Here is a 57,489-nt window from a genome sequence, read left to right on the forward strand (position 1 = left end):
AACGGGGCCTTACAGTTTCATACGGTAATTCATACACCTTCAAACTCTCTTTAGCAAACACCATTAGCTTTGTGTCTAAGGTTTTTATTTTGTGTTTTTTTATATCGTCCAATTTTGTATTCCTTTTTGGGTTTAAAAGTGTTATTGCTAAATGAAATTTTTATTTTTTTGAGTTTTTCACCTCTAGAAAGAAGATCTCAATTTTTGAATTAGTAATTTATATTTCTACATTAATAAGTTTAATTCCATATTTAAATATAGTCTAGATTTAAATATAGTATAGATTTAATTTATGAACAATACATTTTAGTAATTGAAATTTTAAAAAATAATTAATCCAAATTCCCTAATTTCGTCCTTATTTTAAGTTAATTGAGTTTTCCTAATTTTTTGTTTCTAATTACAATAGGAAATTCTTGTATAAATACCTAACATTCATACGGTAATTCTTACACTAACAAATCCCTAACCATTTTAATCTCTCTTTCTCTCTCTCTCTCTCTCTCTCTCGGCTTATTCCTCAACCGTCTCCTATATTCCGGTAATGGCCAATTTTGTTATACGTTTTTCCGGTAAGGTTCTATTGTTTCCGGTAAGATTTCCGATAATGTTTTATATTTATTTTAATTGCTATATAATTTTTTTATAATCTCTTTAGGTTGTAAATCAAAATCCAAGATTGAATTAATATGTTGAAGTTATTACGGTTTTCCGGTAAGATTTTATATTTATTTTATTTTTTATATTACTTTGTTATAATATCTTTAGATTCTATATCAAAATCCAAGATTAAACTGATAATTTTCCGTTTTTTTTTATTTATATTAATATTTATATGATTTTTTCTTATAATATTTTTAGGTTATATATCAAAATCGAAAATTCAATGGAGATCTTCACTATTTCGTTTTTCTGGTAACGCGATTCGAATTTTCCGGTTGTAAGTTATAACATCAATTTTACATTTTTTCACATGATTCAAATCTTTCATAATTTATAATATATTTATTATGTGATATTAATATTAATATTTAATGTTATCATTTCAGGTTATTGTCCCCAACTTGGTATAGCTAATTTCATGGATTGAGAATTGTTTGATAAGATATCTTTTATTTTTGTTTAGTATTGATTTATATTTATGTTAGTATTCATGTATTTATTTATTTTTCACAATTTATGTAATTTAATTGATTATTATATAATCCCGAAATGAAATTTAGTTGATTATTCTATAATACATTAAATTATCTATAGTAAGATAATCAATCTTATATTGTTGTTGGTCAAAGTCCAATTATATTGAATAAGTTTAAATAACATTTACATATTTGATTATATTGAATAGGTTTAAATAACAACAATTTGAATAAATTAACGATTTGACTCAATTTGACCATTTATATTGAATTATTTTAAATAAAATTTACATATTTAAAAATAATTCTCATTCCTAATTTGGCTAATTTTTTTCAACCCTTTTTATTTTTTTGAATATCATCCATAAATATAAACTCATTTAATAATTGTTCAATATTCATGCATTAAATAAAAAAATATTAGTTTCTTCTAAATATTTCAAGATATTGTGAATTTAATGTCAGTTTCAATTAAATTCCGTAAGTGAATAATAAAAATTATTTATTTGAACCATATTGAAATTCGAATTCTTGACCACTTACAAAAATAGGTAATATAGTTAATAATCCGGTGCTCACGTACATTATAGAATCTTTAATACATTTGACCAATTTAATATGTCTTTATTATAATTTTTAATTTACCATGTTTTAATTAAGGTAACCAATAAATTATTATTGCTATTAATTAATGTATTTACGTTTTTATAAAGATTCTTATAATACGTGTTTTAGTTAGGTTAGGTGATATAATGTTTTAAACACGACTAATTACAATATAATTAAAATTGATATGTTTAAATCTACACCATATTTCAAGCTAGAGAATAAAATTAGTAATGTACAAGAATAAGTTAGTAATTGATATTTATTATCATTAATATAATTAATCATATCAATTAAACGAATTTTGGTAACTGGTATGAGTTGTCAATTCCCATACATCTAAAATTAGACCCAGTTAACAATAACATAAATAATTAAACCTAGAATATAACTTTGTTTAGCTTTATAAAAATAATGTATACTAATTAAGCCTATATATTAAAATATTTTTTACTAGAGATGGGATATGAAATTGAAAATTTTAATTGAGTCAACTAATTAACAATAAATGTATAAACTAACTTCAAAGGATGTTTATTATACGGGATATGATACAATTAATTAATCCTATGTATATACTATATTTCTTTACTAAAATGATGTTACTAAAGAAGAGATAATTTACTTTATGATAAATCATTTAATAGTTTTCTTAATTTACTTTATGATAGTCATTTATCAAATTTAATTACTTTCTATAATAAAAATGGTGAGACTAACTTTTCTAATATCATTAAATATCCCAAAATTCAAAATCATTTGAATAATCGGATTAAAATCGCGTTCAATTACCAAAACCACATATCATTCAATTTACCACAATTATGCAAAATCATCAGTTTATGAATTAATTGTAATTATTTAATTATTCTCTATATAAATGGGAAAATGTGTTGACTTTTTTTATTTTTAAGAAATTAAGAGATTCAGTTTCACAACATTTGATACCAAGCTTAATAACATATTTTTATATTTAATTTATTTATTATGTTTACTTAGGGGGTGTTTGTTTTTTCTTCAAACATCTTCAAGGGAGCTAATGTCTGCAGGCGCGCAGACATTACCCTTGAAGACTGTTTGTTTTTTTTCTTAAAACAGATCTGAAGTTATCTTCTTTCATCTTAAAAGAAAAGCAAGGAAATCTTGCTTAAAACATCTTCACAAAAAAACCTTTGCAGCCACCCTCTCATCCACTGCTCCTACCACCGTCCGCCAACACCACCACCCACCGTACGCCGCCACCACCACCCCCGTACCCCGCCGCCACCGTCCACCACCATCCACCGCCACCACCACCGTCCACCACCCACCATCCATCACCACCACCGTCCACCACCCACCATCCATCACCACCACCGTCCGCCACCACCACCACCATCCATCACCGCCACCACCACCATCCATCACCCACCACCACCACCATCCATCACCGCCACCACCACCACCATCCATCACCGCCACCACCACCGTCCACCACCCACCATCCATCACCACCACCGTCCACCACCCACCATCCATCACCACCACCGTCCGCCACCACCACCACCATCCATCACCACCACCGTCCACCACCCACCATCCATCACCACCACCATCCATCACCACCACCACCATCCATCACCGCCACCACCACCATCCATCACCCACCACCACCACCATCCATCACCACCACCGTCCACCACCAACCAAAACCATCCATCACCACCACCCATTGTCCACCACCACCATCCACCGCCACTACCCACCGTCCGCCGCCACTACCACCATCCACCACCACCACCTTCCACCACCCACCAAAACCAAATCGGCATGGCAAGCAAAGACTAAAAACTAGATGTAACTTGAATAAATGACTTCTATCTTGTGAGATAAGTTTGACAGTTATGCAGACAGTATCAGCTTATAAAAACAAACAGTCTTATATTTTCAGCTTGCAGATCTTCAGACCACATCTTCAGTTGCAGACATGAAAACAGATGAAATCAGCTTGCAGACAGTTTATGTCTGCAAAAACAAACAGCACCTTAAATTTATATCATTGACTTTTGTAGGAATTATTAAAAGCTTTTTTGATGCAGTTTTTTGATAAACGCCCCATGTGGAGGTATAATGATTAGGATGAATAATACTATTATACAATAGTAAGCTTCAATTACTACTAAACATTTAAGAACCACTAAAAATTATTTTATTCACATTTTGTATGTATTAAAAAATGAATACATTATTAGTATCTTACTAATGGAAAATAAGATATCAAAAGGCTATATAAACTATCATCTCATGCTCAATCTCTAATCGGGTGTTAGGTAAAAACCTCAATTTATTTGGTGTTTGTTGTATAAGGTTTTTTATTTTATTTATCGAAAGCTTTATAAACTATTTTTTTATTATAATTACATATCAGGAGCTTGACAGTGGAATTTGAATACAAGGTAATTTCTTACTTTATATTCATCAATTGCGTAGTTAATTTAATTTTGACCTTTAAATTGATTAATTACTAATTAGTTATTTAATATTTCTTCCATGATGGTTTTGATACAACACTGCCCATTTTTTGGAATTCCAAAACAACATTAAGATGCTTACAAATTGCATATATATATTTATACTGAGGGCCAAATATTTTATTTACCTTATCATTACTATACAATTTAATATTTTCATTGTCAAATTTGGAAACCTTTTTTACATTATAATAATTAGTAAGTCCTCCTAAGATAATACTGTTGTAGTTGATTTCATTTCGCAAAAATAAGATGGATATGTTAATAGCCAAGTGCATGACTTTCAGGATGAAAATAAATAGATTGGTTGCATATGAACAAGATTTAGGTAAAGTCTATTAAACTCATTTCTAAAAAGTACTATAAAAAGAGAAAGTTCTGTTTCTCTAATATATTAAACTACTTTCCAGTCAAGATCATTGTGCAATTTGATTTTTTATTATCGATATATCATATGTTGTAGATACTTGTCTTAATGGATATAAAGATTATTAACACAGATTAATAAATAAAACCAATATTTTAAGATTTATACATACTGTTAGGCTCAGTGAGAACTACTAAATATTTAAGAACCACTAAAAATTATTTTATTCTTCTTTTATATGTATTAAAAAATGAATACATATTAGTATCTTACTAATGGAAAATAAAATACGTCACTATATCGAATGGTTGTCACATCCGGACTGTTATTAGCAGCCATATGGATATGTAGTTAGGCATGTTAAATTGTGTAGGTTCGTGTCATGATTTAGAACATGTTTGAGCTAATATGGGTTATTAACATCTTGAGTTTAAGTCACAACAAGTTCAAGTCAATATTAGAGTGTATACAATTTATGGCTCTATGAATCGCTAAACAAGTTATATAAGCCAATTGATATTTGTAACTGTTTAGTTATTAGCTATTAAAAAACCAATTTGTTCCTTTCTATATTTATCAACAGCGAAATGCTACAAATTAAAGTACAAACCTTATATACAAGGAAGTATTTAGGGAGTTGTAGATACTAAATTTATGATACTTTTGTTAAATAAATAGTTAATGTATAGAATTTTCTTCATGTTTATTTTAAATTACACTTCAAGTAGTTCTTTCTACACCTTGTAAAAGCACAAGGTACTTAAACTATCAAAAAAACACGAGGCTCACAGTTAGATGTCAATCCTTACATGTTGAAGAGATAAAATAATTTGTCGTGAGAGGGGTTGTCGGACTTTTGACTTTGTAAAGACAGTACGTACCAAAGTAATCTTCTTGACACTTGCAGCCACACGTTTTGACTCATTCAACTCAACCAAATAACCGTAACCTTTTGGTCAATTATATAAGATATTAATATTAAACCCCAACATGCTCTTATTACGCTTATTATATATGTAATCCAAGTCCCATATTCTATTGCAAAAACCATGTTGATAGTAACCAAGAAATCAAATCTATTTTTGATCAATGTGAATATCCTAAACTTGATCACCCTTTAGGTGGCTGGATTCGCGGCTCCGATGTGACTGGAGCACGAATTACACTATAAACGGTACGTACCAGAATAATCTTGACAATGCTTTAAAGTCTTTGACATCTGATACTAGCATCAGATACGGGTTCTACAACCTGTCTGTTGGTCAAACCCCCGATCAGGTCTACTCGATCGGGCTATGTAGAGGCGACGTCGAGCCAGCGGATTGTCGGCGGTGCTTAAACGACGGGGGTACAAGACTAAGACAGACTTGTCCTAATCTAAAGACCGCAGTCGGTTGGTATGACACATGCATGATAAGGTACTCTAATGTGACCATATTGGGAGCTAATCCAGACACTAGAGTTATATGGTACGTGTATAGGAATGGGTCCGAGTTTGATTCATACCAGTTTAACCAAAGAGTCAACGAGTTAGTGACTCAACTTAGAGCCGAAGCTTCAAGTGGCGGGTCTCTGCGCAAATACGCAGCGAACAGCACGGATGGACCGGGGTTTACGACTATTTACGGGTACATGCAGTGCACACCGGATTTATCAGAAATACAATGTTATAATTGCTTGGATAGAGCTGTTAGCTTTATTCCTAGAATTCCTGCTGGAGCAACAGCAAGAATTTTTTTTCGTAGTTGCATTTTAAGATATGAAGTTAGCAGCTTCCTTAATGCTACGGTGGATCTCTTACCACCATCGCCGCCGCCGCCACCTTCACCTTCACCTTCACCTTCAGGTATGTGACGATAATTGGATGCATTATATATTTTGAAAGAACTCGGTTTAGATTAGATAAATTTATATTGAAAAATCGGAAAATAAACAATGTTTTTAGATGTTTTTTAAAAAGTTAATATTATAAGGTATTAAAGAAAATCAAATTATAGGTTAAATGAATTATTGACTAATTAAAATATTTGTGCAAGCCCGCTTATCCCTCTAGATATCTATCTATCTTTGGTAATAGGTCGATCTAAGAATGAACAAATGGTATTAGGTGTAGGTGTTGGCCCAGATGGATCAAACAATCATATCAAACGAACACAAGATATTTGGGTGACAACCCGTGACTCTTTTCATATAATCAAACGAACTTAACAAACGGAAATAACTTCACGAAAATACAAGGAGAGAGTCAAGTGAGGTCTCTTCTCCTTGTATGTTCGTGAAGTTATGTTCGTTTGATTATATGAAAAGAGTCGCAGGTTGTCACCCCATTATCTCGTGTCCGTTTGTTTGATAAGTTCGTTTGATATGATTGTATGATCCGCCCGGGCCAACATTGGGTGCTGGTATCGAACGGATAACGAAACGAGTAATTAGGTACCGGTAGCAAGTTTTTTTAAGAAAATCAAGATCGGAAAATTCTGGTTTTGGTGCCGGTCGGTACCGGTACCGATATTTATCGGATTATTTCCTACGGTACACATATACCGTACCGGTATCAAACCTAACATTTTCGATACCGGTACCAAGTTTTTAGGAAATTCAGGATTGGTATCTGTTCGGTACCGAGCTTATCTCTAAGCTGACCACCTCTAAACTTTTTAATCAGAATCTAACGAGAGATTTTCAGACAAGAGTAGTAACACGACGATCATTGTAGTCATCGCGGTAGTTGCAACCATAAGTCTTGTTATGTTTGTGGTGTTCTTTGGGTGTGTCCTAATCAGAAGAAAAAGAAAACAGGAAGCATGTCCACCCAAAAACTTAGGTGCGTATTCTTTGTAAAGCTTGTCTAATTTTCTTGATACAAATGGATGTTTTCAACTTATTATTTGTGGGCTTATGGCAATATTTCTACTTTATGAGGAGGGAGATCCTAATGAAATTAGAACAGCCGAAACATTGCAGTATAGCTTTGGTATAATTAAAGCAGCAACAGATGACTTCTCGGAGAATAATAAGCTCGGTCAAGGTGGATTTGGTTTGGTTTATAAGGTATTAATCAAGATACTACAACATTAATTAAGTTATCATGTATTTAAAACAACTTTTTTAAAGATTGGTGATACCGGCTAGTGACTTCTTTGCACCTAAAATTTTTAGGGTAAATTACAAAACGGGCAAGAAATAGCTGTGAAGAGGCTGTCAAAAGATTCAGGGCAAGGCGAAGAAGAATTCAAGAATGAGGTTCTGTTACTTGCGAGGCTCCAACATCGAAACTTGGTCCGGCTACTAGGATTTAGCCTAGAAGGGTCTGAACGACTTTTGATGTATGAGTTTGTACAAAATGCAAGTCTTGATAAATTTATATTCGGTAAGTTAATGTTTTTAATTTGTTTCGCATAAAGAATTAATTCATTCCTTTGATGATATCTAGGGTCTAAACAACCGAGCCAGCCTCAAACTTAACTAATCTTGAGCTTAGCAAAATTAACTTGAGAGAACATGAGCTCGTAAATTTTTAACTTGCGTGAGCTTGAGCACGACTTGTTTCGAGCTCTAGACATTTGTAAAACACTAGTTCAGTTCGTGAGTAATTTTGCCAATTAAAGTTCGGCTCCTAGACGATTTATGTATAGATACATTACCAATTTGTTTCTCTTAATTAATCATAATACCCACACATTTTTTTATTTTAATTATATATTACATAAATATTAATATATTAATGTATATTAACATACTCATTTTAGCTCGCAAGCCAAGTCAACCTTGGTATATGTACCTCGAGTTTGATTTCATCTATTACATTGGCTCAAATGTAGAGTTATTTATGAACGACTCGAATAAGCCTTTTAGCGAGTTAATCTTAAACAACTCGCACATGAATTACTTACACCTCTTGTTTTATGCCTGATCTTAATGTTTAGATCCAACAAAGCATGTTTTTCTTGATTGGGAAAGAAGATACAAAATTATAGGAGGCGTTGCGAGGGGACTATTGTATCTACATGAGGATTCACGACTAAAGATAATTCATCGAGACCTGAAAACTAGTAACATTCTACTAGATTCCCAAATGAATCCAAAAATAGCAGATTTTGGTATGGCAAGATTGTTCACTCTCGAAGAAACGCAAGCAAGCACTAGTCGAATTGTTGGGACATAGTAAGTGTTCCTAAAAAATCGAATTTTATTTTCATAATAATGCAAGTCATTCTATTGCAATGTCTTACCATGTGTAGTTATTGACAAGTATTATTTGGTACTAGTGGATACATGGCGCCTGAGTATGCAATGCACGGTCAATTTTCAATAAAATCAGACGTTTTTAGTTTTGGTGTATTGGTACTCGAAATTGTAACGGGAAAGAAGCACCACACTTTCCATAATGGAATGGTGACTGCAGATATTCTTAGTGATGTAAGTTTTATATTTTATTTTGTGTTAAAGATATAGTTTTTAGTTTACATTGAATTCCAATATTAAATCTGATGCTGATAGGCATGGAAAAGTTGGAGAGACGGAACAACTTCAAGTCTAGTTGATCATGAATTGAGAGACGGTTCTAATTCCATGTGTGATATGATTCGATGCATCCATATTGGTCTGTTATGTGTTCAAGACGACTTAAACAAGAGACCAACAATGGCTTCAGTAATCCTCATGCTTAGTAGCTTATCTATAACGCTTCCAGTCCCTTCAGCGCCTGCCTTTTTTGTGAACAAGAATTCAGAAAGACCATTATTTAAAGATGGCTTGTCAAGTACGAGTCATTCAAGTCAGTTGAAAAGTAAACCAAGATCTTCACAGAACTCGGTAAAGAGTGATATTTCAACGAAAGATCTATACACTGAGAGTGATATTTCTACGAAAGACCTATATGTATAAAGTGATACTTCTGTGAAAGACCTATACGTGGAATGATTCTTTTACGTATGATATTAGATATATGTCTTAATTGAGCAGAAAATTATTCCTTGAACGTAATGGTAAATTACATATGTGAATAAGTTGTGTCACTACTAAATGTTTGATGACGAGGATGAAGTCATGATGATATTGATTAAAGACTCCTTTGAATTTATTTTTAATAGAGTTGATTTACTTTGTTATAACTAAAATAGTACCACCCAGCTAAAAAGATCTATTATGTATACATCTCACATGACCTAATATACATGTATGTGAAAATGAAAGGAACTAACATTCCTTACACAAAGAAATAATCACTATATAGTATAGTATAGTATATGAACTACTTAATACAAAATTCAAAATATCCCCTACATAATACATATATGAATTAATCTATATAGTAAAAAAAACAATCCATGCATAGTAAAATATATTAACCCACACAATACACTACTATACCTTGTTAATATAACACTATACAGTTTTTAGAAATTGTTAATCTCAACCACTATATCTAAGGACCTATATCTATACTATATATAATAAAGGAGTGAGGGACCTCTTAAATTTTAAGAGGTACCACTCTTGTTGCATATAGCACAAGTAGCAATGCATATAATTTTAAAATTTTAGAGGTAAAATAGTCTTTGCTTATTCCAAAATAATATACAATAATGGTCCTTCAACTTCAATCAAGTTTTGTTAATATATTAAATAGTTACACATTCCCCCCTAATTATAAACCACCTACCACACGGTTTTTTAACGGTCGTAACTTTTTCACATGTTAATATTTTTTTAAAAAAATTACACCATAAAAACGAGCATTTTGTTTTCTTTAATTTGAGTATAGTATTGCTATAGTTTATTAATTTTTTAAAAACTAACATGTTACGTGATCAGTTATTACCGACAACGGGTCGGGCATGTTCGGCTACTGGTGTTGGAACGGGTTAGGGTTGGAACAGGTTAATACAAAAAGGGTTAATTTAGTTCATGTCAGGATGAGTTTGGATTGAAAGGGTTCATGTCAAAACGGGCTTCGGGTTAAAACATTTTCAAGTCGGAACATGCCCGTCAAAACGGACTGGGTTTTGAAATTAATGTACATTTCATATTTGCTTCTTGCTTGTCGCCACCAGTTACGCGCGTTCAAACATAAGTTACGTATATGATATTGTTTATACATACCGGGTTGCTCGCGTATAGGCATTATGTGGCGTGCTTACTGGCACTGGTTACACGTCCGAAGCCACGTTAAATGCATATCACCTTCGGGTTATGCACATACCGTTGCGAGGTTACAAACGTACTAACACCGGTTGCGTTTGAGCATACACCGCTGCATCGCGCAGACAACTGACTAGTTTGTTTTTATGCTTCTCACAAAACTATTGTATTTTACAATAACCATATAAAAGAGTTCAAATCAATGTTTTCATTAGAACATACACACCATAGCCATCTGGGCTAGGGTGTTAGTTGTTTAAAACACGAAAACAATTACTTATAAGCATACTGTCACAACACCCAGTTTTTGCCTAAACCCTAGCAAGATCAATCGACCAAAACGTTAATCGTTTGACTGGTTAACCATAGGGTGTTCTAGACAAGATGACGAGCAAATCCATATAAGAATTTACCTTCAACGATGATGAAATAAGGGTCGATTAGTATGCTAGTTTAATTGAGTTTTTATCGTTTTTATATAGTATGTCGCTAAATTGTACACGTGTGTTTCGTTAATATAACAATACGAATCACAATGATCTTGTTTTCCAAATTTGCGATGTCGGTGGTGTCGTTTTAAGCATAGGAACGATTTGGTAAAATCAATTTTGATTATAGCTTGTTAATTAAGGTGCAAGATATCATTCGGGTCATGGATTCAAATACGGGTAGTGGATTAGGACATGGGCAAAGATGATGATGGTAATAATTTGATAATATTTGCAAATAGACCCTTGTAGTTTAAGTGTGGAAACATAAAGAGTTAAAACTTAGTGTTAGGGTTGATTTTGTATATTTTACAAAGTTTAAAATATTAATATATTAATAAAATAAGTAAATAAAAGAAATATATATATATATATAATTTATTATTTTATTGATTGAAATACCCGATTTACAAAACGAGCCGGGTAATGGATTTAAAATATAATGAACGAAGACCCGAGTTGTTACAAGATTCAGTAGGTATAATCATATGTCCCCTAACTATTGTGGCTTTGTGTCAAATAGAATATGGCCTCAGTTGCATCCTCATTGTAATTTGGTTGTTACCAAGAAATGAGCCTCATTTATAACCTCCTTTTAATATGGTTGTTACCTACTAGAATGGAGCCTTAGTTATTTACTTTACATTTACAATGTGTAACACCCCGGCTAAAGCGGAAACGCCTGAGTGTGACGTAAAGATTGTTCAAAACACGTGACAATATTATCATTAATTAATTTAAACATCAAGTACACGAGTTTGCAACAAGAAATACAAGGATAATACAAAAACAATTTACAACTTGTCCATTTATTAATATAACTTAAGTCCTAGTGTCTTCTCCATTTCATCATCTAATAATTGTACCTGTAACATATATATAAAATAATGTCAACTACATGAATAGTTGGTGAGTTCACACAAGTTTGATATAAGTACATAAAAATCATACAATTCCATGAACAAGTGTAAGTTAGCAAGCAAAGTCATTTTCAGTTGGAATTGTGCACCAACGTACTCAGATAAGCGCAAGTAAGGTTCTTTCCAGTTGGGATTGTGCACCAATGTACTCGCATAACGAGACCCTTTTCCACTCATAACAACAAATGTCTTAAGCGCAAAGGGGGTGTATGATCATACTAACTTGAAGTAATCCATGCACGCAGTGGCGAAGCTGAACACCCCCCTCCTCGGCGATAAAAGGGGTGACAATTGGGGGGGGGGGTCTATTTGTCACCGGGTTTAGTTTGAACAATATTATTATTATATTGTGTTGTGTGTGGTACATATGTATATATATTAAGCTACAACACCACTACACCCCTAAATTAAAAATTCAGTGTTCGCTGATTGGACACCAAATGTCACAAATTGCCCCAATTTATAGCATCTCCGCTACACATAGCCTAATAAAACTAATACTGTATTTGGCAGAATTCAAGTGCATATATACTCCACGCAATAAAAATGTACATCTTATGCATAGTATGAGTATGACACACTTTGTCAATATATATTTATATATAGGGGTGAGTTCATTGAGGAATTCAAAAAAAGTGAAGAACTGGAAAACGTCCTTCCCAACCTTTAATCATTTCCCTCACATTTTTATGGTTCACCATCAATCACCTACATCACATCATTTTTGTAAGGGTAAAAAACTCTTTAAAAAATAATCAAAAAAATAATTAAAACAAAATTATAAAACAAAAAAATAAAAAAAAGTAAAAAAAACAAATTATATTATAACCGCCACATTAAAACTTGCATTGTCTTGTAGACGCGTAAAAACATAACTTGTTAATTTTCATGAACACTAAATTCCGTGAGATAACCGTATGTTGGTTTTAAATATATATATATATATATATATATATATATATATATATATATGATTGATTTCTTTTGAGAACCGCTTTAAGCTTTAAGAACTCGAAAGAACTCAACTTAACAAATTTTTTTTTTTTGAATTTTTTTTACACATGTATAATACGTAAGTGTAAGTAATGTACAAAAAATTACCGTAATTTTTTACACACCGAATCAACTTATTACACATGTGTAACTAACATTTAAACTTGTGTAATTATCAAAAATACTTATTCTCTCTCCTGATTCATTTTTTAATCAAATTTAATCTCAGCCACATATTCAAACTCATTTAATTAAATGTGTGGTCCAAAATTGAGTTCTTAAAGTTCTTACAACTCATCAAGTTCTCAAAATATCTCTCCCCTATATATATATATAAGTATTAAATTTACATTAAATTTATAACGCAATGTGTTATTTTACATGTAAAATCTTAAAGAATTATTGTTTTACATGTAAAAGTTATCACTTGTATTACAGTTTTAATGACTTGTGTGTTTATATATATTAAAATGTCGGATAATCATTCCTTTTCATATTCATATGAATGTAGTCGACTATGATTTGAAAGTTTATACATTATAGCATAAAAGGATGCATGCGCCATGTTTAAATAAACATAGATTATTAATTGATAGATTTAATTTAGATTCATTATGTTTGTTGTATAAACCTAGGGGTGGCAAACTCAATCCAAATGGATTGTTTTGGGTCAAGATGGATAAACTTTAAAAGTAAAATGGGTTATGATGGATTATAAAATTTCTTCAAGTGGGTCAAGATGGGTTGGAAATATACAAGTGAGTTTCATTTATAGGTTAAAATGGGTCAAAACAAAATATCCAAGTTATCCAAAATTTATCTAATTCAAAATACCCAAACTATCATGTGCGAAACAAAACTCATCCGAAACCCAAAAAACGATCAAAACGAAACAATAACTTCGAACCGACTAAAACGAAACAAAAACGAAACTAAACCGAAATAGAAAAACGACCAAAGCGAAACAAAAAAATGGGAATGAAACCGAAAAACTGACCAAAACGAAACAAAAAAAACGAAATGCAACCGAAAAGCTAACCAAAACTAAACAAAACACCGAATCAATCAAACCAAAACAAAATTGAATAGAAAAAGAAAAACGACCAAAACGAAACAAAAAAACCAATATGAAAACGAAAAGTTAACCAAAACGAAACAAAAAAGCGAAATGCAACTGAAAAGCGGACCAGAACAAAACAAAAACACCAAACCGACCAAAATGAAACAAAAAAACCGAAATGAAACTGCATTCAAATAGAAAAAACGACCAAAACGAAACAAAAAACCGATATGAAACCGAAAAGCTGACCAAAACGAAACGAAACAAAAAAAACGAAATGCAACTGAAAAGCTGAAATCAATATAAAACAAAAACACCGAATCGACCGAAACAAAATAAAAAAAAAAACAAAACGAAACTGAACCAACATAAAAAAACGACCAAATCAAAACAAAAACAAAAAAAAGCGAAATGCAACTGAAACCTGACCAAAACAAAACAAAAACACTGAACCGACCAAGCAAAACCAAAAACCTAAACGAAACTGAACCGAAATAGAAAAACGACCGAAACGAAACAAAAAAAACGAACTGAAACTGAAAAACTGACCAAAAGGAAACATAAAAAAACTAAATGCAATTTAAAAACCGGACCAAAACGAATCAAAAACACCGAACCGATCAAACGAAACAAAATAACTGAACCGAAATAGAAAAACGACCAAAACGATACAAAAAAACCGATATAAAACCGAAAAACTAACCAAAACGAAACAAAAAAAACTAAATGCGATCAAAAAGCTTACCAAAACGAAACAAAAAAACTGAAACGTAGCCGACCAAAATAAAACAAATGAATTGAAACGGAACAAAAAAACGAAATGAAACCGAAAAAACTGACTAAAACAAAACAACACTGAAACAAAAAAAACCGATAAATCGAAACCGAAATCATTGAAACCTACCGAAATGAAAAAACAAAACGAACCGAAAAAACCCCGAAAAACTCGAACTTGAATCGGTACAAAACGTTTTTTTTTATGAACGAGGATGATGAGCGAAACATTTTAGTTATTTTGCATTTTGCGTTTTTTATTTATATTTTGATTTATTATTTTTTAATAGTTTTTTTGAATATTTTTTGAGGGGGCTTTTAAATCCTTTGTATGTCAACCGTCACTTGGGTCAAGATGGGTTAGTTTTACCCATCTTGACCCATATCCATCATAACCCTCTATTTTAAAAATCCATCCTGACCCCTTATCCATCCCGACCCATCACCCAAATCCAACCCAACCGACTCCTATTGCCACCTCTATATAAACCTTTACAACATTGTATTAAGGTAAGAATTTTCACTTATCAATTTTCTATTTTTATTCATCAATTATATAAATAGGGTGTAATCCGGCCGAGTAAAACTAGAGCTTATGTCGAGCTCAAGCTTATGTTGTTTCGAGTCTAATATTCAAATATTAAGCACGATCTTGTAAAAAAAACAAACATGGTTGTTGGACCAGAGGGTGTTTGATGGTTTTGTTGAAAAAGAGTGTGCATGTGAGGTTAGAGGTGCACAAATCGGTTTTTTTGAAAAAACCGGTTCGGTTATTAACCGGACCGGTTTTTTTTATCCAGAAAAAAACCGGTTCGGTTAATAACCGGACCGGTTATTAACCGGTTTTTATTGCTGAAAACTCAAACCGGCCAAACCGGTTTGGACCGGTTTAAAAACCGGTTAGAACCGGTTATTAAACCGGTTTTTTATAACCGGTTTTTAATAACCGGTCTAACCGGTTAACCGGTTTTTTTTTTTTTTTTTTTTTTTTTTTTTTTTTTTTTTTTTTTTCTTTAGGGTTTAGGGTTTAGGGTTTCGTTGTTAGCATTCTTTGCTTGGAAGATTAAAAACACATAACTTTCATTTATAGCTTTTACATTAAAAATACAAACATTAAATCGTTATCGCATATTCGTAACTCAAAAATACAAACATTAAAGAATGCTTAGACACGATTACATTAACAAGTTGATGTTTGTTACTCATTTTCTTCGCTACCCGATCCCGAGCTATTCCTTAGGTAATCGTCGTACGCGGCTTCTTCATCGGTCATTGGTTGAATGTGTCCTTGATTGACCTCGTCTTCATACAAGGCCGCCTCATAGTCCATTTCCCCCTCGAGTGAGCGTTGATGTTGTGCCCTGTCTAAAGAGTCCAAGTAATCCTTGTAGCAAATCGACATCTCTACAGCTGCTGTAGTGAGTCGAGTCCTCCTAATCGATATAACCCTGCCAGAAACAGAAAAAGCAGACTCCGAAGCTACCGTGGAAGCTTGGACCGTTAGTAAATCTTTGGCCATGGCGGCGAGGATCGGAAACTCATCCTCCTTACCTCTCCACCAAGCCAGCAAATCAAGACTTCTAAATTCATCCGGAGTCATGTGTTTCACAAAGTTGGTACCACCATACCTTCCAAGTTCACTGCTTGGGGTGTTTACCCTTTGACGTTTACCGGCGTCTTCCCAAATCATGTAGTACATCCCCATTTCAAGGTCGGTTTGGGATTGGGATTGGGCAACAGCTCTTAACGAGTCATGAATTTGGGAAGACGACCCGTGTTTTGTAAGGTAAACATCATACATGTTTGCCAATGTGGTGTTGAAATCATTCTTTAAAGTTTGGCTATAATAGGGGTTTTGATCGTCGTTTAACCCTAGCTCATCACAAATTTTTTCTATTAAAGCTTCAACACCACCAACATTGATGCAAGGGTTTAACGCAGCCGCACAGGTCAAAACAGCGGGTAGTTGTTGAAAATATTTTATAAATTTTTCTTTCATTTTTGCACCCATATCAAAATAAGGTGCACCCCTACAATGAATTTCAGTCAACTTTGTGCACATGACAGCAATTTTTGGTAAAGCAATGGGGCTTGTTGGATAGTAAACCCCGGATAAACTAGTTGTGCAAGATTTAAAAATTTGAAGAACCTCCGTAACGATCTCAATCAATAACCAGTTTCTAGGATCGTACGGTGCACATTTACCCCTACTTGACATTATTTGATGAAACGCAACTAGTGATTCTTTTTGTTGGATGGCTTTCTCAAACATATCACAAGTCGAGTTCCATCTTGTTGGACAATCCCAATTGGGCCCCAACCATTGACAATTAGCTTCATCACAAAATTTTTTGTATCTTGAAAATGTTTTATTGTTGCTAAAAACATCTCGTAACATTCTTTTAAAATTGTTTCTTTGCGTTTCGATCACGTTTAACCCATCTTGCACGGCCAAGTTGATAATATGTGCAATGCATCGGCTATGAAAAAACGCTCCATCACAAATAGGTTTATACTTTAATTTTAAATGGCCAACCGCGGCCGTATTGTTGGACGCGTTATCAAACGATATTGAAAAGATTTTATCTTCAATCTTGTATTGTCGAATGACTTTATCCAAGAGTTTAAAAATATTTCTACCCGTGTGCGGGTAATCAAACAATTGAAACGCAACGGTTCGTTTCATCATTTGCCACGACCGGGGGTCAACCCAATGAGCCGTCACACAAATGTATGAGTCGGGCGAACCCATTAGGTACCGACCACACATCCGTTGTTAAGTTCACACCAGTTTGTAAGTTTGAAAAGTATGAAATTAGTTCGGATTTAGCGTTTTTCCATGCTTTAATCATATCTCTTCTAAGGGTCGAACGACTTACGTGTTGGTAGCGTGGTTGAACATACTTTTGCATCATCTCCGTGAATTGAGGGTTGTCGAAGTGGTTGAAAGGAAGTGATTGTTGAATCACAAAGTTGCCAAACTGTTGACGTACCGCTTCAAGGTCGTACGTAAACACCGTTCCTTGATTCGTCATCTCCGGCTGCGAACTACTTCCGGATTCGTCCTTCAAGACCTTGCAAGAGGGCCTTTCTACATGAGCTCTTAAACTGGAGTTTGCTTCTTTGTTATAAAACTTCAAACAATGTTTGCATCTAGCTTTTTGGGTTCCGTTAGACATTTCGCATAGGTCGAAATGTTGCCAAATATCTTGGTTTCGTTTCGTGGGGATGACCCGAACGACGGTTTCTCCCGTGTTCGAGGCACCCATGTTGACCGATGAAGCAGCACTTTGGGAGGCCATGATAATCGACTACGAATTAAGAGTGGTATACTCGAGTATGAAATAAACGACTACGAAAGAAGAGCGTTTGGAGTTATAATCGCGTATGAAATAAACGTTTAGAGCTTTTGGAGTTGTATAATCAAGTGTGATCTAACCAATACCCAACCTAAACTATATATAGATGTTTGTGGGGGTAAAAAAAACCAAAAAAACGGCTAAAAAAACGGGCAAAAAAAAAAAACGGCTATAAAGCCGTTTGGTAACGTTCGAAAACCGGTTTAACCGGTTAACCGGTTATTAAAAAACCGGTTAACCGGTTTTTTTATAACGGCTATAAACCGGTTATTTTAAAAACCGGTTAACCGGTTTTTTAATAACCGGTTATTAAAAAAAACCGGTTTTTTTTATAACCGGTTATAAAACCGGTTTTGGCTCCAAAAAGTATAACCGATACGTAAACCGGTCAAACCGGTTTTTAAAAAACCGGTTTTCCGGTTAACCGCCCAAACCGGTTCCGTAACCGGTTTTTTTGAACACCTCTATGTGAGGTACATCAGTAGGGCTGTTCAAAAAGCTTACGGCTCGAAGCTCGCTCGAAAAAAGCTCGGAGAAAGCTCGCTCGAAATCGGCTCGATTGTAAACGAGCTGAGCCTAGCTCGACTCGATTTCTAAACAAGTCGAGCCTGAGCTAGCCCCGGCTCGACTCGAGCTCGCTCGATTGTCTCGCTCGATTGGCTCGAACTATTTTATTTTAATTTATTATATATATACATACATGCATATAATTATCGAACCCAATAATTTTAACACATGAGCTTTCCTTTAATTCAGCCCAATTTCCTTTCTCACTCCATAGTCCATATTCATAATTCCATATACTGAGTAACCGAGAGATGAGACTTCATAGTACACACACTCAATAATCAGTATACGTTCCATTTTCTATCCTGACCATAAACGCTTATATTCACCTCATTCGCAACTCATATTCACCTTCGCCATCGGCCACCGCTCATCCTCCGCCATCGGCCGCCAATTCTCTGCTTAATTTTGTATTAGACGTATTTATTTAGTTTGTACTAGGGTATAGCCCGTGTTACACACAGGTGGAAAAACATGTAAACAAACATAATAAATTTAAACAACAAATTCAAGCAACACAAAACTTCTTCAAACTTTCAGACCAAACGTTAACCATTTACATTGTTTAGATATTAAAAGTTAAAAGTTACAATAAGTTAATGTGTTGATTTAGGTGGTGTTTGGGATTGCTTATTTCCACCAACTTATAACTTATAAATTTTTTGAAAAGTAATAAAGTGTTTGGCATTGCTTATGTTGTGAGAGGAAAAGTTCCATAAGTTACAATGTTGTAACTTATTAACTTAATGAAAAGTTATAAGGAGGTAAAATAAGGAATCCCAAACACCCCCTTAGTTAAATCCTTAGAAATTATTATTATTAAAATGAAACTCTACAAGTTATGAATTCATATTATTTTGAGAATCAAAATTTGATATTCGGTTAGATATATATATTTTATTTTTCACATCTAGGAATAAATATATGAATGAATTTAATTAAAAGTGACATTAAAATCATAATAACTTGAAATATTTAGAAATAGTTATTAAAAATATATTTTTTTTATTTAAGGCATGAATATTGAAAATTATAAAATGGTCAATTATTCATTAAAATTCGGTTTTTTAAAAACTTGTGAAAGTCAAACTATATAACATATATTTGTAAACTTATATAAATGGTGAGAATCTGAATTTGAATGGTTAAAATCAGTTTCTAAAATATCATATTAAATGTGTATTATTTTAAAATGTAAAGTACGATAATATTGAAAAGCATAATAATGTTTTAAATTACGTTGACATTGGTGATTTAATTTGCAATGATATTAAATCTCAAATGAATCAAAATGATTAATATAATAAATGGACTTTGACCAACAATAATCCAAGATTGATTATATAAAAATCAAATAAATTACATGAATTGTGAAAAATACATGAATAATAACAAAAATATACATAAGAATCATATCAACAAATCCTCAATCCATGAAATTAACTATATCAGGTTGGAGACATAACCTGTAATGAGAAAATTTAATATTAATATTAATATCACATAATAAATAAATTACCAGTTATGGAAGATTTGAATTATGTAAACAAATGTTCTAATTGATAACCGGAATATTTGAATCGCGTTACCGGAAAAACGAAATAGGGAAAATCTCCATTGTATCTTCGATTTTGATATAGAATTAAAGATATTATAAGAAAATCATATAATAATTAATACAAATACAAACAAAAACGGAAAACAAAAATTTTGCCGGAAACTTTACCCGAAAACTGTAATAACTTCAAAATATCAATTTAATCTTGGATTTTGATATACAACCTAAAGAGATTATTACAAAATCATATAGCAATTAAAATAAATATAAAGCCATATCGGAAAACCTTACCGGAAAAAAGATATAACATTGCCGGAAAATCATATAACATTGTTGGAAATTAGAGTATAATATATAACCTTACCAGAAAACGATTAATCCCGATCTACATTACGGGAATATAGAAGATGGTAGATGGTGAAGTTAGTAAGCAGAGAGGGGGAGAGAGAGTAAGAGAGAGAGAGATTAAAATGATAAGAGTGAAAAATCTTAAGGTTTAAATCAATGTTTTCAGACCCGGACCTGACATCGACCCGGACGCCTTATCAAGTCACAGGTCGGACCAACCCGAGAGGTTGGACCGGACATTAACCTGGATGACGTCATAATTAATATATATATATATATATATATATATATATATATATATATATATATATATATAATAACTAATGTCGATTAACATTTCAAATTATTATTGATCATGTATTGATTGCTATATTCTATTTTAGCCAAGGATTCTTATATGGACAATTTACTTATGTCGTAATTACAAAAACCTTCCATTTACAATGGTTCTTTCAATATATAGGATTTGTATTTCAACTAATTGAACATCAGTGGTCCTTGGTTGGTAGGCCATTGTTGCATTTGTTAAGTTTTCATCTCATGATTGTGTCAGGGTTCGATTCCCATCATTAACATCATTTTTGATTTAATTATATACAAGATAGGAAAGCAGATAGATTACTTGGCAATGATGTGACATTGATGTGGATTGAATTACATGTGGACAATTGATGTGGAGAGGCTAGTTGAATGACATGTGGACAAATTGTATTGCTCTAATAGTATGTAAAGATTTGGTTGGTGTTGATCTCAACGTCATATTTATTTAGTTTAACTTGATGGTTGCATATAATTGTTATCATTACAGATAAACTCGAGCCAAATCGAGCCGAGCTTGAGCTCATATTTTTAGCTCGATTAAGAGTTCAAGCTCAAGCCGAGCCAGCTCGATTGAATATCGAGCCGAGCTTGAGCTTGCCTTAGCTCGGGCTCGGCTCGGCTCGTGAACAGGCTTAGGTACATGTATATACGTAATTTAATTTATTTCTTTTTATTTTTTAGACAGAATTACAGAAATTGTCCTTTATGTTTGCACTCAATTTCAGTGGTTGCCCTTTATCTTTAAAAGTAACATATTTTGTACTTTACGTTTCCAAATGTTACATCGTTTGTCCTTTAGCCCTAACCCAGTTAGTTTTTATCGTTACATCTGATCATGTGCCTTGCACATGAGGGTAAATGGGTCATTTTACCCATTTATTAAAAAAACATTTTGAAAAATAAAACATATATATATATATATATATATATACATGAAAAAATATCACTACCACAGATTCTCCGGTGAACCACCACAGCCACCGAAATCCGCCACCAGGCTAGCCCATCCACCATTGTATCTCTCTCTGAGCCACCACCTCTGCAACCATCTTCACTGTCAAATTAATTTAAACAGAAGCACCACCACCGTTCTCCGGCTAACCACCACAGCCACCGAAACCCACCACCAGGGCTAAGCCAGCCCATCCACCATTTTCTCTCTCTCCGAGCCACTACCTCCGCAACCCTCTTCACTGTCAAATTAATTTAAACAGAAGGAGCCACCTTAAATCGAAGCCCATTCTTCGTCTTCAAGCCAAATTGAAACCCTAATCGAAGTCCGTTCCTCGTATTACGGCTAAATCAGATCTTGTTCATCATATCCAGGCCAAACCGGAAGCCTAATAGAAGTCCATTCAACCATTTCCGGCTAAATAGAAACCGTAATCGAAGCCCGCTCACTGTCTTTCATTGACCGATTATGGTCTCGTCTTCAACCCTAAGAATTTTAGATCTTCAACAATGGTGGAGGGGCGGCTTCATCTTTATATCATTAAGGATGACGAAGACCTTACAGAGAAGTGGAGGGGATGCAAAGATGGTGTTTGCAGAGATGGCGGTTAGGGGTTCGACGGTGGTGGTGGTGTTGGGGTGGTGGTGGTGGTGATGGTGATGTTATATGAACAGGATGAGAGAGAGAGAGAAGTTTGAGATACAGAGAGATATATATTTATTCATTTATATTATATTATGTATTCTTTTATTTTTAAAATGTTTTTAATAAGTGGGTAAATTGACCAATTTACCCTCATGTGCAAGGCACATGACCAGACTTAACGATAAAAACTAACTGGGTTAGGGTTAAAGGACAAACGGTGTAACATTTGGAAACGTTAAGTACGAAATATGTTACTTTTAAAGATAAAGGATAACCACTGAAATTGAGTGTAAACATAAAGGACAATTTTTGTAATTCGGTCTATTTTTTATTTAGTACTTAGTAGGACAATAAAAATATATGAAAGGACAAAAATGCCCCTTATTTTATTGTAAAAAATGGATGGCGTTAACGAAATGAATGAAAACAATAATTTATTGTAACCATAAAGATGAAATTGACCTGATTAAACTACGGGACAAAAGTGAAAATTTACTCTATTAGTTATTTTATTTATTTAACAAACATCTATAAATTATAATTTATAAGGATAACGGATTATAGATGTGAACATGTGATTCGGTATTTTTTTTGTTGATTTACTTGTTTGCTGGGCTGAAATGGCCCAATATGACCCAAAAAAACATCCAGAATAACCGGTTAACTTACAAAGTTATAACCAGAGGTGCATAAACCGGTTTAAAACTCAAAATCAGTTCGGTTTGACTAACAAAAGTCAAAACCGATTAATGATCGGTTTCGGTTGAAACCGATTTCTTGATTAGGTTACGATCTGTTTCGGTTCGGGTTTCGATCGGTTTTTGACCGGTCTCGTTCGGTTTACTGATTTTGGTGGAGAAAACTACAAACTAGTTCCAAACCGGTTTCTACATAATTACTTAATAAGTTTCAAACCAGTTTGGTTTCTGTTCGGTTTTCGAGTCGATTTGGTTAACCTGTTTATATGTCCACCTCTAATTACAACACTTTCAACTTTCTAACACTTTACATTTGATGAGATTGTCTTTTTACATTATTTTTTATGAAATTGTCTGTCTTAATTATCTATTACACACATAATATTGATTAAAAATATCACAAATTAGACAGTAGTACTTCAATTTTCTACTTACTGCAATTAATAATGCAATTCATCTAGTTTTATACGTAAACAATCAATTTCTTGTACTTGACTTAATTCTCAAAATCGTTTTGTTTTATATGATTTCATATTTACTTTATTTTATAAACTTTTATGTGACCCTTCAAATTTACATAATACTTCACTAGTGTATGTGTTAGCGTGTTGTGTCCTCTGCATCGCACAGACACCTCTTTTGTGTGTGGTGGTGGTGTTGCATCTAGTGTTGTAATCTACATGTAGGTGTTCATATGAACAATTTGAGTAGTGGATTGAAATTATCAATTTAATTAAAAGAGGTCCAATTTAATTATATATATATATTTGTAGAAAACTTGTCAACTATAACACCACCACGCATTGAAAATTGATGGTGATGATTAGTAAAAAGTCACAAAATAGGACACCTAATACTGAAATGTGTTGCTGAAGACATCATACAGTGTATCTTCCCGTGCCGTAATATCCGATTTGTTTGACAAAATAACAATTCAACGGACATGATTTACAATTTTATGATATGGAAATTAAGTATATATATATATGTTCATTATATCTATAAGAATATGATATATGTTTCAAAGCACACACAAATATATATATAAATTTTGGTATATAACACTAAATTATCAAAGAAACGATAACAACAAACCTAATTCTTCGTTTTTTTCTTTCTTTTATTTTTTTTATTTTTTTATCAATGATTCATATTTTTAAAATTTATTACTTCTTATATATATTTATATGTTATGTACATAATAACCCATTAAATGAATCTGTTCATTATTTTTGTGATTATTATAAATGCTTGAGTTATGTGTAGATAGTTGTTATACATATAACTTACATATGTGTAGATTTGTTAAATAGACAAAATTTGTTAATATATATGTATATATATTGGATTTCAAATGAGAGAAATAAATATTGTTTTTCAATTATTTTCTTATAATTAAAAACTAATATTGAAAAAAAAAAAGAATGGTTGATTTGTTATTTTGTTCTTTCAATCTTAAATTTCAAATATAAAATTTTAGTATGATTGTAATGTTTATTATTTATCTTACCCATCCATCTCTCATGAGAATTAAAAGAAAAACATTTTAAAAAGTTATTTTAATTGTTCATTTATTAATATTTGCATATCTATAGACTGTAGGTAAATGATATCAAACTAAAAATCTATACATAAAGTAATTTAACGATATTTATATACATAATCTATACATGTATGGATCAAATGCTACCGAAGGGGCGATTTATATATATTGATAAGACGAGATTTTGTTAAACGTCACACTTAGGCTACGCCCCATTTACAAAACATGAAAGAAAAAAACAAGTGTGTGAAGAATCAACAAAACTCATCTCATATATCTACTTTATATATATTTGCAACGATTACAAATAAACAACACATGCCATGATGCCAAAAACACCAACGATGGTCCATTGGTCCTAGCATCTGTTTCAAAACCAACCCGACTGAACCGATGAATGAAACTTGACCAAAACCAAAACCAAAACCAAAACCAAAATGACTAGGAACGCCACGCCCCATGAGGAACATCCATCTTGCTTTCCAGAGTCCACTGACAGACTCGCAGCTTGAACCACATATGGCAACCAATGCCTCATCATGACATGGGTTACAAGAAACAAAGCAAGTGGCAACAAGTAAAAGAATAACTTAAGGGCCATTTTCTCCCTTTCGATATGAACCTTGAACTCGGTGTAAGTAGACATGGACATCAAGAGAATGACTAGACCCAAAAAGGCTAGCAGACGCATGGGTGGTCCGGATATTGAACCAAGGGTCTGGTCAGCCCAACTCAGCCCTGATCTTCGGTCTCGAATGAACCAACCCATCTCTCTTTGTGTGTATTTTTGTTTAGTACGTATGTGTGTGTTGTTTGGATGTGTAATTATATATGTAGTCGCAGGAATTTGGGATCTAGTGAAACCGACCTTGTTTTTGGAGTGTTAGATTATTGAAAAGACGAACCAAATTCGAGATGAACTCAACAAAAAGAGTGAAAAAATAGTGAAGGATTGATTCTATATGTTTTTGATTGAGTATGATAAAGTAGACGAATTTTAGATTCCGATTGAAATGTATTAGAATATTTCATTTAGTATGCACATGAATAAACAATATTGTTTATTTGTAACAGTTCACATTTATAGGAATTATGTTTTAGACAACTACTTATAATTATAATATTGATGGGTGAACTGAAGAAACACATGATCAAATTAGCTATGAAGATGATCAGTTCAATCTGAGTTCTGTTGAAGGTGAACTTCCTTCGATAAAGATCTGGTTTGATGGTTTCATGATCATATGATACTATCAATATTGATTATTGAGTATGTTTGAGTGACTATGAACCCTTTATTTTCCAGAAGTGTCTTTTTATTTTATTTTATTTTATTTTATTTTATAGAATAGTTATATCTAATGGGCCAAACATTTTGGGCTTTGGTACAATTAGGACGCACCTATACATTAGGATAGAAGAAAAATAATTATAATAAACTTGCAATTAATTAAAAACTAGGATTTAGGCCCGCGCTTCGCGACGGGACCGTTGAACCGGAAAAAAAAACATAGGTAAAAACGTTAAACCATGAACGCGTTGCGAGTTAACGCGAATTCATCCTGTATCAAGTTACAACATTGAAACTAAACAAAATAAATAAACCATTCAATGCCAAATACAATAAATTATCATATGTAAAACCAAAAAACCGGAACGTTATTGATGCAAATTTTGTTAGTATCGGCTGCACAAACATAACTTCGTAAACACGAATTTGTAAGAAAAAAAACATATTTAAAAGGCGCAATCGTCGAAGCGTGGATATATCACATGTGATGACGGGATACTTTTAAATCATGATAAAACTTTCGATCATTGTAAAACCAACTATAAGAAATACGAAAGCAAAGTAAAAAAAAATAGTTTAACCGACAAATAAAACATGTAAAACCGACACTTACCCAAGTTTAAAGTTTAAAATATTGTTTGTTAAATTTTTTTAATTAGTTTAAAAAAAAGTAAGTAAAGGTAAGGGGGGAGGAATCCTCCTTTTAATATATATAATAATAGGATATAAGTTAATTATAGAGTCATAACATGTAAATCAAAAAGAAAATAGTGTGATGCTCGCACTTTTTTACAAAAGTTCCTGAGTTTATACAATGCGTGCGTGCGTGCGTGCGTGCGTGTGTATGATTGAATTTTTAAACTTAGATGAATAAATATAACATGTTCTTTTAATATTGATAACACGTTTATGATTTATGCTTGTGCTTTCCCTGTTATAAAAGTAGTACATGAACCGAATAATTAAAGGTCAAAATGAATAAGGTAACCAAGATCTAAATCATATATATTGGTCAAAAGAGTAAGTTTCTTTTGTTGAAGCTACTAAACATCTAGAATGAGCATCTACAAAACTTTATTAAATACCAAAATTCAAAGAGAAGAAAAAAGATATTAGCTTTTCTTTTTTTAGACTTGAATTTAAAACTAAGGTGGGAAGTTAAGTTCAATATCATATGAAAGCTCCACCTACTTGTGATGCCAAATTTAGGTCAATCAAAAGGGACGGTAGTAGCTTATCTAAGGGAAATGTGTAGTTTCTTAGTTGTGAAAGAATGGAAATTTGTTTTGAAATAAACATGTAGTATATTTTCCGTTTGTAATACTTCGAATTTTTGTTTTAAGTATATTTTCCGTTTGTAATACTTCGAATTTTTGTTTTAAGTAAATGGCTCAAGTAACTCATGTATTAAGAGAAGAAAGTAAGATGAGTTAAAAGAGTGTTTGTGTCATGTTCGACAAGATTTTGATTTATGTTACAAGAACATACTGATGAGATTATAGTTTTGTTAGAGGACTTGATGTTATCATCATCATCATCATCTGAAGAGGTAGGTCCCAGCAGAGCCCAGTTGGACCCGCAAGACTCACCTCAAAGAGAGACGTCTGCGCAGTTGAACCCGCAAGACTCACCTTCAACAGGGACGTCTGCGCAAAGGCTAAACTCGCAACTCACCTTGAAGAGACGTCTGCGCAGAAACCAACTGGATCCGCAGGACCCACCATGCTCAGAGACGTGACGTCCTTACGCGCAGTACGCAAGCTGTTCCCGCAGGAAAAGCCTCCCAATGGTGAAGTACCCCGCCTGTTCCCGCATCTGCGGATACAAGCCATCAGGGAAGGCTACCTGCGCAGCAAGGCTACACGCACAAGGCACTTAACTCTTAAATAATTCAGTAATGTCACCTGAAGGAGTGAGCAAGCCGGGAACACTCCCGCACAAAGCCGGGAACACTCCCGCACAAATGAGCCAGTCCGTACGATACTGGAGGATCTTGTGTACTGTACCTGACGAGGTATGGACAAAAGATCTGACCAAAGATACGACAGCTCACTGACAACAGTATGACGAGCAGCACGCTCTTGTACTGTATGTCACTATCAGCCGCTGCCTACTCACCAACCTGTCGGAGGACGTGCATAGCCTGCAGTTGGTGGAACAGGAATAGTACACAGCCGGCCTGGTCACTATCAGCCGCTGCCTACCCACCAACCACCAGCATGGCACGTGCGTAGCCCACAGTTGGCAGAACAGGAATACTATTCAGCCGGCTGTACCTGCTTGGAAACCTACCTTCGGCTATAAATACTCCAACACCTTGGAATGGTATGGACACATTACATTACATTACCTTATCACATCTTATCTTTTCTAGCAATCTTTTAATATACACTTATATTCAAGAGCAATCTAGTCTGATTCTCACGCCGGAGGGTGGTCACAAGGAGGTACCCCCCCCCCCCTTCTAAGTGACGAGCTCACGGTGTCTGTTTTGTAGGTCACCAGAAGAACCATCTTTGCCGGACATAACCCCTCGTGGGAAACATCTATTTAACCCCCAGATTATCCGTAATCTGCCCGGGGTCAATTAGTGTTTCTTCATTGGCGCCATCCGTGCATAAAAGCTAGAACTAATTCTCAGTTTTTTTCAAAACCTCCGAAAAGATGGTTAACGTTACTCAGGTCCCCAGGCCAGGGAGTAACCAGGAAATCCCGGTAACCACAACCCCAGCTACTGGGAGGAACACCGGCGAGCACACAAATTTTACGAACACTACCCCGGTTACTCAAACCGGGGCAAGTGCAGTAAATTTTACGAACACTAACCCGGTTACCCGAGCCGGGGCAAGTGCAGTAAACAATCCTCCCCTGGGATTCATTGATACCCAGGTGGAAAGACAACAAACGAGGCCCCCCCGCCAAACTCTTGAACAAGTTAAAGCGTGGGCGGAAAAACGTCAAAGGGAATTCCAAGCTGAGTTGGATGAACGCTTACGTTCACTCCAGCAGGCTGACGAATTCGGAAGCACTCGACAACAGCTCAACATGAGCAATGAGTGCGAGTACTTGGACGATGATTCGGAGGAATCCGACACTGACGTAAACCCTCGCCATAGGGCGAAAGGGAAGCGTAAGGAAACGGACTTCCAACCGAGAAGGAATTTTGGAGAAACCTTCAAACCAAAAAACGCGGGTGGAAACCCACGTGACTTCTCTAAAACCTTCAGACCAACCGCTGCAAATGCGGGAACCTCCAAGTTTGCAAGGGACATTGCGGAAGCAATCGCCCCAAGAAGTGCCAAACAGATGTCCAACATCGGCACTTATGATGGTATATCTGACCCAGACGATCATTTGAACAGATTCTTAGCGGGGGCAACCGTCAGCAACTGGACGGAACCCACGTGGTGTTATATGTTACAGATGACGCTGGTTGGAGCAGCCAGAGCGTGGTTCGACCGTCTACCGGTCCACCACATCTACGATTGGGCAGACTTCCAACAGAAGTTTAGCCAACACTTCAGCCAACAAAGAAAATATACCGAAGAGCAATGGACAATCCTCAATTGCATTCGAGAGGAAGATGAATCTTTGCTAGACTTCATCACTCGCTTCAACTCAAAGAAGCTAAGTCTGGGTAGTATTAGCGAAGATCTTGTTCGCGCTGCTTTCATCCAGGGCGCGAAAGACCCAGAGCTCATCCGCACCTTAACGGGTAAAGATGGCATGCCATCCACATGGGATGCCATCATGACAGCAGCTAAACGCTTCGCGGAAACGGAAAAGCAACTGGGTAGAGATCTTCCCCAAAGCACAAACCTTTACACCCAGAAAACAAGAGAAAACAATGTCCTTACCGCCCGACTAAACAAAAAGAGGAAGCTAGGCATTTGACAGTCAAGGGTAAACTTTGACACCTCATCCGGCTCGCACCCTCGGTTAGGCGGAAAGGATAACATGCCGTCGTCAAACCGGAACTCCAGATGGACGCCACTCACCAAAAGCGTCACCGAGATATTCGACACCGAGAGACTCCCATGGCCAAAGGTTCCAATAATCCGAGAGCGTCATAACGCTGATCAGAGCAAATTCTGTGACTTCCACAGGACAAGAGGCCACAACACCGAGGAATGCGTAGACTTGAAGGACATCGTCGAAGCATTTGTCAGAGATGGGACGCTCACGCACCTCGTGGCGTAATGAACGCTGAGCAGGCTAATGCGTGTAGAACCCCAGTTGGGGAAAACACGAATACAACTGCAGCTTCAATGTCGGAGACTACATACTGCGTAAACAACGAGATTCCGAACCAAGTGCATATCGGCTCGAAAGGCTCGATGACACTCCCAAGAACATGGAAGGGAGCTCAATTACACAGTCTGCATGTAGATCAATTCCAAACTTGTAAAAGAAAAGGCCCAGAGCCACTTCTAATGGAAATGATTCTCCTTATCACATTGACGCTGATAATCTTACATTTATACTTATGAACTTTCCACACTGATATGCCGGTCTTCACCGCATACATAAGTGGGGAAGTCGTTGCATGTGGAAGGCGGCAAAACCCGCATAAACACAAAAACGGCCAACCTTCACGCAGGTCAGTTATAGGTAAAGTTGGGTCAACCCACTAAATGAAAGTGCCGGTCCTACCCGCACAAATCACGATTGAGGAAACCGAACTAACCTGTTGACAACCGCGCGTCGAACGGTTAATTTATTCAAAACACTGATATGTCGGTCTTCACCGCATACATAAGTGGGGAAGTAAGTCGTTGCGTGTGGAAGGCGGCAAAACCCGCATAAACACAAAAAACGGCCAACCTTCACGCAGGTCAGTTATAGGTAAAGTTGGGTCATCCCACTAAATGAAAGTGCCGGTCCTACCCGCACAAATCATGATAGAGGAAACCGAACTAACCTATTGACAACCGCGCGTCGAACGGTTAATTTATTCAAAACACTGATATGCCGGTATTCACCGCATAAATAAGTGTGAAAAGAAGTCATTGCGTGTGGAAGGCGGCAAAACCCGCATAAACACAAAAAACGGCAAGAATTTCTAAGGAAAAGATGAGGAAAACCTTCACGCAGGTCAGTCATAGGTAAAGTTTGGTTATCCTACTAAATGCAAGTGATGGTCTTACCCGCACAATCATGATAGAGGAAACTGAACATTAACCTATTGACAACCGCGCGTCGAACGGTTAACTTATTCAGAACCCTTAGAAAATATCTTCAAGGAAAAAATGAGGAAAACCTCCACGCAGGTCAGATATAGGTAAAGTTTAGCCATCCTACTAAGTGCAAGTGACGGTCTTACCCGCACAATCACGAAAGAGGAAGCAAAACTTTAACCTATTTTCTGCCACGTTGATAGGTTAACTTATTCAAAGTACTTAAGAAATTGCTAAGTTAAACTAGAGTTGCACAAGCGAATCATATATTGTTTATGCGGCAAAACAAGTGCCAAATTAAACTTTAATATGCATGAGCAAGTCGTATAACGTTTATAAAGCAAGAGTGACGGTCCTACCCGCACAAAGGATTTACATTCCATAAAAATTCAAGTATTACAAGAATGGCCGGGTATCTACCCGCCTACAAGAGTGTAAATCTATACAAAAACATAAACCTATCCTAACAGTGGGAAGGGATCTAAAGGTTCAAGCTTCAGGACCACTCCCTCCAAACCCACTTGTACCCGCACCATCAGTTGGCTGTGGCGGTTCAAGGAAGGTCTTGAGAATGGTTAACCCATCATCAGCAGCAGCAAACAAGTGCCAAATTAAACTTTAATATGCATGAGCAAGTCGTATAACGTTTATAAACCTATCCTAACAGTGGGAAGGGATCTAAAGGTTCAAGCTTCAGGACCACTCCCTCCAAACCCACTTGTACCCGCACCATCAGTTGGCTGTGGCGGTTCAAGGAAGGTCTTGAGAATGGTTAACCCATCATCAGCAGCAGCAACTTCGTTCACCTTCTCCACCACTGGATGCGGGAAGGCAGCATACTGGTTCACTGCTTGGTCATAAGCAGCTTCAGTATCCACATCATATAAAGGGAAGTTGGAAGGCGGGATGCCCTTCTCAACGAACCCTAGACCAAGCAGGAAGCCAGCCTTTTCCCCATCCTCATGAGAAGCGTTGAGGGCTGCGCTCATGGCATCGTCATATGATGTGTCCGTGAAGAGCCGATGCACAACCTACAAGAAAAAATACTAGTATCAAAACCTTTTCTTAGTACAAAGAAAAGCGTAAAGACGTTATGAAGCTAAGCCTACCTGCGACAACGCTTCTCGTAGAAGCCATTCCTTGGTAACCAGAGCCTCCTGGAGGGCAGCTTGAGCTTGGTTACGGGCGCGTTCGGCTTCACTTTTGTTAAGGTTGGCAAGCAACACTTCTTTAGCCGCAGCCTCTTCGACGCCCTTTAGCTTACGCTCAGTATGGTCAAGCACGCCCCTCTGGTCCATGATCTCTCGGAGCTTCTTGGCGTCTTCCATGGCCAAGGCATCATGAGCCTGTTGGAGCCTCTCTAGTTTGGCTTTAAGTTCCTCATTCTCGAGGCGTAGAGGCTCAGCACAGCTTCAGCCTTGGTGGCCCTCTCAGTTGCGTTCCGTGCAGTTTCCTTAGCCAGCCGAAGCTGTTCGTTAACAGCTTGGGCAGCCTTGGAACGGGCCTCGAGACGGGCCTGAACTTCAACCTCGAGGGCCTTGAAGGCCTTCTCCTTCTCCGCAGCAACAGCGGAGAGCCTCCTGTTCTCCTCTCAGACAGCCCGCGCCTGAGCTACTTCTTGGATACGAGCTGCCTTTAACTTGTCGTTTTCACGACAAAGCAGCTCGACGCGCGGCTGCATCCGAGCTAGGAGAATCCGGAGCTCATTTGTCAGCCTACCCTCCTGGTAGCTTGACATTGCTTCCCCCAGCGCCCCACTTGGGGCGGCGTGGCGCGCCCACTCGACGCAGTCCACAGCCGTCCGAAGGGTAGTTCCCCGGCGGATGTTCCACCGCGGAACAAACACCTCAATCGAATCCGACACTGCAAAAACAAAAAGCAGTTAGGAAAAGATGATGAAAAAAAAAACATAACAGGCCAAAATAACCCTACGCACCTGTAGGATCGACGACAGGCCTGTAGCCGCCAAACCCATCACCCGAACCTAACGGATATCCATCCAAGAGGTCAGGCAGATGGGAAGGAGGCAGAGATTGGCTAGACGCCGCAACCCCTGACATACCTGAAGGACCGGCCGTAGTCGCCGGCGCCGGAGGAGGCATGGCGGAGGCCGCCGTGGTAGAGACCAACGGAGGTGAACTCACAACCGCGGTCGTCGCTGCGGAAGAGACCACAGAAAAACTCACCGCCGGCTCAGTGAAAGAATCAGTGAATATGGCACTGAAAACCGGCGGAAACGTCGTCACAGTTGGAGCAGTTGCCTCAACCGAGTGAGCAACTGAACCAACTGAAGCAGGCGCAGCCGCCTGGGTCATCGCCTCGGGTAGGTTGACCAAACCTACCATCATGGGTCCGGAGGTGCTCCTCCCCGCTCCACCATGGAATGCGGTAGCATCCACGCCTACACGAAGACAAGATATATAAGTATAATGGCGGAAAGATATGAAGTTAAAAGTGAAGGAAGTTTGTACTTTCGAGTCCTCTTGAGCTTGAAGGTACGAACAGACGGGGACGAACCCGATGGAACCGGCCTCTTTACGCCGGTCACCGTCGCTGTACTGGGCTGCCCAGAGGTGACAGCCGTCTTAACCTCCGGAGCAGTGATCTCAACACCACCAGGGTTCCCCGCCACCTCCTCGCTTTCGGTCTCTGAGTCAGACCGATTCACCGGATCGGCAGTGGAGGCAACCTCCGCCTTCCCCTTCCCGCCAGCAACCTTCTTCCTCCTCACGAAGAATGGACCATCTGCGGATTCCTCATCAGAAGATGACAAGATTAGAGGAATTCCAGCAGAGGTTTGAGCATTGACAGGTCGAGGGTTAAACAACTCCTTACCTGGCCGTGTGGCGCTTAGAATCGGGTGGCCTGGCGGGTAGACCTCCACGAACCGATCCGCCGTTTGCTCAAGGATGGACAACTCGTTCTCATCTAGAGCACGAGTACCCATCCGAGCAGGACCATCACTCTCCCGCGGCTGCAGGAGAGACTGCAAGTCGTTTCCCTCTGAAAACAAAAAGAAAAAACGGTTAGAGCAAAAACCCTAAATTAACGGATAATATGAAGCATACCGTAAGGGACAGAGTTCAAACCGTATTCGAGGACGATGGGAATCTGTAACGCCTCCTTCCACACCCGGCTCATCCCGAGCATCACCATCCCGGACTCCGCAAAGTGGTAAACCGGAGATTGGATCTGGGAAATCTTGGCAAACCATTCTGCCTCCTGGTAGTTGGAGGCGTGAAGGCTAGGGAGTGCTCTCCCGTTCTTGAATGTCATCGCAATAGGGACGACACGGGCAGAGATGTAAAAGAACTCCCGCTTCCAAGACCGAAGACTGCGCTCGGTAGCACAAATCTTCAAACCCTTGATCCGGGTGACCAAGGTATACCACCCCTGGATGCACCTCCAGGAATAGAAGGTCATAAGGCAGTCAACATGGGGCTCCACACCCAGAATGAGACACACCCACTCGAAATGGCAGATCTTGGCGATCGTCATTGGGTGTACCTCAGTCAGATGCACACCGTGTCTATCCAGAACACGGTATACAAACTTCGTCAATGGGAACCTGAGATTCCCATAGACGAAGAATGCAGCGTACACCCCTATCTTGCCCTTGGGGGCATCGTACACCGTCTGATGAGGTGCAGGAAACTCAGGCTCGAAAGGCTCGAGCATGAACTTCCTGACGACGTACTGATAGAGGTCGGCCGGAAGAGCACACTGGCACTCGCCAGCAGTACTCTTGTCATCCTTGTCCGACGTGGACGACGGATTCTCGACATACACGTTAGACTCCTCGGCGGTAGCCTCAAGATCATGAACAGAAGACATGTTTTGGATGTAAAGAAGAACGATTTCAGGAGAATGCTCGACAGAAAAGTTAGAGTATTCGCCGGAAATCGTTTAGAAGAAGAAGAGAGGTGAAACTGTGAGTTGAGATGCAACCTCTCTTCCCTTTATATACTCATCGCAATGAATGCGATGAATTTAATGCGGAAGAGAGAGGAAAACGCTGGTGCAATGAAACTATGACACGTGGAAAAAGCAAGCTGGCAACAGCTGTTGACACGACGCGTGCCGTAAACTTCGCGGCCACGCGCCCGAAAACTCGCGCCCACGCGCCTGAAAAAGCGTCTGGAATGACCATATACCGTCACGTCGTCATAACTTCCTGCACGTCCTGACACTGCTAGAAGAAACCGTCGGACGACGTTTCAACAGTTTGGACTGTTCTTATCCTTTCACCAACTCTTCGAATTTCAAAAAGATTCAAAAAGATTCAAAAGTAAGCGGGACTATACCCCTTACCTTGGCAACCAAGTAACTATAAGACATTAGCTAGACACGTCAACATCCGACCCATTTCTCATTTACGAACCCACCGACGGGTCCAATATCAAACTTGTATCAGTATCAGTTTATTGTGATGCTACACTTAATTTTTATTTGGATACTTCTAAGAGAAGACAAGGGACATGGAATAATATTATGTTGTGAAATAACATGTAATACCAATGACCAAAAATTTCTGTATACCGGTAGGAAACTATTACAACGTTTTATTGAAATGTCATAACTCTTCGCGAAACAATGTGTGTTTTGTAGTTAATCTATTTGGACGACCGTTTTAGAAACCTACGTTCAATGGGGGGTTTCGCACTTTAGAACCCCTGGCTCAATGATGCAAGAGATTGAGAATAGCCTTGTAAAAGCAATATTGTACTTCTCACCTACCGACGTTATTTACTTTTATTTTTATCTTTATTCGTAACTTAATTCCACCTAGTTTAGGGGTTGTTTGATATACTCTTTACTAGAGATGAGATCTATACCGTACCGGTATCGACCGATCCCGATACCGGTCCCGAAAATCGTAAATCTTTTGGTATCAGTACCGGGACAGTACCGATACTGAAGGTAGAAAAACCGGGAAATATCAGTACCGGTACCGATACTCAAAACTTTGTTACCGATTCGGTACTGACGGTACCAAATCGGTATTGGTACCGGTACCAATCGGTACCAATACCGGATTTGTTCATCCCTACTCTTAACAGTCATTAAGAGGTTACCTCTTAATGGTCATAACCTCTTAGGGGGTGTTTGGGATTCCTTATTTTGCCTTCTTATAACTTTTCATTAAGTTAATAAGTTATAAAAGTGTAACTTATTAAAACTTTTCCTCTCACAATATAAGCAATCCCAAACACCTTATTACTTTTCAAAAAGTTAATAAGTTATAAGTTGGCGAAAATAAGCAATCCCAAACACCCCCTTAATGATTAAGTCTGAATGGTCAAGAGGTAACAATTAAGAGGTAACCTTTTAACCATTCAGACTTAAGAATATCTCTTAACTATTAAGAGGTTATCATTTATCAACCATTAAAATGCAACATCTTAATTATTGTTAAAAGGCTACCATATGACATTAAATCACCAACATGAAAATTCATGCTAAATTGATGTAAAAAAAACTTCAAATCAGTTTCTTCAACAATATCTCCAGCCGCCTGAATCGAATTAGTGAACAAAACATGAGTTTTGTTAAAGTCTCATGTTTAACATGGTTTTCTTAAAAGTTAAAACAATGTTTAATATTTACTCCAGGAACTATTTCTCGTAATAAAAAGGTTAGCGAGAAAAAAAGGGAAAATTCTTAAAATGATCATTTTAGGATAGAGAAACTGAAAAATAACCCTAAATTTCAACTTATTCCCAAAATAGCCTATCACATTTGGACTGAGGAGACGAGATCTGAAAAAAATCCTCCGGCCAATAAAGTTATGACAAGTGTCAAAATCCGATGGGTTTTTCAAAAATATTGAGGGACCGGTCCATATTTCCTATTAAAAGTTCTTTAAATTAAACAGTCTTTTCCGATGGTCATTTAATGTTTCCTAACGGGTCCCCACAACTTCCAAAACATGGGAAAATGTGTCTTCAAATTTAGTCTTTCAAGACGCACTTAGGGTGAATTTGTACCAAGAAGACGAGTTTGTAATTTATTTCTTATGTGTTTAAATTTAGTCTAGACCTTAAAAATTTATTTATATTCCGTCTATACTGACAATATAGTTTGAGATTCCGTCTACTCCGACATGATCATCCAAAGAATATACATGAGTTATCTACATCATCTTCCACTTCATACCACCCTAAACCATCCTCTCATACCACTCTAAACCTTATCTTCCATGGATTTTGATAATGTTGTTGGTTGTTATGGTGGTAATTGGCAAACCGGTAATGGAAGGTATGATTATGTTCCAATAAACTGTAAACGGGGAGGTGTTAGTCTTGCTTCAAGAGTTAGAATTTGATGAAAATATGTGAATGAATGAGGATTAATGAAGATGATAGATATAATGTAAATATGGACGGACAAGTAAGAATATACTAAATACTCGTCTCCTTCGTACAAATTTAAAAGATTCGTGTCTTGAAAGTCAAATTTCTAATGCACATTTTTCCATGAGTTCAAAATATATAGGGTCGAGATAAGAAACTTAAAAAACCCGTCTGTCAAGACAACTTTTAATATTAACATTTTGTGAAGATATGGACGGATACCTCAATATTTTCAAAAATATGATCCTCTTAGTTCAAATTTTTCAAGTAAGTGTCTTGAAAGACAAAGTTTAATGGCACATTTTTTCATGAGTTTAAAATATATAGGGTCGAGATAAGAAACTTAAATAACCCGTCTGGCAAAACAACTTTTTAATTTTAAGATTTTGTGAAGAATATAGACGGGTATCTCAATATTTTCAAAAATATCATCCCCTTAGTTCAAAATTTTCAAGCAAGTGTCTTGAAAAACAAAATTTAATGGCACTTTTTTCCATGAGTTCAAAATATATAGGGTCGAGATAAGAAACTTAAATAACCCGTCTGGCAAGAACGCTTTGGAATATAAATTTTAGTTCAAAAATATGAAGGGATGCCTCAATATTTATAAATTTATGATCTTCTTGGTACAAATTCACCCTAAATGCGTCTTAAAAGACTGAATTTGAAGACAGATTTTCCCATGTTTTTGGAAGTTGTGGGGACCCGTTAGGAAACATTAAAAGACCGTCGGAAAAGGCTGTTTAATTTCAAGAAATTTTACTAGGAAATATGGACTGGTCCCCCAATATTTTCGAAAAATCCGTCGGATTTTGACACTTGTCAGAATTTTATTGGCCGGAGGATTTTTTTCAGATCTCGTCTCCCCAGTCCAATTTGATGGGCTATTTTGAAAATATATTGAAATTTAGGGTTATTTTTCAGTTTCTCTCTCTAAAAAATAACTATTTTGAGAAATAAAAATTTCAAATAGTTGTAATATTTTCAAATAGTTATTAACACTATTACACTCACAACTCAAAAGTGTGCAGAATATAATATACATTAAAAAAAAAATGGCAAGACGACTATATTATTGCAGTGCAAAATATAAACAAAAATATATAAAACATGGAATATGCTTACAACCATATATATATGGCTATAAATAAAACATGTTAAAACAACCCATAGAGAGATAAGAGCCAATTAGATAGTAGCCATGGCCATGGCTATTTTCTTCAAAGCTTCAAGCATACCAACACTCATTTTTCTATTATTATTATCATGTAACCTTATCATAATATCAGATGCTCAAAGGCCTGCGCCTGCACCGGGGCTGTCGTATACATTCTACCAGACTACATGCCCTCGGCTTGAATCGATTATACGACAAAACCTTCAAACGGTTTTTGCTTCTGATATTGGCCAGGCTGCTGGCTTGCTTAGACTTCACTTCCATGATTGCTTCGTACAAGTACGTTTGTTTTTCTTTTTGTTAATAATTTAATTATGGCATTTTTGGAACATAATTCTTGTTAGTGTGCCGAATTCTAAAGTCTATTGGAGTACAACATTAAATACTAGGGTTGAAAACATCAGTAGTCGTGAGTCAAGCGGTGGATGGGAACTAGCGTTTAATAGGGATTAACATAAATCGAGATTAATAAATGATTATCGGTGTCTAGTGAAGATTTTTACAAGCATGATTTTGATTTTTGAGTTGAAAAAAAAATTGTTGCAAATTATATTTATAATAATAAAAAAAATTGTTGTTGAAAGAAATTATTTGAGTTGAGAAGTTGAGATCTACATAAAAAACTAATTAGCCCTTTTCATACTATTATTGCAAATTATATTTTTATAATAATAATTGGATGATTACTTACACACCTTCCAATTGTATTTGTGGTCCGATTCCAACTAGCCTCTGTTTGACCATTTGTTAGATTTATTTTTTCTAATTTTAGTACTCCTTTCTCTATCCGCCCTCTTTTGTAATTTTGTATTAATATTAAGTAAAAAAAATTATTTAAATTATGTGCAAAGAATAAAAATTACTAATTAATCCATGTTATAGTTTATTTTATAATTGATATTAGTTGTTAAAGAAAAATAATTTCAAATCCGATATTTCTTAGTTAAGCATTAGTTTCATAGAAACATCCAAACGATTTACAATGAAGTGGCAGGTAAGTGGGCAACAAGCTGCGCCGCAACCTCCTTTTGGATAGCAAACCCAATCCGACTAAAAACAAAGATTCTTATGGGCTGATACGTTACTATACACAACTTTCTGAACCCTATTCAAAAGGTCCACGGCATCCGGAGCTAAGAAACCAAAAGTGTCAAAGGCGAAGGGGATAAACACGTGTTGATTCTCCAAACAAGCTCTCTCGTGTTTAGCAACCTTGCCCGATGCCGCCTTCAATGCTGCCTGGCCTGCTACAAATCCAGTGTCCCTAATCCCAACAAGAGGGGACACTCCTGTGAGGTCGACACAAGCGTGTTTTCCCCTACCCACCCAAAAACAAGTATATCGGCCGGTCGTAATGTAGATCTTCCTTCTTGAGGATCCGTAAGAAAGTTTACGGGGGCTTCCTTTTTAGCCGATATTCTGGCTCGTTTAAGAACATCGCATAGAACATCCCTCATCAAATCATGTATGTACTTAAACCCAGACAACTCTTTGCAGTAAATTGTAAACATGATCGATTCTAGAAAATAGGAAGCTATCTATTTTTTTTGGGAAGCTATTAGTATATATCAAATAATATTTATTAATAGTAACTTATGTTAACATATCTCTTTAGTCTATAAAGATAGACAAATCGCTTTTAAAACAATACATTCACGAGTAATGATATATACACAATTTATTTTAGCACAATTTGTCTTAATAGTATATATGCACAATTTAGTTTATGATTTTTATTTATCTATTTTCATGTTCTCATATTTATCTTTGGCTTTATTCATGCCATCTAGATACTTATGTTATAATACTTGAGCTTTAGGCATAAGAATATACTTTTAGTTAATTGGTTCATTGTTCTAATATCAGTTATTTATTTGACTAATTAAATAAGTTATGTCGATTTTGTATGCTTTATCTTTGTCCAATATTACGCAACTAGATACATCTCAATAATAAAGGAATCTAAATGGGAGAAGAGAGATAAACTTATAGAGAAATGATTTAGCAGAGTAAAAGACTTTTAATGAATACTTGTTCATGGATATGGGCAATTAGATGAATGTCAATTGTGAGTTTAGTACATATCATATCATTAATATTAATTTATCTAATAATTTTAATAAATTGTTGTTATTTCCACAAAAGTATATACACTAATACCATAATAAGTAGTTTGATGTTAACAATCAACCTAAGACACTTATTGGTCCGGTGTTGTTATAACTTAGAATGCTACTTGTTAGTACTACTACTACTACTACTACTACTACATTAATATACCAGTGTGTGCAAGTTTTTGACGTAGAAAACACTTGCAAGCAATTTATAAATATAGATTTTTATAAGAGATTGGAGGTTGAGATGATGACACGTGGAAGTACATGTTACCTTAGATCAACTTGAAAAGTCACACCTTGACCCCCCATAATAAATATGGATAATAACTAAGGTTCAGTGTTTGATTGAAGAGAAACATTGGTGAATTATTTTTTTTTACCCTACAAAATTCTTCTTACGAAAAGATATATTTAACTGTTGAAATTTAAAAATAGATTTTTTATTGATTACCATAGTCCATAACAAGAAAATAACATTTTAAGTACTCAATTAGAGTCAAATCTTAAAGTCGTATATATACGTAGAAAAATATTACATGTTACTTGACTTAATTAGCATATGGTTAATTATGTTAGGGTTGTGATGGTTCGGTGTTGCTGGATGGTTCAGCTAGCGGACCAAGTGAAAAAGATGCACCACCAAACTTGACCTTAAGAGCACAAGCATTTGCCATCATTGAAAATCTTCGTAGGCTTGTTCACAATGCGTGTAACCGAACCGTCTCATGTTCTGATATCACTGCTCTGGCTGCTCGTGACGCGGTATTCTTGGTAAGATATTAGTGTCACTTTTTATATACTACACATAATATACGAGTATAACGTACGTTTTACTAATAATTTGTTCATGATGTAGTCGGGTGGTCCTAACTATAGCATACCATTAGGAAGGCGTGACGGACTCACCTTCGCTACAAGAAACGCCACCCTAGCCAACCTTCCTCCACCGTCAGCAAACACGACTTTCTTATTGAACTCCCTTGGCCAAAAGGGGTTCACTCCCACCGATGTTGTAGCGCTCTCTGGAGGCCACACCATCGGGATATCCCATTGTACCTCTTTCACCCCTAGGCTCTACCCATCCCGAGATCCAACCATGGACCAAACCTTCTTCAACAACCTAAGAACAACTTGCCCAACCGCAAACTCCACAAACACCACCTTCATGGACATTCGGTCCCCTAATGTGTTCGACAATAAATATTATGTTGACCTCATGAACCGCCAAACGCTTTTCACCTCAGACCAAGACTTGTACACAGACAGCAGGACTCGAACCATAGTCACAAACTTTGCGGTTAACCAAACACTCTTTTTTGATAACTTTATTAATGCAATGATAAAGATGGGACAATTGAGTGTGTTGACTGGCACACAAGGGGAGATACGTTCAAATTGCTCGCGTATAAACTCAAACGACTTGTTTATGTTTCCCGACATGGAAAACGATCAAGACGAGAAGGTGGCATCGTATTAGGCTACGTGCTATTGTGTTTATGAATCACTTCGTCGAAATAATATGCTAGATCTCGTGAAACGATGTACGTTTATGAGTGATTGTGTATTTGTGTTTGCATATGTACTGTTGCTATATGTGAATATTTAGTGTCTTGTGGGCCTGTGGCCTTAAATAAATGGTACGAGGTCTTTTTCTATGGTCAGTTTTGGGCTCATTAGACACGTTTCTGGCCCATTTAAAAGTTCATGTTTGGGCCAAGCTTCGAATGAATGAATGGTAGTATTATTGTATAGTCTTATACTACACCGTAAATTACACTGTACTATGTATACTACTGTAGAATAATGAAAACCCCGTGAGTTTAATGTTTTATTAATCAATTATATATAAGGTTACAAGAGATAAATACAACGAAACATAATAATATACAATCTCCTAATTATATTTTTTATAAAAATATTAACGTTTGAAAAGACTATAGTCGTTTAAAAATCATGGGTGAGAAGTTAGTTTACAACTTAAATTTAAAACATAGTATGGTTAAAGATGAGGGACCAAACTTGTAAGTTGAATGAATTGTGTTTAAAAGACAAGTTTCCCCTTACTAGCACATGCACCTCATGCTTTTAGTGTTGTAAATTACTTAAAAATGGGTGTCTTAATTTGCTCTTGTTTGATGTATTATTGTATTATATATAGTATAGATACATAACGCTTAAAACATAAGTGTGACAGTTGTGCCTCACACTTGAAGAAAAGTGTGATTATTGAACAAAAATCACACCAATTTCTTTTACAAATATAGTACAAAACATATTCATTAGCCTACACAAAACTTTCCCAATATATAACCTTTGGTTTTCCATGGCAGATATTTGAGGTTGAGCAAGGTATGGTGGCGAGTGATGTTAGTGAGGGTTCTAGCAGCGGCGATGACAGTGGTGTTCGTGTTGGTGGGGGGGGGGGGTTGTTTCCAGAAGCAATTAAGGGTGTACGGAGTCGTAGGCGCCCTCCTAGTTTATGCATTTTAAACATATGTAGATAGAATTATATCTAACCAACAAAAAGTTCTTCAAACTATAGCAAACACTATGAGATCAACCTTTGATCACCATCATCTCAGGAAGTTGTGGACAACAACAATTACATGCATGATTTGACTTTGCTCGGTCAAAGTATGAAACTAGTGGATTACGTGCATCTAGCTTCACTCCAAATAGCGAGACTATGACCAAAGATATAAACACAAACACGCAATGAACATCTCATAATTTAATTTGCGTGATTGTTAGCTAGTGTGTAACTCATGTTTACTTAAACTTCTATGTTAGCATTAATGAAAATAATCTTTATGAAATTAAACGTGCTTTATTTGAAAAAAAAGTTATATTAATCAATCTAGTTATCGTTGTTTTTCTATAAATTATAGTTCATTTTGTTCTTCCATTATTTAGTTGACACGTTAAAGGTTTGGATGTTTTTCTAAGTGAACTAAATGTTTAACATCAACTAATTTAATGCATTTTGTTAACTATCTTCAAAATTAAATATGTCAATAAACATCTAAAATGAATATACAAAAGCGTCTAGGCTAAATCACAACAGGGTTAGGTTGTTCAAGTTGGGTTTTAAGTCAAGCTAATAGTATTGGGCTTTAAGCTAAAACAAATGGGTCACATGTCCATTAATATATTATACAGACTAAATTGCGGTTTTGAACGAACCCCTAATATTAATTTTGAATGCGGTTTTGATCTTTTAGACTAACTCCGTCCATTATCTTACGTTAAAATAATGGATGGAGTTACTAGTTAGCCTAAAGTCCAAAACCACAAATTTAAACCTCATGAGCTAAAAAAACAACTTACTCTCATATTATTTTTAATTCTTTTTGTTTTTTTTTGTTTTTTATTACTTTTAAAATTATTTATATTGTTTTTGTTTTTATTCTTTAATTAACTCACGTATTTAACTAACTTGTTATCCTATCACGTTATATTTTTGATTAAATTTATGGCACTTTGATTATTTTTATATATCCGGAACAAAACAAATTCATATGATATTTTGGGGGACCAAAGAACTTACGTTTGTTCAAACAGTGCGTTCTAACGTTTTAATGACTAAAGTTGCAAATTGCAATATGACCAAATCACTAAGATTAATGGTTTAATTAGTACATATACGGAAGCATAAATACTTGAATATAAATAGTTTCTATTTTCTTTTTGTTTTTTATTTGAACGGCCAAGTGTACCGGTTGTTAGAGGATTTTGAAAGACTTACCAGCCGTATACAACTCACCTAACATAAGTTCAAATCCCTTTACAGTGGAGTTGCTCATATTTTAAAGCGTATATAAACGGCCAATCAGGGATTCGAACTTGAGCACCACCCAAGAAGAAAGCGTAAGTAAATTTTATATTCCAGATTTTACTTTTGTTGAAATTTCGAATTGGATGATCGATTTCTCCATGTATCATAAATGAAAAGATGATGTAAGGAACCGAAAAGACTATGCACATATATCATATGGTCATCACCGAATATCAATACCCATCAAGTTAAACTATGTTTAGGTATATTGATGAGTGGGTGATCGTTGGTGTATTACTGTATTATATTAATATTGCACTTTTAGTTGATTCATTGTTTAGGATCATTAAGTTGACACTTACTTTCAAATATATATCCAAGTTCAAAAAACTCAAATAACTCAAAATATCGATTCAATGAACACATGATGCAATAAAGAATTAAAATTTGTATAATTTTATGAAAATAACGAATTAAAAATAAATACTTGGGGGTTCATCCTTCATCTTCCGGTTGGATCGCAGGTGCTACATTTAATGGGTAATTTTTAACTTAAGTCCCTGGAATATTTCTGATTGTGTGAGTTTAGTCCTGGAGTATTTAATTGTGAATAATTCAATCTTAATGTTGATTTATAACAATTTGTGTCTTATTTTTAACATAGTTAAATAGTAATATTTATTAGGCCCCATTATAAAGATAAGACATACATATTTTAAGGCAATCTTGGTTAATTTGGGTTAAATAATATTTATTAGGCCCCATTAATTTGGTCATATTATTTTTATTAGTTTTAATTAAATTTATATTAATTTTCATTTGCACCTTAATATTCAACATAGAAAATTTGAAATTCATCGTCAATTATTATCTTATTCGATCATAGAAATTCATACAGGAGTAGAAACAAGACATCATTAATGGTAATATCAGTGGATTGGAATATAACTTAAAACCACTGTGATTAAAATTAACATACCGCAATGAACATACCACATTTGCAAGACGAAATTTGATGCATAAATGAAAAATTATCAGGTTTGTTTACACAAACTAAGTAAACGGTAGATAAATTGTAAACAATATTTACAAATAAAAGTGTAAATATAAAGAAAATAACTTATATTTCAACAAAGAAACTTATGAACTAAACTTTGAGACTAGCAAATACTGTAGGGATTAAACTTGTAAACGACAATTTAATAATTCAACAACCATCGACATATCAACTTTCACCATTGTTTTCTTAAAAGTTCTAAATATAGCACTTCCTTAGCTAAAAGTATTAATTCCTTTTTTCAAACTTTTTTTAGAAGAATGCAAAACTTTTTGTCAATATGTTTTTTTTGCTCCGAAAACTCGAAGGGCCCTATCAGTATCGCACTAATACGCGACGTCGGGTAAAATCTTACAATACTAATAAAAAAAATGTTTAATCTTAGATGTCAAGCCTACATTTCTCCTAAATCCGAATCTCTCATCTCATTCATTCTAGATATCCATGGGTCATGAGTCAAAACTATTTTGTCAATTGGGTTATAACATAGTGTGGATTTTATTCATCATTGAGCTAAGTGTCTTTTCATACCCGGGGTTTGACCAACTATGCAACTTAGTACATTTATAAAAATTTCATGCAAATAAACACCTAACGTTTCCAAAATCATGCTATTTTAGTACTTTTCGTAAACTTTTTTTTTGTTTTCTTCCATTAGGGATAAAATAGTATTTTTTTTTTCTCTCATTTACTTAACGCTTTAGGTTAGTGGTTGTTTTCAGCATTGCAGAAAATATATATTTTTATGTATGCATTTATATTGTTTAAAGACATTGTGATCTAGATTATTGGCTATACACATTAGTTATTATCTTTTAAATATTATTACACGATAAATTAATTAAGTTCATATTTTCTATCATGTGTCGTACACGGGGTGAAATATGAAAAGATACATTTCATAAGTCGTGAACTGGAAAAAAAATATAATTCATAAGTTTTACTTTGTACATTAAATTAATTCGTAAGTATTTCAATTGAAATAATGATCTTATTTATTTTTATCATTTGATAAATCCCGTGTAATACACGGGTTCAAAAGCTAGTATAACTTATACGTGTTATTAGGGGTGTTCATCGGGTCAACCCGATCGGGTTTCGGGTTAATCGGGTCGGGTTAGTCGGGTTTTTCTTAAAAAATATTTAACCCGAAACCCGACCCTATTAAGGTTCGGGTTAGTTGTGTGACATCTGCCCCGATCCGACCCGACCCAGGTACCCGTTTCTCTGGCCCGATCTCTTTCTTTTATGATTTAATATTTATTTATACTTATACTTTATTTTTAATAATAATATATATATTTTCCTTCCCGTCTCTCTCTCTCTCTTTCTTTCCGCCGTCCCGTCCCTCTCCTTCTCTCTTTCCGCCTTCTTTTCCCTCTTGTCGCCGTCCCGCCCTTACGCCTTGTTTCCCTCTTTTTCTTCTAACTCTTTGCTTGTCCTTTGTTCCTTCCCGCCTAAGGTTGTCTGCGCAGCTCCACGCGCCAGACTCCCTTACAAGGAATCCTGCGTGAAGACCACCTGTACAGCGATTCGCGAGACGAACTCTTCTCGCAGCGCGCTAAGAATTTTAATTCTTCTCGCAGCGCGCTAAGAACGGTAGTTCTTCCCGCGACGCGCTAAGGATTTGTAGTTCTACTCGCAGCGCGCTAAGAATCGTAGTTCATCCCTCGACGCGCGAAGAATTATAGTTCTTACCGCGGCGCGCTAGGAATTTTAGTTCCCCCCGCGGCGCGCTAAGAAATGTGATTCTTCCCGCGACGCGTTAAGGTTGGTTCTGTCTGCCTTCGCGCTCGCGCTCTCTTGACCTTTTGTGTCAGCCTTCTCGCGCTAAACCCTTTTGAGTTTTCTTCTGTTTAATCTAGCCGTTGCTTTTGAGTTGTCTTATCTTTTGAGCTGTTGACCTAATCTGCTTTATGTCTGAAAAGTTACTTTCGGCGCAGCATGCGCACCAACCCCATTGGTTGACAGATAAAGTGACTGACATAATCTTTTGAGAATCTGCTTTTGCCATGCTTGACCAGTAACTTTATCTGTCCTCTCCCATGCCTTTTTCTGAATCCTGTCAGCCTTTTTCTCTTTTTCCCTGCTACCATATCTTTTGATATCTTTACTTTTCAGAACTTTTTACTGTTGATATCTTTTCTTTTACTTTTGGAGATCTTTTCTAGGGTTTGTGTCCCCTAGGGTTTGCCTATATATAGTACTATTTTCTTAACACTTCACACACTACACTTATTCTCTTCCTCCCTTTTTGCTCTCTGCCGTTGTTCTTCAGCCGCCTCCCTCCTCTCTTGCCTCCGTCTTCCTCCCTGTTCTGCCCTGCTTTTCCGGTAATATATATATATAATAATTTACTTATTAATTATGCTAACTTATAATCAAGACTTAAAACCGAACGTTAAAACAATAATCTTATTTATAGGTTAACTTGTGCTTGTTTAAAGTTGGTTCTTGCTTTATCTTACACCGCATCGTTTATCAAGTGAGTAATCTCGTACCTAATCCCTTTTTGCTTTTAATGTTTTGGGATGTTCATGTGTTCATACAAACTTAGAGTCTTAAACTTGTTTATGAACTTTAGTCGCGCAGTATCCCATGTGTTGAGGACGTAGACTTGGCTGTTATTTGTATGTGTGGATCATTAACCGTCTTGTCGGTCTATTCCGCAGTTTTCATGGTACCATTAGATGAACACGGGAGAACTATCGTTTATGATTTTCTCTTTTGTTACACTTGCACAGTTAGTCTTGTTTGTGAGCTCAATTGTGAGCACTGGCAGTCTTGTCTCTTAGAGTTGGTCCCGATCTGATTACACCCGTGTTGAAACCCAGACATACACATGTTGCGCGCAGATTTATTGTTATCTATGTATTGTATTAAACTTGATTTCTCACCAACACGCAAGTGTTTGACGTTTTATTTTAACACATGTTCAGGTTTGCAGTAGCTGTTTTGGAGCTTGTGGACACGTAGGAAGTTTTCTTTATTTTTGACCTAGATTAAAATGTATCAAGACAAGTTATTGCTGTTCGGATATTATGATTTATAATATATTGATTTATGTTGATTTATATTATTTGTGTTTGCTTTGCGCGTGCGCGAATGAATGTATTTATTAAATATTGACACCCAATAGTGTCACGAGTAATGAAACAATATGTGGCGCCCCGATGTATAATCCGCCTTTGGTCGGGGTGTTACAGATTGGTATCAGAGCTCGTTGACTTTAGGATAGGTGGTTAGACGTAACGGCCTAGAATACCTAAGAGTCCCTTCTCGCGCATGAGAGAAATCTCATGTTTGCGCGCTTATTGTTAATTACTCGTTATTTATGAATATGCTCGCGCTTGCGCAGTATATGATTTTATGTTTTATTTCGCGATATTTCGATTTTTGCTGAATTTCGATTTTTATTGATTTTACTTACATATTCGTTTGTTGGGATTGAAAATCCGAAAAGTCATGGTGATACATGAATAGTGATTTTCAATTTCCATTTACGATTATGTTCTGAGGTTGGAGACTTGAAAAGTCATGGTGATACATGAATTGTCAACCTCCAATACTCATTTTCTTGTATGTTTTATATTGAAGATTGAAAAGTCATGGTGATACATGAATCGTCAATCTCCAATACTCGTTTGCTCGTATATTTTAAATTGGGAATTCCGAAAGTCATGGTGATACATGAATTGTCGATTCTTGATTCGAATTCGTTACCTTTATTAAGTCTGCATTTAGGGTCATTTATTTTACTTTAACTTTTGACAGTAACTGACTCCGCGAAACCAAGCTTTATAAAGTTATACTTTGCGATAAAACCAAGATATTAACTAAAATTAAAATTTTTATAGAATGCCTCCGCTATCTCGCCGATTTCAGAGAAGAGAAGCCTCGCGCATGCGTAGACAGCAACGTTCCCAGGAAATGGCCGCCGCGATAGCCCAAGCCTTGAGCCAAAACAATACCTCCAGTTATAACATTAAGTCCTTTAACGCGGGTAACCCTCCAAAGTTCACAGGTCTTGAAGGAGCCACCGTGATGCTCCAATGGCTCGAAAAGATTGAAAACACTTTCCTCCATACCCAATGCCCCTCAGACAGACGAACCCTATATGCTTCCAGTGTCCTGGAATCCAGAGCGCTTACATGGTGGAATGGAGTAGCTCATGCGCGTGGCGCAGAAGCTGCTTCCAGCATGCTCTGGGAGGAATTTAAGGAAATTCTTACGCGAGAATTCTGCCCTCCCAACGAAGTTAAGCGCCTGGAGGAGGAATTTTGGAATCTTAAGCAGTACAGCGGTGAAGCGCGCGAGTACGCGACGCGCTTCCACGAGCTAAGTTTGCTTGTCCCTCACCTTGTTACCCCTTCCCGCCGAGCCATAGAGAAATTCCTTGGGGGTCTCCCCATGGAAATTCAAGATTCTGTATGGGCCAGAAACCCGGTAACCCTCTCTGACGCCATCGAGTTGGCCGCTGTGCTCAGCGACAACCATGTCAGAGCAGGAACCCTGTTCCTGCGGGGAACAGAAAAGACCAAACTCACCAAGACTGTCACTGAACCAACAGAAACCAAACCTGAACCCTCAAACCGTAACAACCTCAAGCGCAGGCGCAAGGCCTATGCGCTTACCAACCCGCCCATTGTCCAGCAACCCGCATACCAACCTCCAGTTTACACGCCTAACCCTCTGTCAGCCTACCCAACTCCCCCTGTAGTTCACAACTATGCCCTAACCAATCCAGCACTCCCTGCCCCACCAACTAAGAAACCTTACACAGGAAACCATCCCTTCTGCCCAACCTGTAGATTTCACCACCCAACCCAAACCCCGTGTCGACTTTGTAACCGATGTGGCCGTACTGGTCACACTGCTGAGAACTGTAGAGTCCTTCCCGCCAATCCAATTGCGCCAACACCACCAGTCTACCCGCAGAACCCACAATCAATCTACCAAAACCCACGACCCAGATCGTGCTTTAACTGCGGTGATCCCAGTCATTTCCGGAACGCGTGCCCGAGACTACAAGTGCAAATCACACAAGCGAATCCGGTGAACCAGATTTCGAACCAAGTGACGCGTGGACGAGCTTTTAATATAACCGCGCACCAAGCGCAAGCGAATAATGACGTAGTTAATGGTACATTTTTGCTTAACGAATTTTATGCTTCTGTACTTTTTGATACTGGCGCCGATCGAAGTTTTATCTCTCGCGCCTTCGAGCAGAAACTTGCGCGACCGCGCAACGATTTAAAAGAAAATTTTTCAGTTGAATTGGCTAACGGTGAAACTGTTTTAATTAACTCGGTGATAAAAGATTGCACGCTTAACCTTAACGAAAACGATTTTCTAATCGACCTCATCCCTATGCCTCTTGGAAGCTTTGATGTTATCATTGGTATGGACTGGCTCTCGAAGAATCGCGCCGAAGTTATTTGCGCCAAGAAGTTGATTCGCATTCCTCGAGAAAATGGTGATCTTCACATCTACGGCGAAAAACCCTCCCGCGGTCTTAAACTTATGTCTTGCGCCGAAGCCCAAAGACTCATGCGGAAGAAGTGTGTTGCATTCTTAGCCCATGTGGTTAAACCTGCTGAAGAGAAGAAGCTTCGCGATATCCCTGTTGTGCGTGATTTCCTTGAAGTTTTTCCTGATGATCTTCCTGGTATCCCTCCCGCTCGTGAAGTCGAGTTTCGTATTGATCTTGTCCCTGGTGCTTCCCCCGTAGCTAAATCTCCTTATCGTCTTGCACCCGCTGAGATGCAAGAATTGGCAAGTCAACTTCAAGAGTTGACCGCTAAAGGATTCATTCGCCCTAGCTCTTCGCCCTGGGGTGCTCCGGTGTTGTTCGTTAAAAAGAAAGATGGATCGTTTCGCATGTGTATTGATTACCGCGAGTTGAACAAACTCACCATTAAAAACCGGTATCCCTTACCGCGTATTGACGACCTCTTTGATCAACTCCAAGGTGCCTCTTGTTTCTCGAAGATTGATCTCCGCTCTGGTTATCACCAGTTGCGCATCCGCGATGAAGATGTTCCGAAGACTGCTTTTCGAACTCGTTATGGCCATTTTGAATTCTTGGTCATGTCCTTCGGTTTAACCAACGCACCCGCCGTTTTCATGGATCTAATGAATCGGGTGTGTAGGCCTTTCTTGGACCGTTTTGTGATTGTGTTTATCGATGATGTTCTGGTGTATTCTAAGACCAAGGCCGAGCACGAGCAACATCTCCGATTGGTATTGCAAAAGCTTAGAGCTGAGCAACTCTATGCTAAGCTTTCCAAGTGTGAATTTTGGTCTGATGAAGTACAGTTTCTTGGCCATGTTGTAAACAAGATGGGTATTCATGTCGACCCATCCAAGATTGAAGCAATCAAGAACTGGTTTACGCCATCCTCTCCTTCTGAGATCCGTTCCTTTCTGGGCTTAGCTGGTTATTACCGGCGCTTCATTTCGAACTTCTCGAAGATCGCTTTGCCTTTAACAGCTCTAACGCACAAAGGTAAACCGTATATTTGGGGCTCGAAGCAAGAAGAAGCCTTTCTAACGCTCAAGCGTTTGTTGTGTGAAGCTCCTGTTCTTGCGCTACCTGAGGGTAATGATGATTTTGTCGTGTATTGCGATGCATCCAACCAAGGTCTCGGTTGTGTTCTTATGCAACGAGGCAAGGTTATCGCTTACGCATCAAGGCAACTTAAGGTTCATGAAAAGAATTATACAACTCACGATCTCGAACTTGGTGCAGTTGTTTTTGCCTTGAAGATCTGGAGACACTACCTTTATGGTACTAAGTGTATCCTCTACACTGACCATAAAAGCCTTCAGCATATCTTTGATCAAAAGGAACTTAACATGAGGCAACGCCGATGGAACGAACTCATCAGCGATTACGATTGTGAGATCCGGTATCATCCTGGTAAGGCTAATGTGGTAGCCGACGCGCTCAGCCGAAAACCCTGCCAGCTTAACTGTATTTTGCCGCGCACGCAGCTTCACTTCGCGCCGATTCAAAGCAACCTTGAATCGCGTATTCGTGACGCGCAGCGCGCATCCATCAGTAATGGTAACCTTCGCGCCGAGTTAGCGTGTGGCGCGGAAGCACTCTTTGTCCCTAATCTGAGTGGAATTCTCTGCTATCTTAATCGCATCTGGATTCCCTTTGATGAGAATCTTCGCGCTGATATCCTGAGTGAAGCGCACAAATCTCGGTATTCTATTCATCCTGGCGCTGATAAGATGTACAAGGATTTGCGCATTACTTATTGGTGGCTCGGTATGAAAAAGGATATTGCTGTGTTCGTAGCTAAATGTCTGACTTGTTCTAAAGTGAAAGCTGAACACCAACGCCCATCTGGTTTGCTCGAACAACCAGAAATCCCTACGTGGAAATGGGAATGTGTAGCAATGGACTTTATTACCAAGTTACCTTTGACAGCAAGCAAACATGATAGCATTTGGGTAATAGTGGATCGTTTGACTAAGTCTGCTCACTTTCTGCCCATTCGTGAAAACTACCGTGTTGAGCAACTCGCGCAGCTTTATGTCAAGGAAATTGTCTGCCGCCATGGTACTCCTTTGAGCATCATATCCGATCGCGATGGCCGTTTTATATCTCGCTTTTGGAAATCTCTCCAATCTGCGCTAGGAACTCGCTTGGACATGAGTACGGCATATCATCCTCAGACTGACGGTCAGTCTGAGCGAACTATTCAAACTCTTGAGGATATGCTCCGATCTTGTGTTCTTGATTTTGGAGGTAATTGGGATTCACACCTGCCTTTGATCGAGTTCTCTTATAATAACAGCTATCATTCCAGTATTGGTATGGCCCCATTTGAAGCACTTTACGGTCGTAAGTGCCGCTCCCCGATTTGTTGGAGCGAAGTGGGTGAAACTCAAATCACAGGACCCGAACTTGTTCAAGAGACAACCGATAAAATCGCCAAGATCCGTGATCATCTGCTGACTGCCAGAAGCCGACAGAAGAGTTACGCAGATCGTAGACGGAAGCCTCTCGAATTTCAAGTTGGTGATCTTGTTCTCCTCAAAGTGTCGCCCTGGAAGGGTGTTGTCCGCTTTGGGAAGAAAGGTAAGCTTGCTCCTCGTTATGTTGGTCCATTTAAGATTCTCGCGCGTGTGGGAAAAGTTGCCTACAGACTTGACCTGCCGCCCGCGCTCAGTAATGTGCATCCAACGTTCCATGTATCCAATCTCAAGAAGTGTTTAGCTGACGAGAACCTTCACATTCCACTTGATGAATTTCAAGTTGATGAATCTATGCATTTCGTTGAGAAGCCTGTTGAGATTCTGGATCGCGAGGTTAAGCAAACCAAGCGCAGTCGTATCCCTATCGTGAAAGTTCGCTGGGAGTCCAAGCGCGGAGCCGAGTTTACATGGGAAAGGGAAGATCAAATGAAGATCAAGTACCCGCACCTGTTCTCTGCGCAACCTACTTCGAGATAAATTTCGGGACGAAATTTCTTAAAGTAGGGGAGACTGTGACATCTGCCCCGATCCGACCCGACCCAGGTACCCGTTTCTCTGGCCCGATCTCTTTCTTTTATGATTTAATATTTATTTATACTTATACTTTATTTTTAATAATAATATATATATTTTCCTTCCCGTCTCTCTCTCTCTCTTTCTTTCCGCCGTCCCGTCCCTCTCCTTCTCTCTTTCCGCCTTCTTTTCCCTCTTGTCGCCGTCCCGCCCTTACGCCTTGTTTCCCTCTTTTTCTTCTAACTCTTTGCTTGTCCTTTGTTCCTTCCCGCCTAAGGTTGTCTGCGCAGCTCCACGCGCCAGACTCCCTTACAAGGAATCCTGCATGAAGACCACCTGTACAGCGATTCGCGAGACGAACTCTTCTCGCAGCGCGCTAAGAATTTTAATTCTTCTCGCAGCGCGCTAAGAACGGTAGTTCTTCCCGCGACGCGCTAAGGATTTGTAGTTCTACTCGCAGCGCGCTAAGAATCGTAGTTCATCCCTCGACGCGCGAAGAATTATAGTTCTTCCCGCGGCGCGCTAGGAATTTTAGTTCCTCCCGCGGCGCGCTAAGAAATGTGATTCTTCCCGCGACGCGTTAAGGTTGGTTCTGTCTGCCTTCGCGCTCGCGCTCTCTTGACCTTTTGTGTCAGCCTTCTCGCGCTAAACCCTTTTGAGTTTTCTTCTGTTTAATCTAGCCGTTGCTTTTGAGTTGTCTTATCTTTTGAGCTGTTGACCTAATCTGCTTTATGTCTGAAAAGTTACTTTCGGCGCAGCATGCGCACCAACCCCATTGGTTGACAGATAAAGTGACTGACATAATCTTTTGAGAATCTGCTTTTGCCATGCTTGACCAGTAACTTTATCTGTCCTCTCCCATGCCTTTTTCTGAATCCTGTCAGCCTTTTTCTCTTTTTCCCTGCTACCATATCTTTTGATATCTTTACTTTTCAGAACTTTTTACTGTTGATATCTTTTCTTTTACTTTTGGAGATCTTTTCTAGGGTTTGTGTCCCCTAGGGTTTGCCTATATATAGTACTATTTTCTTAACACTTCACACACTACACTTATTCTCTTCCTCCCTTTTTGCTCTCTGCCGTTGTTCTTCAGCCGCCTCCCTCCTCTCTTGCCTCCGTCTTCCTCCCTGTTCTGCCCTGCTTTTCCGGTAATATATATATATAATAATTTACTTATTAATTATGCTAACTTATAATCAAGACTTAAAACCGAACGTTAAAACAATAATCTTATTTATAGGTTAACTTGTGCTTGTTTAAAGTTGGTTCTTGCTTTATCTTACACCGCATCGTTTATCAAGTGAGTAATCTCGTACCTAATCCCTTTTTGCTTTTAATGTTTTGGGATGTTCATGTGTTCATACAAACTTAGAGTCTTAAACTTGTTTATGAACTTTAGTCGCGCAGTATCCCATGTGTTGAGGACGTAGACTTGGCTGTTATTTGTATGTGTGGATCATTAACCGTCTTGTCGGTCTATTCCGCAGTTTTCATGGTACCATTAGATGAACACGGGAGAACTATCGTTTATGATTTTCTCTTTTGTTACACTTGCACAGTTAGTCTTGTTTGTGAGCTCAATTGTGAGCACTGGCAGTCTTGTCTCTTAGAGTTGGTCCCGATCTGATTACACCCGTGTTGAAACCCAGACATACACATGTTGCGCGCAGATTTATTGTTATCTATGTATTGTATTAAACTTGATTTCTCACCAACACGCAAGTGTTTGACGTTTTATTTTAACACATGTTCAGGTTTGCAGTAGCTGTTTTGGAGCTTGTGGACACGTAGGAAGTTTTCTTTATTTTTGACCTAGATTAAAATGTATCAAGACAAGTTATTGCTGTTCGGATATTATGATTTATAATATATTGATTTATGTTGATTTATATTATTTGTGTTTGCTTTGCGCGTGCGCGAATGAATGTATTTATTAAATATTGACACCCAATAGTGTCACGAGTAATGAAACAATATGTGGCGCCCCGATGTATAATCCGCCTTTGGTCGGGGTGTTACAAGTTGGGTTCGGGTTATTCGGGTCGGGTTAGACGGGTTAATCGGGTTGACCATGTTACTTTATAATTTGAAGTTGATTTTTATGTTTGTAACTCGTGGGTTGCAAAATTTCTCATTCCACTCAATTTTCAATTTATTTCACAAGTAATTATCTTATAATTACATATAGGCTTGTAAACGAACCGAACGGACATGAACAAAGGCATGCATGTGTTTGTTCATTTAACTTTAAACGAAGACGATCATGAAAATTTAATTAAACAAGTATTTATGTTCATGTTCTTTCGTTAAAAAATGAACATGTTCGTGTTTTTTATGATCGTTCATTTAAAATCTAAACAAACAGCTCACGAACATAAATGAACACAATTAAACAAAGATAAACGAACTTGAAGAAACATATACATACATTAACGAACGCAAACATACATAAACGAACATAAATGAACGCATTTAAATGAACACAAATATAAACATTAATAGGTGATATAATTTCTAAATGCAAATAATATTTAATATTTTTCTATTAATATGTGAACGAACATGAAAGAACGTAAACAAACTTAAATGAATGATCATAAACGAGTTTTCACGAACATAGATGAACGAGTGAAGCGTCTGTTCATGTTCGTTCGTTTATTTTAAAAGAACTTCTAGTCTAACGGTTAATGAACATTGAACAAATAGAAGAATAATTAACTAATGTATAAAACTTTCAGTATTAACTTTTTAGTGCTTATTTCCCATTTTCATTATTGTATTTGAAGTAAAGTATCATTACTAATCGGGTTATTCGGGTTAACCCGAAACCCGATTATTTTCCAATAATAAACCCGAAACCCGACCCTATTAACAATTCGGGTTATTCAGGTCAACCCGAATAACCCGATTAATATTTTTTGACCCTATTTAACCCGACCTTAATTAGCTTATTCGGGTTCAAGTCAGGTCGGGTTAATCAGGTTCAGGTATTTTGGACACCCCTACTTGTTATATGACCTTTAAACGTTTAACTTTGGATCACCC

General features: G+C 36.9%; 2 protein-coding genes across 2 annotated transcripts; both read left to right on the top strand.

Moving 5' to 3' along the window:
* The first annotated feature begins 5,671 nt into the window (after positions 1-5,671).
* On the top strand, positions 5,672-9,556 carry LOC143534276 (cysteine-rich receptor-like protein kinase 15). The gene is given in 8 exon segments (XM_077028795.1): positions 5,672-5,749; positions 5,751-6,468; positions 7,309-7,446; positions 7,537-7,673; positions 7,782-7,992; positions 8,549-8,786; positions 8,891-9,041; positions 9,123-9,556. Coding segments are annotated over 8 exon segments (2,058 nt in total). The 3' UTR covers positions 9,510-9,556.
* Positions 9,557-38,987: 29,431 nt separating this feature from the next.
* LOC143534291 (peroxidase 12-like) lies at positions 38,988-42,735 on the top strand. The gene is made up of 3 exons (XM_077028809.1): positions 38,988-39,269; positions 41,684-41,878; positions 41,964-42,735. Exons 1-3 carry the CDS (start codon positions 39,015-39,017, stop codon positions 42,582-42,584), a joined length of 1,071 nt encoding a protein of 356 aa, XP_076884924.1. The 5' UTR covers positions 38,988-39,014; the 3' UTR covers positions 42,585-42,735.
* Positions 42,736-57,489: the final 14,754 nt, after the last annotated feature.

This window comes from Bidens hawaiensis, unplaced genomic scaffold (assembly GCF_021521415.1).
Source record: "Bidens hawaiensis isolate Kalapana, Puna unplaced genomic scaffold, B.hawaiensis_p1.1 tig00010126_1, whole genome shotgun sequence".
NCBI lineage: Eukaryota > Viridiplantae > Streptophyta > Magnoliopsida > Asterales > Asteraceae > Bidens > Bidens hawaiensis.

Excerpts from the sequence above, each read along its gene's own strand:
- LOC143534291 (XM_077028809.1), top strand. The coding sequence starts at position 39,015 with ATGGCCATGGCTATTTTCTTCAAAGCTTCAAGCATACCAACACTCATT. Across the intron at positions 39,270-41,683 it reads TCCATGATTGCTTCGTACAA|GGTTGTGATGGTTCGGTGTT; the intron begins GTACGTTTGTTT and ends TAATTATGTTAG. Across the intron at positions 41,879-41,963 it reads CTCGTGACGCGGTATTCTTG|TCGGGTGGTCCTAACTATAG; the intron begins GTAAGATATTAG and ends TTCATGATGTAG.